The 55,156-nt window shown below is 49.2% G+C and overlaps 3 protein-coding genes across 5 annotated transcripts; 2 read left to right on the top strand and 1 right to left on the bottom strand.

Annotated features, from left to right (window-relative positions):
• Nucleotides 1–4,451: 4,451 nt before the first annotated feature.
• Nucleotides 4,452–10,434, top strand: C5AR2 (complement C5a receptor 2). The gene is made up of 2 exons (XM_051989286.1): nt 4,452–4,519; nt 7,261–10,434. Exon 2 carries the CDS (start codon nt 7,282–7,284, stop codon nt 8,320–8,322), a length of 1,041 nt encoding a protein of 346 aa, XP_051845246.1. The 5' UTR covers nt 4,452–4,519; nt 7,261–7,281; the 3' UTR covers nt 8,323–10,434.
• A 9,350-nt stretch (nt 10,435–19,784) lies between these two features.
• On the top strand, nt 19,785–33,916 carry DHX34 (DExH-box helicase 34). Of its 2 annotated transcripts, XM_051989285.1 has the most exons (18): nt 19,785–22,949; nt 23,878–24,189; nt 24,453–24,710; nt 25,079–25,181; nt 25,713–25,930; nt 27,367–27,541; nt 27,999–28,192; nt 28,361–28,462; nt 29,065–29,310; nt 29,451–29,624; nt 30,010–30,121; nt 30,356–30,462; nt 30,617–30,895; nt 31,124–31,300; nt 31,553–31,691; nt 31,854–32,587; nt 32,682–32,978; nt 33,155–33,916. In XM_051989285.1, exons 1-16 carry the CDS (start codon nt 22,230–22,232, stop codon nt 31,985–31,987), a joined length of 3,450 nt encoding a protein of 1,149 aa, XP_051845245.1. In that variant the 5' UTR covers nt 19,785–22,229; the 3' UTR covers nt 31,988–32,587; nt 32,682–32,978; nt 33,155–33,916. The 2 variants fall into 2 exon arrangements, with proteins under 2 accessions (XP_051845245.1, XP_051845244.1); XM_051989284.1 differs by having other exon boundaries at nt 32,682–33,916.
• An 8,948-nt stretch (nt 33,917–42,864) lies between these two features.
• Nucleotides 42,865–45,348, bottom strand: SELENOW (selenoprotein W). Of its 2 annotated transcripts, XM_051989282.1 has the most exons (7): nt 45,236–45,348; nt 44,751–44,994; nt 44,366–44,390; nt 44,203–44,256; nt 43,790–43,864; nt 43,520–43,612; nt 42,865–43,352 (listed from the first exon to the last, which is right to left on the bottom strand). In XM_051989282.1, exons 2-6 carry the CDS (start codon nt 44,777–44,779, stop codon nt 43,538–43,540), a joined length of 258 nt encoding a protein of 85 aa, XP_051845242.1. In that variant the 5' UTR covers nt 44,780–44,994; nt 45,236–45,348; the 3' UTR covers nt 42,865–43,352; nt 43,520–43,537. The 2 variants fall into 2 exon arrangements, with proteins under 2 accessions (XP_051845242.1, XP_051845243.1); XM_051989283.1 differs by lacking the exon at nt 45,236–45,348 and having other exon boundaries at nt 44,751–45,061.
• Between the last annotated feature and the right edge of the window lie 9,808 nt (nt 45,349–55,156).

The following is a 55,156-nucleotide window of genomic DNA, read 5'->3' as shown; positions in this document are numbered from 1 at the left end:
TGCTCCTTTTCAATATTTAGGATATGAAATATAACCTAAGGTGCTTACAGTACAAAAACTATCCTTAAGAACAGAGAAGCTAAACACCTTAAATGACTTTCAGAAATTGATAGGAGATATCCAATGGATGCGTCCAGTGTTAGGCTTGACTACCTATCAATTACAACCATTATATGACATTTTAAGGGGAGACAGTGCTTTACACTCACCATGTCAGCTTACAAAAGAAGCTCAAAAGGCTTTGAGAGAAATTGAACTGGCTTTATCCAATGTGATTGAAAGAGTCACTCAAAAACCCTTGGAAATATCAGGTTTTGCTACACAAGAGGCACCCACAGCAGTCCTTCATCAAGGAGACAGTGTGATAGAGTGGGTGAACCTCCCAGCACAATCACAACAAAGCCTAACTCCTTACCCAGTGCTTGTGACTAGAATTTTATTAAAGGCCATTAAGTGAGCAGTACAATTATCTGGGATAAGACCTGCTGTGAAACCATCCCAGAGTAGCCAATTTTATTGGCCATGGCTCCAAATTTTACACACAGGTCTCCATTAAAGATAACCAGACTATTACATAATTGGCAATAGATTCTTGAAGGAAAAGTTTCTAAAGTTCCTCCTAAAGGACCAACTATCTTTACAGATGCATACAAACATAATATTTGTGCTGTATACTCTTGTGACTTAAGTATAAAGAGAGTAGTCAGAACTCCTTTTCATCCACTCAGCAGAATGAATTGTATGCAATCATTCTAGCTCTTACTTATTATCCAGGAGATATAAATATAATATTTGATTCGGCCTATTCAGTAGGTGTGGTACAAAGAATTGCCACAGGCCAAATAAAATTTGTAGTCTTTAATATAGATCAGCTCTTTAAGGAACTTCAAGAGCAAGTGAGAAAGCATCCAGGTAAGATTTATATCTTGCAGGTCCACTCTCATAGTGGACTTCCAAGTCCTATTTTTGATGATAATTCAAAGGTAGACAGCTTTCTAACCATGTTAGCCAGTACTCCTTTATTTCAGGAAGCCCAGGAATCTCATTTTAAATATCATCAGGCTGCTTGAGCTTTATGTTTACAATTTGGAATAACAAGAAAGGAAGCTAGGAGCATAGTAAAAGCCTGTACATCTTGCCTTCCTTTCCACACTCCTCCAGGGAATTACCCTCATGATTTGAGACCAATGAAATCTGGCAAATGGATGTGACCTATTATAAATTATAAATCTTTTGGTTGTCTGTCTTTTATGCACGTTGTGGTAGACATCTTTTCAGGATTCATTTTTGCAATACCAGTAGCAAAAGAGACAGCCCGAGTGGTCACTGAATTTCTTATCCAAGCATTTGCAATTATGGGTGTGCCATAAACAATAAAAACAGATAATGGACCCGCATATGCTTCTAAACATTTTGAACAATTTTGTGCATTGTATAAGATTTTACACACCGCTGGCATACCCTTTAACCCTCAAGGACAGGCAATAGTAGAGAGGAGAAACAGAGACATTAAGACACTCCTCCAAAAACAAAGGAAAGGGGGAGCCACAGGGAACTCTAGAGAACTTTTAAATCAGCCCTTTATACTATTAACTTCTTGATTTTTGACAAAGATGCACTGGCTCCAGCAGACAGGTTTTATAACCCACCAGAAGGGCAGTGTCCAGTGCGAGCAGCTCCACTAGCTTTAGTTAATCACTAGGTGATGTGGAGAGAAAGTGGTGAATGGAAGGGACCAGGTAAGCTAACTGCTTGGGGGAGGGTTTGCTTGTATATTTCTACAGGTGGAGAAGGAATCAACTGGGTACCAACAAGCCATATTCACCTGGTCCATTGGAGAGAGAGACGGAGCAGACCCTTGAAATGAAGGAGAAGATCCAAGAAACATTAGGTGGTTCCACTGCTGACTGTGCCCACTACTGAAAGAGCATGGCAATTATGGCATTTGAATCATGGACACCAAAAATTGTTGGACTTGAAAACCCTCAGGAATCATTGGAATGCCTGAGACATGATAAGACTGTTGTAGGACTTGAAAACCCTCAGGAATCATTGGATTTTCTGAGAAATGAAAAGACTGTTGCAGGACTTCAAAATCTGCTGGAATCATTGGATTCCCTAATACATAAAAAGACTGTTACAGGACTTCAAAAACTTGGGGGGATCATTGGATTCCCTGACACATGAAGCAATGGACAATAGATGGATGTTGGACTATCTCTTGGCTGCTGAAGAAGGCGTATGCAGGATTTTTTAAGACGAATTGTATTATGTTGTATATATAGAATGTTTTCTTGGAAATTGAACCAGGACCTTTATCATTGTAGTATGGCGTATGACTGTTGTTTACATACCCTCCTTCTAGGACTTCTGGAAATCTTTTACAACACTATGTTGATTTATATTGTTTGTTATATCACTACTTACATATACAATTCATGTCTGTTACACCACATCGAGCCTGCACTAACTGAGGGGAGGGTCATCACTAATAGCCTGTGTGTTATTGCTATGTGCTTGTGTAATACCTCCCATGCTGATGGGTTTGTGCATACCTGTTTCTAATAATACCCTTCAGTCCAGAAACCCACTAGCAATCCCCACTTCCCTTTGGTGCTTTTCATCTCCCTTCCTGAGATGTCAGGGAGGGTGTGATTATCTCCTTTTCAGTGTTTTCACCTCCTTTCCTGAGAAGTCAGGGATGGCGTGACCACCTGTGTTCTAAAACAAAAGAAAGTGGAAGATGTAAAGGGCTGAAACTCTTGAGTTAATGCAATGAGGTTGGACAACTGAGCACTTACGGCTAATTACCGATTGGACAATACTCTATAAGCATATGCTTGGAAAATGGCCCTTCCCACTATTCTGTGCTGGCTCGATGATTGGTGTATACAGAGGATTGTAGGAGGGACTAGGGGGTGGAGCAAGACTAGCCAGAGTCACTTTGGCGGCAATCGAAGAAGGAAGGTCGTGAAGATCCTGCGTCCATCCAATTCACTTCTACCACTAAAGACCAAGAATAAAGACCAAGAACTTTTGCTTATCCTGACTCTGGCTGATTCTAAGGTATCCAGGGTGCTAACTCGGTCTTCACAACTGTTTTCCCACAAGGCCTTATGTCAGAGCTGGAAGGAACCTTAGAATAGGGGGGCTTAATCCTTTCTTTTGTGTCATACACCGCTTTGGAAGTCTGGCGAGGTCAGTGTATCTCTTTTCAGATTTTTAAAAAATACATTAATGATGAAAATTCTCAATTTTAGTTTGAGGTGAGTAAAAAGTCTGGGGAGGTCAATGGATCCTCCTCAGAATCTTTTAAAAATACATTAATGATGAAAATGCTCAATTTCAGTTCGAGATAAGTAAAAATAAATATGATTTCCCCCTTCCCCCCTCCCTCCGTTGAAGTTCATGAACCTCCTGAAATCTACCCACAAGGTCCAAATTAAGAAACCCAGCCTTACATATAACATTTAATGTCAAAGCTGACCTCAGAACTAGCAGCAGAAAGTAAGTTTAAGCTTAGTGTGGGGAACACTAAAGGGTTAGATTTGTCCCCAGGTGGAATGGGCTGCTCCTAATCCATGGTATTTGGGGGAAATTCCTTTGTGGGGCCGTCCAGCTCTAAAATTCTGTAATTCAGTGAATGTGGAGATTCAAGAGCTGGGAGGACCTTTAGCTAGCATTCCACTCCTGCTTTTGTAGGGAGGTAACCTGAGGTTTAGAGGAGGAGAGACTGTTTCCTAAGCTAACCAGAGCCAAAGAGGCACACAGCCAATTGTCCGATTCTTCATTTGAAAACATTCCACGGGCTAGGATTATGGGGAATATAGGGCTCGATAAACCAGGTCTCTGTCCTTGGGGAGATAAGCCCTGAACAAACTGTGCTCGATAAGGCTTCCATCAGGGCCCAGAAAGTCAGAGTTGGAAAGCTCTGAGGAGGAGAGGGAAGTGGGTGATGGGAGGCCTTCTGCTACAAGGAAAGGCAGAAGGAAGGAGAGAAAGAGAAAGGGAGAGGGCACAAGATTCATCTCTAGGACAGTCCCCCAGGCTTAGGGTGATCCCAGGTGCAAACACAGAAACCAGAGGAGCAGAATGGGGGGGAGCCCTTCCGCAAAGGTGACTCCCAGCTGAGCCTCAAAGCCTGGAAAGGCCAGGGGGAGCTAAGAGCCGGAGGAGAGAGACTCAGGGGGCTCGAGAGGTTGGAGCACGGTCTGGGACCAGGGTGGGCAGCCTTAGGAGGGAAGGGCTCCGAATCTTTCTGGTGACTTTGTCTGTTCTGGCTGCCTGCCGAGCCCTTATCCTGTTCCCCAGTGCTGAGAGGATGGGTGACTCATGGGGGCAACCACACCCTGACTGGCACTGGTCAGCAAGTTGTCATCTTGTAGCCCTTCCCATGGGGCGGAGAGTGTGTGAATGAGTGTGTGCACACTCAGCAACGCCGAGGGTGGCCGGGAGAGGAGCAGCCAGTCACCCTAGAATTTCAAGGGCTTGGGGGACCATTCCACGCGCATGAAAGGGGGTAAGGCTGATCTGGTACAGTGGGGGAAGGGGAAGGAGGGAGGGGAAATAGGGTGTTGAAATCTCCTTGGACTTCCTCTTTCTCCCCCTTTATGCCCCACCTTCTGCCCAAATCTTTCCTGTTGTCCCACTCATGGGACAGCTCTCATTTGCGTTTGGAACCCCTTAGCCCCCACGCAACCCCAGGCCCAGCCTCAAAGTGGTACCTCAAATAGAGAACTCTCTATTCAGCTGAGGCAGCAGCTCCTTAGTTCTTCCTCAAGGGAGTCTGTCTTGATTACCAAGTTTATCTTATCTGAAAGTGGAGAAATTTAACTCCCTGTAACTTTTTCCCTGGGATGGCCCTTCACAGGGGTCAACAGACATTTGTTCTGGATAAGTAGCCCTGAATTCCTTCAATATAATTTCCTATGGCAACGTGAAAGGTTAGAGCTGGGAGAGGGTTTAAAACAGGGCATGTCAAAGCTGGGGGAAGGGGGAGGCTTTAGAACAGGGGATGTCAGAGCTTGGAGGGGTCAGAACAGGGAATGTCAGGACTGAGATGGGTCTTGGGAAAGGGGATGTCAAATGTCAGGGCTGGGAGGGCCTTAGAACAGGGGATGTCAAATGTCAGGGCTGGGAGGGCCTTAGAACAGGGGATGTCAAATGTCAGGGCTGGGAGGGCCTTAGAACAGGGGATGTCAAATGTCAGGGCTTGGAGGGCCTTAGAACAGGGGATGTCAAATGTCAGGGCTGGGGGGGTCTCAACAGGGAATGTCAGGGCTGGGAGGGGCATTGGAAGAAGAGATATTGAATTATAAAATGAGGTATTGGCCTAGATGGTCTGTGAGGTTTCTGCCAATTTTTAGTCTATGATCCTATGATTCTCCTTCTACGTTCTTTGATCTTCTATCCTGTGTTTATTCATCTGGGGGTACCCCATATTGTCTTTTATTTTTTGCCGAGGCAATTGGGATTACGTGACTTGCCCAGGGTCACACAACTAGGAAGTGTTAAGTGTCTGAGACCTATTTTGAACTCAGGTCTTCCTGACTTCAGGGCTGGTGCTCTATCCACTGCACCATCTACCCCATATTGTCTTTCCTAACATGTGGTACCCAGAATTAAACACAATACTTCAGGCAGACTTGGATGGTCTCAGTGAAACTTATAGCTCCTTCTCTTTGATTATTTTAACACTATTTTTCAGAATTCTATTTTCTTTTCTTTCCAAGTTCCCATTTTCTCCCTCCCCCTCCATCCAACTCCCCATTGAGAAATCAAGAAAAACAAAACCCATTATCAAAATGTATAATTGTACAAGACAAATTCATGTGCTGGTCATGACTCTAAATCTATATTTGGAGTCTTCATACCTGTCTTCATTTTGAATCCATCACTTCTTCATCAGGAGATGGGTAGGATGTTTCATCATGAGTTCTTTCAAATTGAAACTTAATTTCTTTTTTATTGTTTTTTTATAATTTTTATTTTTTTATTATAACTTTTTATTTACAAGTTATATGCATGGGTAATTTTTCAGTATTGACAGCTGCAAATCCTTTTGTTCCAACTTTTTCCCTCCTTCCCCCACCCTCTCCCCCAGATGGCAGGTTGACCGATACATGTTAAATATGTTAAAGTATAAGTTAAATACAATATATGTATACATGTCCAAACAGTTATTTTGCTGCACAAAAAGAGTCGGATTTTGAAACAGTGTACTATTAGCCTGTGAAGGAAATCAAAAATGCAGGTGGACAAAAATAGAAGGATTGGGAATTCTAGGTAGTGGTTATTAGTCATCTCCCAGAGTTCTTTCCCTGGGTGTAGCTTGTTCAGTTCTTTACTGCTCCATTGGAGCTGATTTGGTTCATCTCATTGCTGGAGAGGGCCATGTCCATTAGAATTGATCATCATATAGTATTGTTATTGAAGCATATAATGATCTCCTGGTCCTGCTCATTTCCCTCAGCATCAGTTCTTGATAGTCTCTCTAGGCCTTTCTGAAATCCTCCTGCTGGTCATTTCTTACAGAACAATAATATTCCATAACATTCATATAATGCAATTTACCCGGCTATTCTCCAATTGATGGGCACCCATTCAGTTTCCAGTGAAACTTAATTTCAATCAAGGCAACCCAAGATTATGTCAACCTTTTTGCCTATGACACCACACTGCTTATTTCGATCAAGGTTATGGTTCCACTAAAACTCCCTGGTCTTTTTCACACAGGGGCTGTCCAGATACATCTCGGCTATCCTACCTTGGGAATTCAAGTACAGGCTTTTACAATCAGGGACAGAATCAGGGCTCTAGCCCGTCTTCTGTGCTCCTTAGATGCTACTTCCATGGTTATGTTCCATCTTGGTCTCACCGGCTCAGATCTTTTGGGAGTCTAGTTCTGTGCCTGAATGACCGGGGAAATCCCTTTCTCTTCACCGCTATTAAATGAAGACCTCACGCTTAAAAGTCTGAGAGAACCCTCCTAGTGGTTCCAGTGGGTGACTTTTTTTTTTACCCAATCTTTGAACGCTTCCTTCCTGCATCATAAATTCATTCATCTTCTATGTCCTCATCCAAGGACTTCATAGAGATGATTCAGAAAGAAATATCTGTCACTGATATAATTAGATTAGGTGACTTTTTAGGTTCATCTAAATCTGAGATTCTATAATTCTAGTCGATTCCTACTGTAGTTCCATGCCTTATTTGCTAGACTCTAACGTGACCTCCATACGGTTTTGTCTCCTCTCTCAGGTTCCCTTGGGTGCTGTGCACATGACTGAAATGGAGAATGCCTCAATAGCCTATGACTATGACTATGAGGATTACAGCCTGGGTCCTCACCTGCCTGTAGACTGTGAGCCAGGTGGTTCTTGTGGCTCTCTGAGTCCTCTCTGGCTCTCTCCTTTATTTCTCTATGCAGTAGTTTTTCTAGTGGGTGTGCCAGGAAATGTGATTGTGGCCTGGGTGACGGGGGCCACAGCCCGGCGGTCAGCCCCCTCCATCTGGTTCTTGCACTTGGCCATAGCTGACCTGCTCTGCTGCCTGTCCCTGCCACTGCTGGCCGTACCCATCATCCGTCAAGGAGACTGGCCCTTCGGCTCAGCTGCCTGCCGCCTGCTGCCCTCAGCCATTCTATTCAACATGTACGCCAGTGTCTTGCTCTTGGCCGGGGCCAGCATTGGCCGATGTCTGGCTGTGCTTCGGCCCGGCAGAGCCCAGGACCGCCTGTGGCCAGCGTGGGCTGGCAGCGGGGTTGCCTGGGCGCTGGCGCTACTGCTCACTTTCCCCTCGGTGTTGACCCGACGACTTCACCAGGAATACTTCCCAGAACAGTTGAAGTGCGTGGTGGATTATGGTGGGTCCCGTGGGGTTGAGGGAGCTGTGGTCGGCATCCGTTTCGTTGGCGGTTTTCTTGGGCCGCTGGCAGTTGTGGCCGGCTGCCACGGAGTCCTGCTGATTCACCTGAGAGGGCAGCCCAAGCCCCAGACCTTGCGCCTGTTGACTTTGGTTGTGATCGGCTTCTTCCTCTGTTGGGCACCTTACCACGTGGCAGGGCTGGTGATAGCGGCTGCAGCCCCTCACTCAGAGCTCCTGGCCAAGGCCCTCCAGGCTGAGCCCCTCGTTATAGGTTTAGCGTTGACCAACAGCTGTCTCAATCCCACCCTATTCCTGGTCTTAGGCCGGGCTCGGCTCCAGAAGTCCCTGTGGGCCGCCTGCCACCTGGCTCTGGGCGAGGACACGCAGGAGGATGGTACAAACGGGCCCACAAGTAGCAAGTCTTCTAGCGAAGCATTCGTCTCAGAGATGGTCTAGATCGAGGAGGAACGTCTGTTTGAATCTTAGCTCGACTGCTTGCCAAGTGAGTGACTTTGGCCAAATTCCCAACACCTCCCAGTTTTCCATCTACAAAGTGAAGAGTCCGTGAAAAAGTTACCGAATTGCACATGGCGGCCAGGGCCGGGACAGAGGGCGAGGAGCCACGTGTATAACAACGTAAATATTCCCCTATGTTAGCCATTTCTGCCGTGGCCGAGAACTGGCGACAAACGAGGCATATTTCAGTGGGGGAACAACGGACGCTTCATGCTGTAGAACCATGATGGGACTTTACTGTTTCATAAGAAATGAGGAATATGACAGATCCAGAGAAATACGGAGTCATATGAACATGGTGAAGTGAGCAGTCAGGCGAACTAATTCCTTCATGGTTGTTTGAGGGGAGATAGCTCTAAAAGATCTCAGAATTCTGGGGGGACCATGAAATGAACCTTCTGGGAGGGTTTGGGGAGAAGGCAGATAGTATCAGAAATCGGGAAAAAATAATCCAACATGCAGCGGATGCTACGTATAACTGGGGGCTCACTCTCATAACTGCAATTGGACTAGCAGGTCCCCAGCGAGTGGCTACCGCTTCTCCTTTCCTGATTCCTTGGTAGTCTTGAAGAACTGGAATAAATTCTGCTCATGAGCCCCCATCAGGTGTGTTCCCCTTAATATCATATAATCAGTTGTTATCTCCTAACATCAATTAGCTTTTATGAAGGGATATTTACAGAGAAGCAAAGACCTTCCCTTCCCTCCATCTCAAAAGCCTTGTTTGCAGTTACATTGAGTGATGAATAGAGTGCTGGAAGTCTTGAGTTCAAATTCCGCCTCAGATATTTACTAGCTGAGTGATTCTGGGCAAGTCACTTAACTTTTGTTTACCTCAGTTTTCTCAAGTGTAAAATGAGGATAACAAAAGTACTGACCTCCAGGGTTGTAGTGAGAATAAAATGAAGTAATATTTATAAAACCAAAGTGTCTAGCACATAGTGGGCATTTTATATACATATATAGGTATACATATATAATATTTATAATTTTTTATTCATGTTACATTTAAATAAAAAACAAGAAAAGAAAAAAAAAACATTTCCAGGTACATGCAGAATCACTATAAAACAAAATGTTTCCATTTTAAGGAAACCTATATAATAAATACTATACATTGTTTTCAAAGCTACCCAGCTTTACTTTGTTTACTTTTAGGTTTTTTTTTTTATTTTCTACTATGAAATAAACTTCATTTTCTCATTTCTTTTCCCACCCCTAAAGAAGGCTACAATTAAATGTATATACAGATATATAGATATACATATTTATACAAAATATCTCACATACATACTCATACATATCCTCTTCATATTTCCATTTGTCATCTTTTTCTCTGGAGGTATTTTTTCATAGGTCCAGGTTTTTCTAGGTTGTGTTTTTTTAATCAGCCAACTCATCATTTCCTTTACCTAGCAGTATTCCGATAAAATCACCTCCTTTCTGAGAAACTGGCTATAAAATTTCCCTCCCAATTTTCTGCATTCCTTCCACTCTTGGCTACATCGGTTTTATTTATACAAGACATTTTAACTTTAAAATAATCAAAATTATTCATTTTACACTGCAACAATGCTCTTCCCTTATAATATAATTTAAGGTCCGATCCTGTTGATTCTCCTTCCCTGGTTTCTTTGAAATTCCCAACCTTTTGTTCTTCCAAGTGAATTTTGTTATTATTTTTCTAATTCAGTTACACACATTTTTAATAATTAAATTGTAATAGCATTGACCAAACAGATCAGTTGGGGAAAATTGTTATTATATTGGCTTTATCTACCCATGAATAATAACTATGGCTCCAATTATTTAAATGACTTTATGTGTATAAGAAGTATTTTATGTTTACATTTGTATAGTTCCCATGTCTGTTATGGCAGGTCTGCTCTTAGGTAGTTTATATTGTCTATTTATTTTCAATGGTCTAAAAGTATATTGAATAATATTGGTGGCGTATACTGTAGGTTCCTATTTTTCTCTTTTGATTATATTTATCTTAGCTTCCACTGCTTTTTTTTACACAATAAAGTCTATTCAAGCCTTTTCTCTGGTCTTTGTGTGTCTCTCTCATGTTTATTATATTTCCTGATAGCAAGATATTATTGAATTCAAATTTTTAATCTGTTGTTTCCATTTTATGTGTAAATCCCACTCACATTCTAAGCTATAATTACTTGCTGTGTATTTTCCTCCTATTTTCCCTTACTACTCTTTTCATTCTATTTACCCTATTCCTCCTCTAACTTGCTTTTACCCATGACCTTGACTTCCTATTCCTTAAGCTACCCACCCCTGTAAGAGTTCCTCCCGTCCTCTCCCCCAGCCTATTAACTTGCCATATTATTTCTTTCACACATACACACACACACACACACACACACGTTTCTTCTTTAAACCATTTCTGCTGAGAGTAAGGTTCCATCAGTACCCACCCTCTCTCCCCACTTGCTTCTTCTGTATCAGTTCTTCCTTTCATGCCTAATTTGAATGAAATAATGACTTCTTTTTCATTTCTCTCTATACATCTTTATTTATTAGAGTCATTCGGTTACCCCTTAAGCCACAACTAGGGCTCCCAAATATGCCATCCCACAAATGGCCTTGCTCCCTGTAAGTAGCTGCAAACTATTGCTCTTTTCCTTCCTGGAACTGAATCTGCTCTCCGGCCCACAGCCAACAGGCTCCCAGCCCCTCTGCTCCTGTACTTCCCAAGTGTGGGCTAGCTCCTTCTCCCCCCAGCCATAGAGTGGGGCCTCTACCTCAGCTGTTCAGCACTTCTCCTCTTGGTGTCCCTCCCCAGTGGGAGACCCTTCAGTCGTCTTCTATTCCCACATTGTTGGTGAGGGGAAAGTCAGAGGTTAAGGCTGCTTCTGGGGGCTTGTTTGCAGATTCCTCAGTCAGTCAAACCTCCCCCCTTTGGAGACTGAGTGTCAATCAAACATTCTATGTTCATTTTTTAAAATATCTTTTTTCTCTCTCGTGGTTTTTCCCTTTTGTTCTGATTTTTCTTTCCCAACATGATTCATAAAGAAATGTGCATTGGGGGTAGCGAGGTGGCCCAGTGGCTAGAGCACCGGCCCTGAAGTCAGGAGGACCTGAGTTCAAATCTGCCTTAATACTTCTTAGCTGTGTGATGCTGGGCAAGTCATTTAGCCCCAGTTGCCTCAGGGAAAAAAAAAAGAAATGTGCATTAAAAAATTAATATACATGGGTAACCAAAAAAAAAAAAAAAGAAAGAAAGAAAACAATAAAAAGGGGGGAAACACCCCTCTACCTTTGGTGGTCTGGTCTCTCCTGATGTGTGGGACAGGTGCTAGGTCCCCTCACCCAAACTGACTGCTCAGCAGCATCTTCAGATACAAAGAGGAAGCATTTATTTGGTCCTTGCAAGGAGAAGCCCCAGCACGCCTGGGCACACCCAGAGCATTTCAGCTCCCATCTCCCAGCATTGTGCCCAATCTAGTGAGTTGGAAATAGTGAATTTGGTTAAATAGCAAAAGACCCAAGTCTTTTCATTGGATGGGCCAAAAAGGAAGTCACCTTTATTGGCCAGTGATCAGCAATATTATCTACTTCTTGTGAGTCATGTCACTTCCTGGAGCTTAGGCCTAGGGTCTGGCCTTTCCTGCCCTACAGACCCCTGGGAATCACAGGCTAGGCCTGCAGGCCTAGGGTCTGGTCCACTCCATCTCACAGACTTTTTGAGAAAACTTCACCCAGTCAGTTCCTCCTCTTTATTTCATATGTGTGAAGCTTTCTCACCCCAATCTTCTTCCACTAGGACATCCTTGTTATCTAGGCCTTCAGGCTGCTCCCTTCTCTTCAGTATTAACTATAACCCACTCTCTTCCATTTAGAACCCACACCCACCATCAGTGGAAGCTTTCAGGAACCCCTTTAGCTAAGAAATCTTGAACTATTCTAGTGATTAAGCGCACAAGCAAGCGGGTGACAGGATAAAGCTGCTTAAAGCAATGAGCAGGAGTCAGAGACCCCACTTCCACCAGCTCCCACCGTCTGTCTTGGACACCCAGTCATCACAGAGCAGACTGGCGTCCGCAGCCAGTGTTACCTGTGGAGGCCCCAGGTCTCAGGCCTCAAGCAGTCCAGACCCAGACTCACTTGGGACAGAGAGACTGGAGCTGCTTCAGGCTGACGAAGGGCAAAGAGCTGGCCCTGCCCAGTGGGGTCTAGACTGAGGAGGGGAGACGAGTGACTTGTGGGCTGCAGCGTCCGGTGCCGAATGTCAGAATCAGGTCTCAGGTGACTTCAGGTTGACCAAGTGATTAGAATTTCCGGCTTGGAGTCTGGAAGAAGCAACTCTCACAAGTAGATTGGAAACGCAAGGATTAAATATGAGCAAAAATAAAAGAATAAATAAAAATGGAGTTCGTATGGAGGTTACTGGGGACAGTAACTAGAAACCCCACCCAGAGGAAAGCTGGGGGGGAGATGAGGCTACCATGAATGCTACTCATCCAAACGGCTTTTCCTAGGAAAGAATGTTTTCCCCAAACACCTGCTTTTATTTCCTCAAAGGAGTACAGGCAATGGGTGGAACATTGTGGCCATTGGTGAGTGTGATCTCTCCGGCAAAAACCCTAGAGTCTTACAAGGGAAGGCTTTTACCTAGTTAGTACGTGCTAACAAAACCGAAAGCAGTTTGAAGCCCCTGTGAGGGGCACATGTGCAGGCCCTTTTAACAGTCCTTTCAGAATTTACTTGCCTGAGAGCTATATGGGGGAATGCAGGAGTTGGGGAATTAAAGGTGCCATGGTCAGGGGCATAGTCAGCTGATCTGTAAGCCTATTTACCTTCACCTGATGTGAATTCCCGTTCTTTAGGAACCAATAGAGACCTTTCTAGATCCATGGACAGCTGGCAGTAATAGTTTTCCCTGCATATTTAATGGAGAATTGTTTGGCTGTCAAAAATCCCCTTTCTTTCCATATAGTTCCATGATCATGCAAAACAAAAAAAAAAAAACAAAAAAAAAAAAACGTATTTGAAGTCAGTTTAGATATTCATTCTCATTTCTTTCTCCAATTTTAAAGCTCTGAAGCACTTTTTTTTTGGAGGGGGGGCAAAATCTCCAAAGATTGGCCCAAAATGGGCTTAGGAGCTTCCTCAATTAGAAGGGCTGTGGCAGCTAGTTCTAAGGCAGGAAAATCACCCCCAAAACATCAAGTTTCTTTGAGAAGAAAGCAAGGGGTCTAGGATAGGGTTCCAGAGACTTCTAGGATCTAGCCCTGCCTTCCATCAATGTAGGTAGGGCAGGGTCCTAAAAACCTTGGCCTGATCAAGAGTGCTAAGATTGTCTCCTTTCTCTCCCAAGGAACAAAAGGAAGGTGGGAAGTGGCCCAAATACTTAGGCAAAGTGGGCCTTCAGACAGAGAAACTCTCCCTCCAGGAAGCAAAAGAGTTAAATGTTTTATAGCTTCAGTCCCAGAAGCCTCCAAGGCTGGATGGAAAACTTGTGCCTCATATCTTCCTCTGACCACTTGCTTTGATTACAGAAATTTACTATAAGAGGAAAAAGCAAGGACATGATTATAATATAATCAGTCAACAGTGATTCTTCAAGGCCTCATTCTGAGAACATACACACAACAGGATAAAGCATCTTCAGCTCTGACAACCAATCATGCAGTTTCCACCTCATAGCCAGACTCGGGAATAATCAGGTGGGAAACAAAGACCTGGAAACTGAGTCAGAAGGATCCCCCCTTAAGCAGAGACTAAAGTTGTCCTCCCACCTCTCGCTCAGATAAGATATCCACCTGTGAAGCATCCCTCTAAGTAATTTAGGGCATATTTCTTTCAGATGGTGGATCATTGGCTTGATGATCTATCAGGCAATCATATCCAAATTTGAAACTCAAAACAAAATTAGTTACAGCCCCAAGAGATTTCATCTCAATAGCAAATTTCACCAATCAGAGGCTTCAGATCTATATTTAAAAAAAAATCTTACAAACCCATTGTGCAAAACCTATGTGCCTGCAAAACAATCAAAACTAGTGCAGGGATATCAGGTTAAAATTCTGCTCTAGGTACTTCAAGGAAGCTATAGATCATATTTGTTATCATATTCATTAAACAAGGACACCCTTCTGCACTTAAATAAATATTCAATAATTTGCTGGAGACAGATGGAGACCTTGGTAGAAATAATCATTTTCAGAGAACTCACAGGTCTAACAAACCTCTTAAAAGTTTCTTGCATTGCTAAGCAGTGGGATCTATGATACTGCAGCAAAAAAGACCTTGCCTTAAAGCAGCCCTAGACTTGAAAAATAAAAACATACATTCAGTTATTAGCACCATGTAAATGTAAGCTATTCCTTTAACAATAAAAACAATTATTGTTAAAGTAATTTCAATTAAATGGGGGAGAAGGGGGAGTTCCAGTGAGGGTTGTTTGTTCTCACTTCTAAGAAGCAGCCACATCCAGTGGGAGGGAGGGAGGGAGGATAAGTTAAATCTTCACCTTTCCAAGCCTATAGATCTTTCCCATTCATATACAAGTTTAGCTTCTGACACATCCAACCTTCAGAAGACCAGTATTTTGGCCAAATTGTCCCTCCTCCAATGTCTCCTAATGGCCTAGGATTCCATCTGTTCATCTTTTGTAACTTCCTGCTTATGTCCGGCCATGCCTTTGTTACAAAATGTACTCTCAAAGTAGACTCATCCAGGTCTAAAGGGTCCAGACCTGAGCATTTTCTCCTACTTTTTTTTCAGTCTCTAAGAATTCAGAAGAGGATTCCTCCTTCCCTTGCATTCTGTCAAATTCCCTCTTCAGGTTCTATGGTTTGGTCACTGCACTCTTAATTCTTATGATTATTAAATCCCTTAGGTCTTGGATATAACCCTGATGAACCTCATTGTTATGGTTTCATCAGAGTCCTGATTGGGACATTTCTGATCAGCTGGTACTACCCCTGTTGCAGGAGGATGCTTCCTCTCCCATTCTACCATGGTGACCCTTCTCACTAGAGTTCTCTCCTCTGGAGAGAGTAGAATATTTACTATAGATATTAACTCAATCCAAGTATATATGTTAGGGCTCAGAAACTGATCTCATTGTTCTGATAGACCCGTTCTGATTTACCCCTGGATTATGCTCACTCAAGTTACCTGACTGGCCACTTACCATCCAGCTTTGGAGACTTGTGCTCCCTTTGTATTTGGGTCCCTTTCTTCAGGTCCATACTTCACAGAGAAGGAGGCTGAGGGTCTAATCTCAAGGACAGTCAGAGAGAACCCAACCTGGCACCTGCCTTGCATCAGAACTATAGCCCTCTCTCTGGGAAGTCACAGATCCTGGACGAGCCCCCATAAACTGTGTGGGACGGGTGCTAGGCCCCCTGACTAATCAGAGCCATCTTCAGATATTTGGTCCTTACAAGAAGAGACTTAAGCATAGCTGAGCAAACCCAGAGCCTCTCAGTTCCCATCTCCCAGCATTGTGCCCAGCCTCTTGAGCTGGAAACAGTGAATCTGGTTAAATAGCAAAAGTCCCGAGGCTTTTCAATGGATGGGCCAAAAAGGAAGTAAGCATTATTGACTAATGATCAGCAATGTATCTGATTCCTGAGTCATGTAACTTCCTGGAGTTTAGACCTAGGGTCTGACCCTACAGAACACTGGGGATAATCTATCTCATAGACTTTTTGAGAAATCTTCACCTGGTTCCATTCACTGAGGAGGACAATTGCTTCATCCCAAAGTCTGTTTATTTCTGCTGCTCTAGGCTCTCTCTGAGGAGATGCTCTATTTTTGTGGAGGAAATTTAGAAAGTTGAAAGTTTTTTTAACTTACTCTGCCATTTTCCCAGAATCCCACTAGTAGGCATTAAATAAATGATCATTTTCTCCTTTTCTCTTTATTCTTTGATGTATGAGAAAGGACGCCTACCTTGGACACAACTGGAAGCAAGCCCACCATGCCTCCTTGTGAGTTTGTAATAAGCAAGAAATATTGTACCTGTTCTAAGGACTGAATCCTCTTTAGTCACTCCTCTTATTATTTTATTCATTGAATTTAAATTAAATGTAAATGGTTACTAAACAAGTTTTATATCTGATATGTAATATTAAATTTTCAATAAAATATCTAATTTTAAAATATTAAATCAAGGAGCTTGGTGTAGTGATCCCATATGTCACCAGTGTCTAGCCAGAATCCAAAACCTAAAATCCTTCAATTCTGATTAGGGCTAGACTCTCTGTTTCCTGGGAATCCAAGGAGGGAGAGAATTCCAAAGTTAGAGGAGAGCCAGTGAAAACACTAGAAGTTTGAAGATGAAGTGTTGAATCAGAGGAAGGGAAGTGAGAGAGTATAAGATGTAAGAAGCCTGGAAAGAAGGGGACTATCTTGAAATTTCACTGATATGGAACACTCTCAGATAAGGAGGTTCCCTCTACCAATATATGTTGCAATTTACAGTCTTAGAGAATTGCCTAAACTCAAGAGACACTTAATTCAATCAATAAGCATTATTAGATACTCACTTAATCACATTAACTAATTGCCTAGTTAAAGATCTAGGTACTGTGGTTAGCACTGTAAAAAGGAAAATAAACCACATACAGTTTCTGTCCTCAATGACTTTATTTTCATTTTAATATCTCTTCAATGGAGAGCCCTTGGCTTTCCAAAAAGTTGCTGCTAATAAAAGTTTATTGAATGACTAACTGAATGTCTCCTGCCCCAAGTTTCCTGAGAACTAGGCCTTTCTGTCATGGAGATGAGGACTCCATCGGTTTTCTTCTGACCACACAGATGGAGAGACAATCAAAAATCTGTCAAAAAGCATTGATTTTATGTGCCAGATGGCTGCTAGGTGGCGCTGCAGTGGATCAAGCACTGGGCCTGGAGCCAGGAAAATGGAAAGACCTGAGTTCAAATCCATCCTCAAATACTTCCTAACTGTGTGACTGTGAAAATCACTTCATGCTTCAGGTCTTCAACTAAATAATGAGCTGGAGAAGGAAATGGCAAATCTCAACAGAATCTCTTCTAAGAAAACCTCAAATGGGGTTATGAGGAGTTAGATATGATTGAACAACAGGTCTTTTATGCCCCCTGGTGTTCCCTCTAAATTATATTGCATTTATTGTATATATATGAAGTAACTTGCACAAGGAAAGGCAAAAACACTTCTCCTGATCTCAAGGAGCTTACATTCTAATGAAGACAAGAAAGAAGGGAAGTGAAAGGAAAGATCTACTCCAAGGTGGAGTGGGTGTGTCTGGATAGGTCTCAGGGAAAATGGTCTGAGAGAGTTCTTGATAATTATGAATGTTTATTCCTCCCATCCATCCATCCATACACATATACACACACAAATTCTATTCTTGAAAAAACTTTAATGCATTTATATATATAGTTGCTAAGCATTTAAAATTAACTTCTGTCCCTACCTTAAAAAAAAAATCAAACCAAAACTGCAAAGATCGCGTCTCTAAATTTTTATATTCTTTTTACAAAATATATAGCAATATGACAATGAAAAATAAAGACTACTAGATTGAGCTGCTAACATACAAAGTCATAATCATAAATATGTATCTATAAAATCCTTCCTAATGTAGTGATGAGCAAAGATATGTTGGAGGGCTTCTAAAATACAGCTTCCAATTCACAGAATTCATGTCAGTGTGAACATGCAAATTCTAGACTCTAACAGCCTTCAAGGATTCAAGGCTTCATGATTTTGTTATAAAACTAAATTCAGTGAGATGGTTGCTTCCTGATTTTCTTTCTTTCTTTCTTTCTTTCTCTTTCTTTCTTTCTTTCTTTCTTTCTTTCTTTCTTTCTTTCTTTCTTTCTTTCTTTCTTTCCTCTCTCTTCTTTCTTTCTTTCTTCTTTCCTCTCTCTTTTTTCTTTCTTTCTTTTTTTCTTTTCTTTCTTTTTTCTTTTCTTTTTTCTTTCTTTCTTTTCCTTTTTCTTTCTTTCTTTTTTCTTTCTTTCTTTCCTCTCTCTTTTTTCTTTCTTTCTTTTCTCTTTCTTTCTTTCTTTTTTCTTTCCTCTCTCTTTTTTCTTTCTTTCTTTCCTCTCTTTTTTCTTTCTTTCTTTTCTCTTTCTTTCTTTCTTTCTTTTTTTCTTTCCTCTCTCTTTTTTCTTTCTTTCTTTCCTCTCTTTTTTCTTTCTTTCTTTCCTCTTTCTTTTTTCTTTCCTCTCTCTTTTTTCTTTCTTTCTTTCCTCTCTTTTTTCTTTCTTTCTTTTTTCTTTCCTCTTTTTTCTCTTTCTTTCTTTCTTTCTTTCTTTCTTTCTTTCTTTCTTTCTTTCTTTCTTTCTTTCTTTCTTTCTTTCTTTCTTTCTTTCTTTTCTCTTTCTTTCTTTTCCTTCTTTTCTTTTCTTTTTTTTGCTGAGGCAATGGGGATTAAATGACTTGCCCAGTGTCACACAGTGTCTCCTAATTTTCAAAACCAGATGATCTACAAACATTTTAGCAGTAGATAGTTTAAAAAACAGCAGGTTTTATACCTGTCTCTTGTTTTGGCTTTTAAAAATAAAACCTTGTCTTGAAGAAAGTGGACCTGGAATGGCCCCATCTTTTCCCGTTTCAGCAGACACCCCCTTCCCCAATCCTCATTTCTTCCCCCCCCCTCCCCTCCCCGCCCCAGCATATCGGGCTACTTCCTTCTTCCTTCCTTCTCCTCTCCCTCCCCCCCAACTCAGGCACACGGATATCAGACTGTCTGTCATTGTGTCAGTCAAAAAACTGATGAAAAGCGCCTCCTAAGGGCCATACAGGGTGCTAAGCCCTAGGGGACACAAAGAAAGGCAAAAGTCAGTCGCTGCCTGCGGAGCTCAGACATTGTGTCCCAAGCGCCTCCCAAGCTGCCAAACAATAAGCATTTATTAAGCACCACACTAGACAGGGAGCTTTTGGAGGGCAGGGGCTGTCTCTTGCCTCTTTTTGTATCCCCAGCGCTTAGCGAGGTGGCTGGCGCATAGTAGGGCTTAATAAATGTTGCCTTGGTTGAGTGGCTGTAAATTTCTCCTCTCGGAAACAATGCAATCTGATAGGATATAACTACCCTTTGCACGTCTCTCTAAAGTTTGCAGAGACTTTACAAATATTCTCTCATTTGATCCTCTGACCAAGGCTGGGAAATACGCACTATGATTATCCCCATTTTACAGATAAGGAAACTGAGGACAGCAGATGAGTCACTTGCCCAGGGTCACAGCCCCACGGGGCGTAGCATTTGAAATCCCGCTCTAGCTGACGCCTGCTTGACCCCGCCCCTCCGCCCATCTGGCCCGCCCCCAGACGCGCGGCTCCTCCCTCCTCCGCGGGGTTTGGCGACGTGCGCAGGCGCAGTACGGCGAGCGGCACGCGTAGCCCGGAAGTGGAAACGTGAGTGGAGAGGTGAGGGCCGGAGTGCGGCTGGCGAGTTCCTAGCGGGGCTGGGGGTGGCCGGGTTCGTGGTCCCTCAGAGCTCTGCCTCCCCCTCGGGGTTCCCAATCCCCCCCGGAGCGGGGCCGCTTCTCTGAGGGAGCGGGTGAGACGTGTTTCCGGTCTCCATAGTCCAGAAGGGGAAACTGAGGCTCGGAGCTTGCGTGGCGTGCGGGGGGCCTCAGTTCCCCCCCTTAGACCAGGACGGGGTGGGCCTCGTTTGTATGGGGCAGCTGAGAGGCCCCCAGAGGGGGAGGCCGAGGCCCGCGGGGAGGCCGGCTGCCCAGGGTTCTCCCGGGCCCTTCGCCCTGTACTGAGCAGCTGTGATCGCAAGCTCCTGGAGGGCATACAGTAGGTGTCTAATCAGTGCTTACTGATTGAAGAACGGCCCTGGGGCTTAGCATGGAACAGGAACTAGCCGGCATCTTAGCTTTCGCGGAGCTCTGGCACTTACCGGTGCTAGGGGGAGGGGCGTGGAGTCTCAGACCTGGGCTGGAGGACCTGAGTTCAAATTTCGCGCCTCTGATGTTTACTGGCGAGCTGTGTGATCATGGCTAACATAACCTCAACTTCTTCCTCTGTGAAACGGGTCCCCTGACAGCTCCTGCCCCCCAGTGTTGTGTGAGCCTCAAGCGACGGTGTTTCTAAAAAGCACATTTAATAGAAGCCTTATGAATGTGTTCAGTGCCATTTCCTGAGGAAGTGGGTAGCTGGGAAGGGTCTGCAGCCACATTTGAACCTAGATGACACCCCCTAGTGGACTTTGGATAGAAGCAGTCTTTTGGGAACTTTCACCACACTGCCTCTGCTTTGCCCACAGTAGTCAGCTCTTAGCCCCACCACATTGTTTATGCTTTGCACACAGTAGGCAGCTTTCTGCTCCCTGACACTGCTATACACATAGTAGGCAGCTCTCCACTCCCCCACACTGCCTCTCTGTTTTGCACACAGTAGACAGCTCTCTGCACACAGTAGGCATCTCTTTGCTCTCCCACACTGCCTCTCTGTTTTGCACACAATAGGCATCTCTCTGCTCTCCCACACTGCCTCTCTGCTTTGCACATAGTAGGCAGCTCTCTGCTCTCCCACACTGCTTCTCTGCTTTGCACACAGTAGGCAGCTCTTAGCCCCACCACATCGTTTGTGCTTTGCACACACAGTAGGCAGCTTTCTGCTTCCCCATACTATCTGCTATACACATAGTAGGCAGCTCTCTACTCCCTCACACTGTCTCTCTGCTTTGCACACAGTAGGCAGCTCTCTGCTTTCCCATACTCCCTCTCTGCTTTGCACATAGTAGGCAGCTCTCTGCTCTCCCATACTACTTATTTGCTTTGCACACAGTAGGCAGTTCTCTGCTCTCCCACACTGCCTCTCTGCTTTGCACACAGCAGGAAGCTCTCCATTCCCTCACGCTGCCTCTCTGCTTTGCACACAGTAGGCAGCTCTCTGCTCTCCCACACTGCCTCTCTACTTTGCACACAGTAGGCAGCTCTTAGCCCCACCACATCGTTTGTGCTTTGCACACAGTAGGCAGCTTTCTGCTTCCCCACACTATCTGCTATACACATAGTAGGCAGCTCTCTACTCCCTCACACTGCCTCTCTGCTTTGCACACAGTAGGCAGCTCTCTGCTCTCCCATACTCCCTCTCTGCTTTGCACACAGCAGGCAGTTCTCCCATACTACCTCTCTGCTTTGCACACAGTAGGCATCTCTCTGCTCTCCCACACTGCCTCTCTGCTTTGCACACAACAGGCAGCTCTCCATTCCCTCACAATGCCTCTCTGCTTTGCACACAGTAGGCAGCTCTCTGCTCTCCCACACTGCCTCTCTGCTTTGCACACAGTAGGTGGCTCCTGGATGTAGCTTTGCAGGGAAGCACTTTTTCTGAGGTCAGAAGGCAGGATTAGGGAAGAAGTGACCAGAGGTGCCTCTCACTCCTCCCACACTTGCTATGGATGGGGCTGCCAGTGGAGAGTGACAGGCAAGTCCCACCACTGTCTCCCTCAGTTTCCTTATTAGGTTTTTGTGGGGATAGTCCTAGCCCCTGGTCCCAGAGTTGTGCGAGGATTCAAGGAGGCTATATTTTGCCAGCCTTAAAGCAAGATGGAGATGCCAACTGTGGAGGACCCGGAGGGAGGCTGTCGAGGGGATTCTTGGGAGGGCACGGCTGGGCTGAGAGCTTGGCCAGCTCTCCTGTGTTCTGCAAGGTGACTTTCTGCCCCCGCAGGCCTTCACGGAGCTGGGCCAGCCCCCAGCGCTCGCTCTCCCCGACAGTTGCAGCTCTGCGTTCCGAGGAGAGACAGGGCCCGGACCTGAACTGCCGCTGTGTGACAGAGAGGGGGTAGAGGCCCCTGGGCCTCCCAGAGAGTGGGGACAGTTGGCTGCTGGCCTGCTCTTGCGTCCTGCGGAGAACCGGAGGGACCGGAGCCATGGCCTCGTCCAAAAGGCCCGAGGGCAGGGGCTCCCGAGAGGGCAGGGGCTCCCGAGAGCCTAGGGACTCCGAACACTGGGACTGGGGCTGCCCAGAGACCCGGAGCCAGCTGGAAGAGATCTTCTTCGGGGACCAGGACGTCATCCGCCGGGGTTCGGACGAGTGCCACAAGTTCTGGGCCTTTTTTGACCGCCTACAGACTTTCCAGAAGCTCAAACCTGGTCCAGAGGGCGAGCGGCCAGCCGAGGCCCAGGTCCCCCAGGGACCCGAGTGCCCGGCCCTGGCTGACCTCCCTGCCACTTACGACCCTCGCTACCGCATCAACCTGGCCTTGCTGAGTGGGGAGGGCGAGCCCGGCCTGGGGCAGCGGGGGACCCGCAGCCGGCTGCCTCGCCACCGGCTGGCAGAGTTCCGCCGGGCGCTCCTCCACTACCTGGACTTTGGACAGAAGCAGTCTTTTGGGAAGCTGGCCAAGCTGCAGCGGGAGCGGGCAGCACTGCCCATGGCCCGCTACAGGCAGCACCTGCTGCGGGCGCTCGGGGAGCACCAGGTGGTGATCGTGGCTGGTGACACGGGCTGTGGCAAGTCCACCCAGGTGCCCCAGTATCTGCTGGCTTCCGGCTTCAGCCACGTGGCCTGTACCCAACCCCGGAGAATCGCGTGCATCTCTCTGGCCAAGCGCGTGGGCTTCGAGAGCCTCAGCCAGTATGGCTCCCAGGTAAGCTGGCACGGGCGGCTGGTGCCCACTCACGTGGCCGGGAGGGTGTCGGCCAGTATGGCTCCCAGGTAAGCTGGCACGGGCGGTGGTGCTGCTCCTGGCATGGAAGGTCCTGCATGTACTGGGGGTCCCCAGGACCTTTAGGAGGGGAGCCCCAGGTCACTGTGGTGCTGCTGTTGCAGGGATCAGTTAAGCTAGGGGCCCTGGGCTGCACGTCCTCATTCTTGTCCGAAAGGGGCTGGGTGGAGAGAGCCTACGCCTGCGGTTGGGCAGCCCACCTCAGACACCTCCTAGCTGCCTGGGCCCGGTGAGTGGCCGCCCACCTCCAGCTGGCCGCCCCCTGCTGCGCCCCAACTCCTGGCTGCCTCCCAGAAGGAGCGTCCCAGCCCCTGCATCCCAGTGCCTTCCACTGATTTTTGGCGTGGATCCTCCCATTTGACGATTGATCTTAACCCGCCTTAACATAGTGCAGTGCCTGGCACACAATAGGCACTTAATAAATGCTTTATTAATCGATCGATTCGTCTGTAAGATGAGAAACCTCCCAGGGAGGTCGTGAGGACTGGAGGCGAACACAAATAAGTGCTTCCCAAAATGCCAGCCCGGGATAAGTTAGTGTTCCTGGCAGCGCGGTGTCGTGGAGCCAGCAGCCACGCCACCTCCCTGCTCACGGGGGAAGGGGCACGAGAAGATGCCCAGGGCTGAGGCAGGGGGGCGGCGGCGCAGACCGGTGAGGGGCCCCTGGGGAACGAGGTCCCCTGCTGTGGGCCCGGATGCTCAGGGGGCCTTGAGATGAGACCCACACTGCCTCGCCGCTGGACACAGGCCCTGCCCTGTCTGTGGGCACCGGGGATGCGGGCTGGGCCAGGGGTGCCAAGGGGCACAGGCAGGGCTGGGCTCCCTTCCTCACCGCGCCTCCTCTGCGCAGGTGGGCTACCAGATCCGCTTTGAGAGCTCGCGCTCGCCGGCCACCAAGATCGTGTTCCTGACGGAGGGCCTCCTGCTGCGGCAGATCCAGCGGGAGCCGACCCTGCCCCAGTACCAGGTGCTCATTGTGGACGAGGTCCACGAGCGCCACCTCCACAGCGACTTCCTTTTGGGCGTCCTGCGCCAGCTGCTGCCCGTCCGCCCAGACCTCAAGCTCGTCCTCATGTCGGCCACCATCAACATCAGCCTCTTCTCCAGCTACTTCAGCCACGCGCCGGTGCTGCAGGTGCCCGGGAGGCTGTTCCCCATCACGGTCAGTGCCCGCTCGCCAGGGACCCGGCTGTGGTGGACTCCCAGCGTCCTGCCTGCTCTCTGCCTTAGTCTCCCCACGTGTAAAATGGGCGGGTCGCATGGTTTCTAAGGGGCCCAGATTCTGATGCTTCAGAGGAAGGGCTGAGGAAGGACGTGCCTCAGTTTCCAAGTCTGTAAGATGGTCCTCTGCGGGCCTGCCTCCTGTGACCTCGGAGCTCCAGGGGCTGCTGTCCGCGGGTGACCAGGCCCGCTTTCTTCCGCCAGGTCATCTACCAGCCCATCCCGAAGGAGGAGGTGCCGACCTCCAGGGCCGAGAAGCTGGACCCGCGGCCGTTCCTACGCGTGCTGCAGGCCATCGACCACAAGTACCCCCCCGAGGAGCGCGGCGACCTGCTGGTGTTCCTCAGCGGCATGGCCGAGATCGGCGCGGTGCTGGAGGCCTTCCAGCCCTACGCCGCCCACACCAAGCGCTGGGTGGTGCTCCCCCTGCACAGCGCCCTCTCCATCACGGACCAGGACAAGGTGCCAGTGGAGGGGCTGGGGCCCGCGCCAAGCCCCCCGGCCCTTTTCGTCTCTCCCTCTTTCTCTCTGTCTCTCCCTCAGTGTTTCTGTCTCTGTTTTCCTCTCTTTTTCTCTCCTCCTGTTTCTCTCTCTGTATCTCCCTTTTTGTCTCTATCTCTCTTTGTCTCGATCTCTCTCTCTCTGTCTCTCTCTCTTGTCTTTCTCCCTTTTCTCTGCCCAGCTCCACATCTCTGCTGCATTTCAGTTAGGGCAGGGGATGGGCAGCAGAGAGCCCTGGGGGGCCGAGGGGGGCCTTGCCAGTGCCTTGTGGGGACCCCCTCCCTCTGCTTCTCCTCGCGCTCACTCCCCCTGCCCCACCCTCCCCCCAGGTGTTTGACGTGGCTCCTCCTGGGGTACGAAAATGTATTTTGTCCACCAACATCGCGGAGACCTCGGTGACCATCGACGGCGTCCGATTCGTGCTGGATTCTGGTGAGCCCCTCCCCCGTGGCAGAGCCCGGCAGAGGGGAGCTGTCCGCGTCCTCCGCGCGCCCTCAGTGGCCCCCTCGTACCTCCTGGAGGCTGCTTTTAGGCCGGTCCCGGGGCTGGGCACTGCACGGCCCAGAGAGTCTGTGGGCATGTGGGCTGGGGGTCGGGGGAGGCTCCTTTATCACAGAGAGAGAGGGAGGGATGTTCTCAGAGACTCTAGGGAGCTTCCCTGGCAGGGGCAGCGGCAGGGATGGGGGCAGGGACAGTGGCGGGGGGAGGGGCAGTGGTAGTTGCAGGGTCTTGGCAAAGTCTACCTGTGAAGTAGGAGGTCACAGACCCCCAGAGCTCGGGCCCCTAGAGACCAGTCCCCCTGGTGCTTCTCGTGTTTGGGGGGCACCAGACGAGGCCTGGCTGAGTCACCGGGTGGCCAGTGGCAGAGCGGCCCTCAAAGCCTCGAGCCCAGAGCTGGGCCCGGGTGGTGCCCCTGGGGCTGGGGCTTTCCCGGGGATTGCCAGGTTCTCCCGTGCCCTCCAGGTAAAGTGAAGGAGATGAGCTTCGACCCCCAGGCCAAGCTGCAGCGGCTCCAGGAGTTCTGGATCAGCCGGGCCAGCGCGGAGCAGCGGAAGGGCCGTGCCGGGCGCACGGGGCCGGGGGTGTGCTATCGCCTCTACGCCGAGTCCGACTACGACGACTTTGCCCCCTACCCCGTCCCGGAGATCCAGAGGGTGGCCCTGGATGCTCTCGTCCTGCAGGTGAGGGGGGCAGGGGCCCTCCCTGGGTGGAGAGAGGAGGAAGAGCCCGCACTTCTGAGCCCAGAGTCCCAGGTTCTAATCTCTGCCCTGTCACAACCTTGCTGTGTGACCCGAGTTAGGCCATCTCTTCACCTCACTCAGCCTCAGTTTTCTCATCAATAAAGTGGGAACAGGTGTGTTCCTGCTGCTGAGGAAAGCATTAGCAAAGCCCCTCAGAAGCAGCAGAAGTAGAGCACCACTTGGGGGCGCTGAGAGGGGGCGCTGCCAGCTCATGAAGAAAGGCTCTCGCCCCCCTGGCAGGCTGATGCAGAGCTGGCTTCAGATCCTGCCTCAGACACTTCCAGCCTGTGTGAGCCCCGGCAAGTCAGTTCTCTCTGCCTCAGTTTCCCTGTGGCCTTGAAGATCCCTTCCCTCTCCAAATCTATGGTCCTGTGCCCTGAGCTGGGCCTTAAAGGGAAGGAAGGTCCCAGAGGTGATGTGAGGATGGAGAGGCTGGAGGGCGGCCCTTGCAGATGTGTGGAGGGGGGAGATGGCAGGTTGTGTGTGTGTGTGTGTGTGTCTGGGAGGTAGAGAGCCTGAGGGGGAGGGGAATGGTTGGTCCAGAGGGAGGATGGGCTTCCTCCTCTTCCCCCCACCCCCCTCCCCGAGTCCCGCCCCAGGGGGCAGCCTGTGGCTGGAGCCTGAATGTTAGTCGTTCTCCCCGCTGCAAAGCTCACCCACATAAATGCCCTTGGCTTCCTGCCCCGTTTGGAGTTTTCTGGGCAAAGATACTGGCACAGTTCGTCATTTACTGCTCCAGTCATTGTACACATGAGGAAACTGAGGCAGAGAGAAGGGACGGCCCAGGGCCCAGACTTGAACTTGGGAAGATAACTCCAGGCCTGGAGCTCTGTGTGCTCTGGCTCCCCCTAGCGGCCCACAGGCCCCCGTACACACATGGTGTCTCCCCTTGGGGGCAGGCTCAGCACTCAGACCCCTGGGGCACAGGGGCAGAGGAGCCGGGGCCCCACCTCCTCCAGGGTGGCTGCCCTGACTGCGGGCTCCCCAACCCTGCCAGGCCAGCTGTGGCCTCCCCCTCCCTGAGCCCAGGAGACCGGCTTCCTGGCCTCTGCCCAAAGGGGCCTCGCCAGCTCCCCCGGGAGGAGGGGGCTCCCAGGCAGAGGCAGACGGCCAGCGGGTGTGACATCGTTGCTTGGCAGGAAGGAGGCCGGTCTCCTGCCCCTCCAATGGGGGCCTGTCCCTGCCAGACCTTCACGGGCAGCTGCCAGGGCCGATCATGGGCTCTGTGGTTGGCGGCTCCCCTGGGGCCCCTCCCTTTCTCTTGGGGGTGTCTGTTCTGGGACCTCCCGTCAGATTTCAGCTTGAGCCTCGTGCTGGGACTGGGCGGGTCCTCGCCCTGAGCTGCGGCTGCTGAGAGAGTCTGTTGTGCGGTCTAGATGAAGAGCATGGGGCTGGGAGACCCCCGCCGCTTCCCCTTCATCGAGCCCCCACCCGCCGCCAGCCTGGAGACGGCCATCGCCTACCTGCGGGACCAGGGCGCTCTGGACGCCTTGGAGCACCTCACGCCCATAGGGACCCTGCTTTCTCAGCTTCCCGTGGACGTGGTGATAGGTGAGGCGCGCTCTGTGCGGGGACATGGGGGCTTCTACCCGTGTGGGAGGGGCCTAGGGGGGACCACGTGACCCCCGACCTCCGCCTTCAGTGGTTCCGAGGGAACAGAGCCGGGTTTGGATTCCGCACTGGAATGGCGGGCCTGCCTTCCAGCTCCGACCCTCAGGCCCATCTGAGACTCAGTCTTCCCTCTATAAAAGTGGGTGTAAAACTGCTGCTGGCGCTGCGGGGTGCTGGGAGAAAGGCTCTTGTTAAGCGCCTGCTGTGTGCAGGCACTGGGGGCCCCAAAGCCTTCCTTTTCCTAAGGGGCTTACCTTCTAATTGGGGGGGATGGGGGGTCACCACACAGACAAGCTGGGCCCGGGGTAAATGAGCCATCCTGATGGAGCGGGGGCGGGGAAGCTTCCTGGGGAAGGGGCGCTCTCAGTCGGGGCTTGAAGGAAGCCGCTCTGTCCAGGGAAGATCCTGATCTTCGGCTGCCTCTTGGACCTGGTGGAGCCCGTGCTGACCATGGCAGCGGCCCTGAGTGTCCAGTCCCCCTTTGTGCGCAGCGCTCAAAACAACCTGGACTGCGGGACCGCGCGGAAGCCCCTGGAGAGCGACCGCGGGGACCCTTTCACCCTGCTCAACGCCTTCAACGCCTGGGTGCAGGTGAGACGCGGTCACACGGGTGGCTCCCCCACATCTGGGCGGCCCTCGGCAGGCTTCCTCTGGGTGTGGCCGCTGGGCTGCATCCCGGCCCTCGCCTGGCCGCTCTGAGAAGCCCCTTCCCTCCCAGGGCTGGCCCCGGGACTCCCTGACCCCCTCCTTCTCACCCAGGTGAAATCAGACCGCAGCGCCAACTCCAGGAAGTGGTGCCGCCGCCGGGGCCTCGAGGAGCACCTCATGTACGAGGTCGCCAACCTGCGCCAGCAGTTCAAGGTCAGGGCCCAGTCTGTGCCCCGGCCGGGCCGGCCTGCCCCCCAGCTAGTCAGAAGGGGCAGACTGAGGGGCTGCTGCTGTGGGCCTGGGAGGGGCCCGGCTGGGGAGGATGCAGGAGGTCCTGGAGGACCCTCCTTTCTGGGGTTCACTTGAACCCCTCTAAAATCGCTCCCAGAAGGGCCCTTCCAAGTCTAACTCCCCCCAGAGTTCTGGGTTCAAAGAATGCTTCTGTGTATAAGTGGGGAGCCCGGGCCAGAGAATTAACTCTGGAGAAGCGCGAGAGGAGGGGTGGGATAGGAGGGAGGGGCCCGGCTGGGTGCAGCCAATGGACGTGGAGGGAAGGTTGGGGAGGGCAGCTTCATGTCATGGCCTTGACCGCAGGTGGGAGCAGCCTGGGCCCTGTGCGGACATGCCCTCGTCCCTGCCCTAAGTGCTTCTGGCCTGGCAGCCCTTGTCCGGCGCAGTCCCCGGGCGGGGTGGGGGTGGGGGGAGGGTCAGGCCCCTTCAGGGGGGAGAGAAGGCCCAGGGCTGGGGAGTCTGGGGGAGCTGGGTATTCTGGCCTGGCCTCCGGCCTTAGGTGCCTCTGGCCTTTCTCGGAGCAGGGGCTGTTGCAGGACCACGGGCTGCTGGCCCAGGCCAGGGTGACGCCAGGGGACAGCTACAGCCGCCAGCAGCAGCACCGGCAGCGCCGGGAGCTGTACCAGCTGAAGCGCCAGCACGAGGAGGGCGAGGGCAGGAAGCGGAAGGTGCTGCGGCTGGAGGCCCTGGAGGAAGGCGCCTCGAGCGACGAGGACGCGGAGGCGTCCAGCTCACGGGCAGGGGAGGGCACCTGCCACGTGGACATCCAGGTTGGTGCTTGGGGCGCAGCCCCTCTCCTGCCGCCGGGGCTCAGGGAGCGCCTGGCTCTGTCTCCGGACCCAGAGGGGCCCCTCGATGGGCCGGCCCTGGGCCATCTCCCCCTGTGACCTTCGTCCCACCCCCTCCTCAGGATGTCAAGTTCAAGCTTCGCCATGATATGGATCAGCTCCAGGCGGCCGCCAGCTCTGCTCAGGACCTGTCCCGGGACCAGCTGGTGCTGCTGAATCTCGTGCTGGGCCGAGGCCTCTACCCCCAGCTGGCCGCCCCCGACCAGTTCAACAGCTGCCGCAAGGACTCGGACCAGGTATCGCCAGCCGGAGCCCCGGGGCCGCGGCCCCTCACCCTGCCGGGGGCACCAGGCCTGCCCTCTGTGCCCCAGCTGTTTCTCATGGGAAGTGGGGATTGTTCCCTGGCTTTGCCAGTCTTGCTTCCTTAAAACCTGGGCCGGGTTCTGGGGGTCTCCCTTCCCACACTCGTTCCTGTTTCTGTGGCCGTCTAGCTCCTCCCACTGCCCCTGGGACATGGGGGTGTGGAATATTAGCCCCATTTTATAGAACCAAGGTCGGCTTAGTGCTGGGGCTGCCACCCAGGCCCAGGCAGGGCGAGCAGATGTTCCCGGGGGGGGGGGGGGGTCGTCTCCCGGCCGCCCCACCCCCACCCCTGGCTGAGCCCCTTCTGTGGCCTTTCAGTTCTTCCACACCCAGAGCAAGCAGGGGGCCGTCCTTCACCCCACCTGTGTGTTTGCCAACAATCCCGAACTGCTGCAGGGGGGCCAGGCCGAGGCCCAGGACAAGAGCCGAGGTGAGGGGGCGGGAGGCTGGACTTCGGGCACTGGCCCTTCCTCTCTGGGGGGCACCTTCTGCTGGGGAAGTCTCAAAGCGGGGCCCCTCACTCGGAGGCGTCCACAGAGGGTTTGGACCCGGGACTTGCCGGCACCAGGCCCAGAGCTCTGGCCGTGGCCTCAGGCTGCCCCGGCAGGCGGTGGGGAGGCTTTGGGACCCACTTGTCCCTCATAAGCGCACCGGCCCCTTTCAGATCGGAAGGACGGCATGAGCAGCGAGCACCAGCTCCTGGCCTTCGTTTCTCTGCTGGAGACCAACAAGCCGTACCTGGTGAACTGTGTGCGTCTCCCTGCCCTGCAGGTGGGTGCGTCTAGCTCCTAGTTCCAGCCTTGGTCCCACTCCCGGCTCTGAGCCAGCCTGTGCTTGGGCTGCAGACTTGGAGAGGCAATGGGGGACCCCCCATGGGAACGAGGCCTGGGCGTCCCTGCATCTTCCCTCCTCTGTCCCCCACCAGACGCTGCTGCTTTTTAGCCGGAGCCTGGACACGAATGGCGACTGCTCCCGCCTGGTGGCCGACGGCTGGCTGCAGCTGCAGCTGGAGGGCAGCGAGAGCGCCATGGGGCTCCTGTCGGCCGCTCTGCGCCTCCGCGCCCACTGGGAGGAGGCCCTGGACCGGCAGCTGGCCCGCCAGGCCCAGCCGCGAGGCGAGGAGAGGGCAGCCGCGGCCCTCAAGGCAGAGAGGAAGGCGGCGGCGGCGTTGGGCCGGGACCTGCTGGGCTTCATGAGATCCAAGGTCTTCTCACAGCAGCCCCCTGAGCTGGGAGGGAACTCGGGGTCTGGAGAGAAATGGCGAGTCGCACTTGTGGGTCCAAGACCAGACTGCCGGACTGGGGCAGGGGCAGGGGCCCGGGGCTCCACGGCCTGGCAGGGCTGAAGGGGCCCAATCTGTTCTTTGGGGGACTGAGAGGTGGGGCTGGGCCAGGGATGGCCAGAGAGAGTGACCCTCGCTTCTCCTCCCCAGGTGTCCTACAGCATCCACAAGCTGACCGCCTTGGAGGCTCAGAACCTCTACGTGGGACCCCAGACCATTGCGGCCGCCCCCCAGCTCCCGGGCCTGTTTGGGGAGGCAGCCTTGTCCCCAAACGACACCAAGGGGGGCTACACCGTCACAAGCTTCCTCACCTACAACTGCCTCATGGTGAGTGAATGACCCCTCCTCCGCTTCAGACAGCGGGCACATGCATAGTAGAGATGGGGAAACTGAGGCCGGGGCAGGCGAGGACGTGCGCCACGCACCAGAGGTGGGCCCCAGGCTTCGTGCCCAGGGCCTGCAGGGTCCCATGGTCTCTTTCTTTGCCCTGCCCCCGGCCAACGTCAGGGAGGTGGGAGGGCGCTCGCCCTGGCGGGCAGGGAGGGTGCCGGGCTCTGAGGCAGGTGTGGTATCCCGCAGAGTGACACAGACTTGTACAGTGACTGCCTGCGCACCTTCTGGTCCTGCCCGCGCTGCGGCCTCTACATGCCCTTCACCCCCATGGAGCGGATGTGCCACGAGAGCGCCTGTCAGGCGGCCCCCGATGAGGGTGCCCATGGTGAGCAGGGATCCCTCCCGGGTGGGGGGTCCCCATCCTACAGAGGAGGCGCCCGCCTTCTAGGCCGGCCCTTCTTCCCCATCTCTGCTCCTGGGCCTGCAGCTGCCCTGGCTTTGGGACCACTGGGACCCAGCCCTCAGCCTCCCTCCTTTCCCTTTCCAGGGGCCAGTGATGAGGAGGCCGACTCCAGCCGCCAGGCGTCCGCTCTGCGCAGGGCCTACCACTGTGAGCACTGCCAGAAGGATTTGCTGCTCACCCCCACGGAGATCCTCCGGCACCGCCGACTGCACGTGTGAGGGACCCCCAGGAGACCCCGAGCTGGGCTGGCGGCTCAGGGAGCCGGCCCTTGTACTCGGGGAATAAAGTTGGCCTCCGCCTCTCCTCTGTCTCCGACCCCTCATGCTGTGGCTGGGCCGGATTCCTGGAAAGGTCCCGGGGGTCCTGTGCTCCAGGGCTGGCCCTTGAGGCCTGGAGTCTCTTTGCTGTCTTTCCCCGGCTGCCCCGTGGCCTGGTCTCCTGGCACGTTGGGGCCAGGAGGATGCCGTGTCCTTTCAGCTCCCCGAGCTTCCTTCGGCCCCACGTCCAGGACTTTGGAGGCGTCACATAGAGGGGAGAAACGTAGCCAGATGGCCTCTCTGCCAACGCCCAATGGACCGCCCGAAAGGGGGAGCCCCGGAGGGAGGACAAGAGTCAGGGAGGCTCCGGGACGGCCAGGGGAGCCACACTTGGTGGCCCTGAAAAGCCCAGCCACTGGCCCCACTTGCCTTGGCTCGGATGGGGCCATCGCTCCCAGAGGTCCTGGGGGCTGCTGCCTCTTCCGCAGAAGTGCCTGGATCCCAGATCTCGAGCTGCAAAGGACTCTGCAGGAGGGCACCGAGCCCCCCGGGCTGTCAGAGGTAGGATCGGAATCCAGAGCTCGCCCTCTGTAGCCTCCCTGGGAAGCTGCCTCCCCGGCTTGTCCATCACACGGTTTTCTCTCCTCTCCTTCAGCTGGTGAATTGGTTTGATGGTAGATGACCCCGGAAGAGCAGCCAGTTGTCCCGGTTGTGGCCGTGCCCCCTTCCTGAGGAGGAGCCCTTTGGGCAGTGCCACAGATGCCATCACCTTCCAGGCCCAGAGACAGTGGCTCCATCAGCCCCCTCCTCAGGTGACAGGAGGCTGCAGAGCATTCAGGGCTGGTCCTCAGTGCTCCCGGGCTAGCCTGGGCTCCCCAGCCTCCTGGTAATCCTGCTGAAGCGCCATCTTTGCTCACCCTCCCCGGCCCCAGAGTCCACAGAACCCAGAAAGGTGGGTAACTGTTCGAGGGCCTCGCTCACTGAAGGTCGGGAGAAGTCCTCTTAGGGCCACGCAGCTGGGCCGGCTTCCTGCCTCTGAGCTCCCGTCCTGTCATCGGGCCCCAGGGTTCTCTGCAAAGTTCCTTCTTCCCAAATGAGCGGCAGCGAGCCTGGCCCTTGTGCCCACAGGTGGGGGCTGACTTCGAGCCCCCAGGCAAGAGGAGAGAAGGCAGTGGCTCTGGGAAGCCTGGGAGAGGGGACACAGGAAGCCGCCCTGTTCTGCCTTATTCTCTCCCTTCGGATCTCGAGGACGGCTCGCGAGCACTGAGAAGGGAGCCGGGGCCTCCAAGCTTCGGGCCGGCTACGCCCAAAACGGGGCTGTGGGGACCGAGTGCGGTTTTGGGGCTTATGGGGCAGGGTTCCTAGGCTGGAAGGTGAAGGCAGGATTCTAGGTTCGGTCCCCACAAACCCGAGCAGAGCGTTTGCCGTCTTCATGCTGTTCTTGGGAAAAGGGGCCGAGACAAGGAGTGAGACGTGATGTACATGTGGCTGGGGGACTCACAGCTAGTGTAGTGACTGACTCTCACGGAGAGAAGGTGCCAGGGGAAGGATCCAAGGATCCGCTTGGCCCCGGGCTATTTTAGATTCCTCCATCGATTCCTGGGGTGTGAAAAAGCAACCAAAAACCTTGGAAGAGAAACTGATCACTTCCCAGCCATGCATCCGAAACCAAAGAGAGGGGCCGGGGCAAAAGGTAAAGTACGAGGGATGGAAGCGCTTTTACCTGGACAAAATCAATGCGAGTAAGAAGGGAGGAGGTCGACTACGGGGGGGAAAAGTCTATTGACTCTTCAGTTAGGGTCTGATCCTTAAGCAACTAATTTATTTTTAAGGTTTTTGTATTTTATTTTCTAATTACATAAAAACAGTTTTTGCCATTGTTTTTGTAAATTTTGAGTTCCAAATGCTTTTCCTCGTCCCTCCTTGATAAGCAAGCCGTTCGATTTAGCTTATATGTGTTTGTTCGGACAAACCTTTCCACGTTAGCCATGGGGGCAGCTGACGTTAACGCTGAGCCGTGCTACAGACCGATCAGGCGGCCAACAGACGCAGGCTGAAAGCCCTTCCCCAGTAACGTAAGCAGGCAGTCATGTGTGCTCTAAATAAGGGAAGCGCGGAGGCGGCAGGGAGCGCCGGAGCGAACACACCGCAGGCCTGGAGGAGGAGGACTCGCCTTCGTGAGGCGAAGCCGGCCTGGGACATCTGCTGCCCGTGTGACCCCGCGCAAGGCACTGCTCCCGGCCTGCTTCAGTTTCCTCATTTGTAAAATGAGTGGAGAAGGAAAGGGCCAAGGCCTGCAGTGTTTCTGCCAAGAAAACCCCAAATGGGTCCACGAAGAGTCGGACACGACTGGAAAATAACTGAATGACGAAAAAGGGAAATGAAAATCAAAACATCCCTGAGATTTTCTAACACCCAGCAAACTGGCAAAGGGGCCAAAAGACAGGAAGGATCAGTGTTGGGGTGGTGGAAAGACTGGCACCCTGATGCCTTATGGGTGGGGCTGGGAATTGATTCAGCCCTTCCAGAAGGCAGTTTGCTGTTATGGATGTTCTTCCCTTTTGACCTAGAGATTGCACTGTGAGGCCCCTACCCCAAGAAGGTCACTGACCCCAAAAAAGGGTCCATGTATACCAAAAAATAACAATACTTTCTGTGGTAACCAGAAAAATGGGGGGGAGGGAACAGTGGGGTGGCCCTCAATTGAGAAATAGTTAAACTGTGGTAAATGAGTATAATAGGTTTGAACTGTTCTGTAGAAAATGATAATTGGGAGTACAGAAAAACATAGATTTAGATGAACAGACACAAAGGGAAGTAAACAGATCCAGGACGACAAAACATACTATGATTAAAATAATGTAAACAGAAGAGCAAAATAATCGAGACAATGCTTGCCACATTACGATGACCAAACTCGTCCCTAAAGAAGTTATGAGAAGGCAGCCGTGGGCCCTCAGAAACGTCTAAATTAACATCAGATTTTTTGAGATGTTGGTTGGTTTTGCTGAAATCTTCCCCCTCCCCTTTAAAAAATTATTATAAGGATTGGTTCTCTGGGAGAGGTTGATGAAAGGGATACAGTGATAATTTCATTGATAATATCAATGAAAATTCACTTGAAAATACAAGAACAAAAATGCATTGTTGGGGCTAAAGACTGACATCAGATTTGCGGTCGATGCAAAGTTAAAATGCTAACTAATAGGTTGGCTAGCCAGGATTTGAAAAGGATGCCATTGTAGGGGTTGAGCCACCAATAGGATTGAGGGACTAGATGTCACATTTAGTGGATGGAACAAGGCTGGAATAAAGAGGACCTGAGTTCAAGTCCGGCCTCAGTCACTTAACTGGGTTACCCTGGGCAAGTAATTTAACCTCAGTTTCCTCATCTGTAAAATCAGCTAGAGAATAAATTGGCAAAACATTCTTGGTATCTTTGCCAAGCAAACCCCAGATGGGGTCATAGAAAGTTGGACACCATTAAAACAACAAAAAAAGGTTGAATTATTGGACTGAACTTTATACGATAAATGTTAATAGGAGCAAATGCAAATTCTTATGCTGTGGTTCCCAAAATCAACCTCCCAAGTATAGAAAGGGAGAGACATGGCCTTTTGGTGTCTCATCTAGATGTCCCGGGGCCTTCAGTCAACAGCGGGACTTGACAGCCAAGAAAGCTAATGCCCACTTGAGCCACATTAAGGCCGATGAGCCAGAAGGCTCTTCTCTGGCCTAGTCAGACTTTCAGAAAATCTGAAATGTTGTAATTAGCCAGTCACAACATTGATCTGTTGCTGTTCAGTCCAGCTCTTTGGGAGCCCCTTTAGAGGGGTTTGCCATCCTCCACTCACGTCACAAATGGGAAACCTGAAATGAACAGACTTAAGTGACTTCTCTGTGGTCACAGTAACTGTCCGAGTCCAAATCGAAATTCAGAAAGCTGTCTTCTTGACCAGCGCTCTGACCACTGTGGCCCCACCTAGCCACCCATTAATTAATAGGTGCACTTAATCATTAATTTTTGGTGAAGACAGTAATCACTAAGTAGAGTATCCAGAGAAGACCAACCAGGCTAGGAAGAACCTCATTTAAGTACGGCCTGTTATACGGGTTGCTTCCTGGAACTAGGAGTGTTTAGCCTGCAGGGGATATGTCTTATGGGGTGGGCAGGACAGCTCCTGTTCTGTCTGGCCCAAAGCAGAACTGGAGTTGGTGAAAGCTGAAGATTCTGACTGGAAGTCAGGAAAAGCTTCCTGCAGGCGAGTGCTGCCCTCCCGCCCCAGCACTCCTCCCTGCCAAGGCTGAATAATTACTTGTTGGGTGTGTCTGTAGGGGAGGATTCCCGTTACTTGTGGGCTACCCTCAGTGGTCCCAGGGGCCCTTTCCAGCTTGGATGCTCTGGGATTCTGGCTGTTGACGACACCTCCTTGTTAGAAACCAAGAAACCACAGATTCCAGCGCTAATGATGCTCAAACCGCATGTGAGCCGGCTTTGTCGAGAGGGACCGGCCTATTTACACCCAGCCTGCATCTCTCCATTTTCCTTCCAGTCACACATCATCTGACTTTGATGACCGTCAGTGACTCACAGACAGATGTCACTGGAAGGATTTTGGACAGGGACGGGATATGTGTGGGCTGCTCCCAGTGGGGAACTTTTTTTTTAAACAGGCTTTTGTTAAGTTCCAGTTATTGTTTTGCAGGGATCTCGTTTGATCCTTATAATAGTTCTGTGCTATTGTGATCCCCAATTTACAAGAGGAGGAAACTGAGGTACACAGCGGTTAAGTCTCTTGCCCAGAATCTCAGGAGCTAGAAAGTGTTCAAGGCTAGATTTAGATTCGGTCTTCCTGACTCCAGGCTCAGTGCTACATCCACTGAGTTACCTTTAACATTTAAGAGCAGTTGCTTCTTTGCAATCCTTGGGGAACAGTGAAGAATAGCACCATTTATATGTTGAGTTTTTATTTGATTGATAGAATGCTAGAATTGGGAGTCAGCAAACCAGGATCAAATCCAGCCTCAGATACTAGTCATGTGACCCTCAGTACAACCCATTTTGCTTTCTTCCATTCACTCGTTTTCCATCTGCCGTATCTGTCAAAGATGTTCATGTCCCAAAATAAGACAGTAAATGAGCTATCCATTCAACTATCAGAGCCTCACTCTGGACAATAAGCATTTTTCTTCCACTTGTTTTTTCGTGGGTGTGGATTGTTAGGCTAGACTTGAGCCGTTGACACAAGGAGACTACTGCGACCAACGTCACCCTCAAAGGAAAGCATCTGAAGGACCTCGGCCTTCACGGGCCGTCCCTTTTCCATTCAGACTCTAGTGGATCTAGAGATAGGAGGTGTTGAAGTAGAGTGCTGTGCTGGGAGGAAAACCCGAGCTCAAATCCTCCTCAGATTCTACTTAGCTCAAAGTACCTAGGTCCTGGGCAAGGTACTTAGCTTCTCTCAGTCTCAGTTTCCTCATTTTGCAAAATGAAGATGCTAGTTGCATCTAATGACAGAGTTGTTAGGAGGAGCAAATGAGATCCTGTAAGATGTTTTGTAAATCTTTAAGGGCTATAAATAATACCTAATATTTACATAAGGGGACAGCTCAGTCAACTCAGGAGATCTAACAGACTTGAATTAGGAACAACTGAATTCAACCTTGACTATTAGCTGTGTGACTCTGGATAAGTCACTTAATCTTTGCCTCAGTTTACTCATCTATAAAAGGGCATAATGCTAAGAGCACCGCCCTTTAAGAGTGGTGGTGAGGAGCAAATAAAATATTTGTAAAGAACTTAATCCATAGTAGGCACTAGATAAAGGTTAGCCATTATTATTGTATGTAAATGTGAGCTGCTATTAGGATTGTTGGCGTCCTCCATCCTAACAGCAGACATCCTAGGAAGATGTGAATTTAGTTTTATGCCTTGATTAATATTTATTATAATTCCATTTAATACACATCAGATATTTACCATGTGCCAGCCACTGTCTTAGTTGCTAGGGGAAAAAAGACCCTTTCCCCCAAATCACAACCATCTCCAGCAGCAAAACAGCTGGTTGTAGGAGAGTGGGGGCAGGAGTAGAAGAAGGTGAAATGAAGGAAAAACCGAAGGAATAATGAATGGGATTTGGGGGTCTTTGACGTTGTGAGGGAGGTCAAAGATTGAATTTGTCAAGAAGTAATTTGGGAAGACAAGGAAAAGCAGAAGGAGAATGACATGCTGGAAGAAAGATTCACTCAGAAGATGGAATTGGGAAGGAATGATTGATGAGGGGTAGAACAAGTCAGGAAGACCGGGATTCAAATCCTACCACAGCCACTTGGAGACTGGAGAAGAGAAACATGTCTGACGGGGGAGTAAGGAGCATTGAGCAAGGGGAACTAAGAGCTTTAGGAAGCTCTTCCTAAAAAGGAGGACCTCAGGAGGAAGGAGATCCTTTTGAGGCTGTTAGAGTGAACCCACAAGCATGGCAAAGTAAGAGACCCTCCGCTATGGGCCAGTCAGTTGTCAGTAAACATAACAGCAAGGGTACTAAGGCCTGTAAAGCAGAAAGGCAGAAACACAATCCCTTAAGAAGTTCAGTCAAATGAGGAAGACCAGATGCAAGGAAACTAGATGGTGAATTGAAGAAGATCTCGGAGGGAAGGGCTTCGGCAGAAGGTGGGTGGTGAGTAATGTGATGACAGTGATTCCGTGGAGAAAGCTTCGGCCTGAGAAGACTAAAAAGAACTGCTTCTTTGTGGGGACTTGGCAGAAAATCTTCCCAAACTTGTGTGAGCAGAGCCGACTCGGGATTATTCCTGTGGACACAAGAGATGTCCCGGAAAGGACGTCGCGTGCCCGCAGAGTAGTCATGGGCAAGAAAATCTTAACTGGCAGCCGTGGTTGCTCAGGACGAGGAGGGGTTCAGTAGAGGGAGAAGGGTGAGGAAATGAATAGCTGGGTAAGAAGATGGATGTCTGAGAATAGGATTTGTAGTCCTAGACAATGGACCTAAAATGTGGTGAGAGCAGTTCCCTGGTCAGCGATGGAGTGCACTTCGCAAAGGTTGCTAGAAGTGTTTACATGTAGTCCTGCAAACCTAAAGCTCTAAAGAGCTTTACACTGAAAAGACAAGGCCGGTGTATTCCCACCAAGCTAGATACCATTGGGAGTAACTCTATTACTCTAAAAGTGTAGCAGTGGAGACATTCAGAAACAGGACGCAAAAGCCAATGACTTCAGATGTCTATAGGCTAAGGTGCAAAGTATGGTCCATAAAAGAACTAGAGGCCCTAAAATAAGGAGATAAATTTGATTTCATAGTTACCACTAATTTGGTGAGATAAAGCCTGGGGAACAGCCCAAGGGTGAAGAGGACAGAACCTTGAGCTTACAGTCACCAAGACCTGAATTCAAATCCAGTCTCACACTCACTTTGTGAATCTTGGGTAAGTCATTGAACCTCTGCTTCAGTTTTCTCAACTGTGAATTGGGCATAATAACTAGCACCTCCCAGTATTGTGAGGAGCAAATGGGATGTTAGTGTACAGCAGGCGCTTAATAAATGCTTATTTCTTTCCTGTCATCAGGACCCCTAAAACATCAATTGAGACTAAGCACAACATTAGAGTGTTTATAATCATAATAATGCTCCCCCTATTCTGGGGGAAAGAGCTTGTAGTTTTTTAATCACCAAGCATTAAGTGCGATTTGACCTTTTTCTCCCTCCATTCTCCCAACAAAAAAGAATAAATGTAATGAATGTGCAGTCAAGCAAAACAACTTCCCCCCTTGGCCCCGCCCCAAATCTAGACGTCTCACTGCGTGTGAGTCCCTGGCCACTCCCCTGTTTCAGCTTGGGTCCTCTGCAGTCGAGGTTGGTCATTGCATTAGTCCTCAGGTCTTTGCAGTTTGTCTTTACGATGTTATCGAAATCATTCTCTTGGATCTGATTATTTTGGCCTTCATCTCTTCATCTCTTTCATCTCCAGGCTCAGGTGTTTTACTAGGGACGTGCTTAGAGCTCTCCCTCCTTAGCACCCCCTGCTGCCCTTTCTAGCTTCCTTAAATTCTGGCTAAGATCTCACTCACCTTCCACAGGAAATCTTCCCTGATCCCCTCTAATTCTGGTGTCCTCTGAATCCCTCCAGGTTCTCAATCTCCCTCTCTTCCTCCTTTTGTCCCTCCCTCTCTCCCTCTCCCTTTCTACTTTTCCTTCCTTTCTCTTTCTCCCTCCCTCTCCCTCTCTCTGACTCCTCTCTCTCTCTCTCTCTGTCTTTTTGTCCCTTTCTGTCTCTCTTTCTCTCCCTCTCTCTGTCTCTGGTTCTCCTTTGTACACAGCTGTCTGTATGTTGCTTCCTCCCATTAGGTTGAGGGGTCCTTAGTGCCTTTTTTTTGGTATCCCCAACGCTCCCGGGCCTGCAGACAGGCATCTAAACACTTGTTGACTGGACAGCTTCCAGGTTTCTCTGAAACTAGCCCCTTCCTCATTTCCACACCCCCCTCACTCTCACTACCTCAGTCTGTTCCCCTTTTCCCCAGCTGATGGGCATCCCCTCAGTTTCCAATGCTTGGCCACAGTAGAAATTGCCGAGACGTGTATTGTACATGTGGATGCTTTGATCTCTTTGGGGCACAGGCCTAGTAGTAGTAGTGTCCGCTGGGACAAGGGAGATGCACAATGAATAATTTGGGGGCAAAGTTCTCGACTGACTGGACCACTTAAGGGCCCTACCTCCCCACACATGGGGCAACAAGGAGCCTGTTGTCCCACAGGCTGTCCAACGTCATTGCTGCTGCTGTGAGCTGTTGGGACCCCAGAATTGCTTTAATGTGTATTACTCGGTTAATGGCTGAGCGTTTGGGTTTTTTCAGAGGGTAATGGATAACTGCTTGTCTTCCCATGGTGTGCTGTGCTGTGCTTGCGCTTCCACCACTTATCACTTGGGGCCCAGCTGAGAGAAGCGCTTCTGGACCCGAAGGTGTAGGAAGCCGCTTTGCTTGACAATGCCCATTTGTCACAATTGCTTTCCAGTTGGAGGAGTGGGAGAGAGAGAAAACATGTTTATTCGTGGAGAAATAAATGATTTTTAAAGGTGGGAAGAGACACACGAAAGGAAGACGACCAGATGTCCCTCCGGTGAATGGAACGATGGTGGCTGAGACCGAGAGAAACCAGAGCTGCTCAGACTTTAATTTGCCTCCTCTCTCCAAGGAGGAGGATCTCTGGATTGGAAGATCCACAAGAGAGGAGAGAGAAGGGGGAGGGGAGGAGAGAGAAGAGGAGAAAGGAGAGAAGAGGGAAGGAGAGAAGAAAGGAAGAAATATGAAGTAGGAAAGGAGAGAAAGGGAGGGGAGGAGAAAGGAGAGAGGGAAGGGGATGAGAAAAGAAGAGAAAGGGGGGAAGGAGAGAAAAGAGGAAGAAAAATGGAGGAAAGAAAGGAGATGGGACAGAGGAAGGGGGAGGGGAGGAGAACAAAAAGAAGGGGAGGAGAGGAGTATGGGAGAAGAGGGGGAAGGGAAGACAGGACAGGAAGAGAGGGGGGAGGGAAGGACCAAAAGGGAGCAGATAGCCCAGATAAGAAAAAACTTGCTAAAAGAAAAAGCGACATCCCGCAGGGAATTGTCTCTAGGCCCAGGTGAGCCACAGGCAGGAAGATGTGCCGCTGAGCAGCCGCCCAAGAAGTCACAGAGGAAGGGGGAGGAGCAGACGAGAACAGATGTGCTTTTGAGTTTCAGAAAACAAAAGTTGGTTCCTGAGATTAGACGGTGAACTCTCTCAATTTCCAGCAAAGTGCCAGACCCGGAATTTTCATCTTGGGGTCTGTGAAGAGATTTCAGAGGGTCCGTGAATGTGGATGGGGGAAAATACTGTGTCGATCCTCTTCTCAGAATCCAGCATTTTCTTTCTTTGTAATTGTAAGAAACAAACAAAATATGAATCTGAGACTAGGTCTGCAGACTTAGGGGTTTTTCCTTGACCCCCAAAAGGTTAAGAGCTGATGGATGCAGCACGTTGTCAGAAGGCAAGTTAGTTTGGGGGAAGGATAGTCCTGGTGTGGAAACTCCCTCCGCCACCAAATTGTTCCCTTGTTCCTCATCAGACCCAACTCTCCGTGGCCCCATTGGGGGTTTTCTTGGCAAAGACACGGGCTGGTCCGCCATTTGCTTCTCCAGCTCATTTTCTAGGTGAGGAAACAGGGTGAAGTGTCTTGCCCAGGGCCACATGACTAGTGAGTACCTGATGCTACATTTGAATCTGGATCTTGCTGGCTGCAGCCACTGACCCCTCCCTCCCAAACTAGCCTTTTGCCTGTGGTTAGGCGCCATTCTAAACCACGTGTGGGTAGAACTTGGAGATCCAGTTCAATCCCCTACCCCCACGTTGGATTCCAGAGCCCTGCTCCAGTCTCCCCCACAGAGCTGCCAGGATAGCCCTCGGGGCAGTTCTAAGCAGGTCACTGGCTCACTTCTGGATTGTCATGGCTCCCTAGTTCTTCCAGGATATTGGATGCTGCCTCCTCCGTCAGGCCCTCCGTTCTAGCTCCAGCCAGCCTTCCCGGAGCTTTCTTCTCCTTACTCCCCCCTTCCTACCTGCCCCGATCCAGCTCTTTCATAACCTCAGCGATTCCTCTCTCACCTCCGGGCCTTTGCCCCGTCTGATACCAAGGACACCGCCCTTGCTCCCTTCTAGGCTCAATCCTCAGAGGCCCCAGGACAGCCCACAGTGACTTGTTCACAGGATCTGTCCTCTCAGGAAGCCCGAGTTCCCTTTTTTTAACTTAATCCCCATCCAAATTCTCGCTGCCTCCCCTCTCCCAGCACAAGACCAGAGTCAGACAAGACCAAAATTTAAGTTTTTAATTTATTAATTAGCCCTTAAGGTTAAGGCTGTTTCCTGGGTTTCCACAGACCTTCTCAAGCCCCGCCAGCCCAGGTGGGAGCCTCCCTCCATCCTCAGTCGGGGCAAAGGCTGCTCTCCAAGGTACAGGGCAACCAACTCTGGGCCCTCTCACTTTCCAGCTGAGCTGGTGAGGACGCAGGGCCGGCCCCTGGGCAGGGAAGAGGGAAGGCCCCGCCTAGGAGGGGCTAATGAAGAGAGACGGCATTTGGGGTGCAGGAGGAGGCCGGAATCCCAGGAACTGGTAGGAGAAGCGAGAACCTGGGCGAGGGGACAGGCAGGAGGATGCACGCAGGGCAGAATCCAGGGGCGTCGGCCTCAGCCCCGGCCCAACAGGTGCAAGGATTTCAGAGAAGAACCAGGCATCCAGGGGACATTTCAGTCCTTCCCGTCATGAAGCATCGCTGGGCAGGGATGGGGACAAGGCCCCTGAGCTAGAGGCAGGAAGGAGGGGGAGGGGGGTTAGGGCTGCTAGCTGATAAGACCCATGAAAGGAACCCCTAAAACTGGGGGTTCCCCGCTCCCACTCTGATAGAACTCAGGACCGGGGAGAAGCAGAAATGGCAGTCCTGGGTCTGGCCTCCAACCCCGGGCCCCTTACCTCTGCCTTCAGGCCCGGCTAACCCAGGATCGCCTTGATCTCTGCCACAATCTGCAGGTATTTCTCTGAGGAGTCCACAAAGCCATGTCCAGCCTGGGGGGGAAGGGGGGTTGTGAGCCAGAGCCTGGCTACCCCACCCCCACCCAGGCTCAAAGCCTCCATTGTGCGGAGGGCCCTTCCTACCCCCCACCCCCCCAGCTGGAGGCAGCTGGCCCCAGGTCACCAAGGCAGTGAGCAAGGGACCGAGGACACCCAACAGGCTCCACTGACCTTCTTGGAATGGACAAGTTTCCCAGCAACTGTTACTTCAAAGAAGCCGGTGACCCCCTGGGTGCCTTCGCCATTCTGGAGGCAAGAAAGAGGCTGAGGCTCTCACTGGCCTCCCTGTACCTTACTCTGTGTGGGTTGGGACGGGTGTGCTGCCATAACTAGGACATGGCCCCAGGAGCTGCGGCCCAGGACGCTGAATTTGCAGGGCACCCCACCCCCTGGGCAGAAGCTCAGAACTGGGCACTGATTTCCCGGGAGTAATGCAAAGCTGGCAGACAGAAGCTGGGGTGGGGATTTCCCTGCCCCACCCTCCTCACAGCAGACACCCCAGACCGCAGTTCGTGGGCCCAGGATTTTTAGCTATTTCTCTCCCAGCAAACACAGCCAGGGGGTCACCCGCGGGGGTCACTCACGATGGTCAGGAGGCCGGGGAATTCATCCTCTAGCTTCTTCTTCAGCAACAGAAACTGAGATAGAAGGGCACGAGGAAGATGCGGGGTTGGTTCGGCAGAGCGCCCCCACCAGTCTCCCCAATCCTCCCATCCCCCACCCTGCGCCCACCTCCAGACCACTGACCTTGGGCTTATAGCCTCAGGCACCACTAGCAGGAGGACGCATCCGACAAAGAAGGGGGGAGAGAGAACCTCAGTTAGGATGAAAACGTTCAGTGCAGCAAGAAGCGCAGGGGGGAAGAATTCCCTTCCAAGTCCACCCAAGGGAGCCCCTCTTCCCCAGGGGGGGCAGCCCCTCATGCCTCCGGGACCCTCCCCAGATCTGAGGGGACCCCCGCCCCGGTTCTGAGTCCCCTAGAACGTTCCAGAGTGGATCTCTCTCCTGGACCGGCTCCCGGGCACAGCGGCGTGGGTGGATGGGGGCAGGGCTTGGGGGGAGCATCCCAAGCGGTCCCCACCATGCACCGTCCCCCCCTCCCCCCCAGCCCCGGGGACTGCAAGCCGCTCACCAGTAAACCACATGGACTTGCACCGCCATGGCTGGAGCCCCGGCTTTGTCTGCGAGAGGCGGACGGCTAGCTGCAGCGCGATGGACCGGTGGCGCCGCCCGCGTTCCGAATTAGAACGCTGCCGTCAGCAGCACTTACATAGTGTCCCGTGGGCCCCTCCACTGCGGACGAGCGGCGGGGGGTGCCGCGGAGGAGAGCCGGGGGCACAGCCTTCCGGGAGCCGGCCCAGGCCCCTCTCAGACGCCTAAGCGTGATGGGAGTCGGGGCTTGAGGCGGCCAAACGGGGGGCGCACGCGCCCTGGGGACCGGACCGGAGCCGGAGGCGCCGCTCCCTCCCGCCCCCCCCCGTGGGCCAAAGATGGTAAAACCCGGGTTCTGGGCTGGCTAAAGCCGTGCCCCTCCCCTGCTCAGGAGCCCCCTTTCCCCTCCCCCAGGTCCCAACCCAGGGGGCGCTGAGCAGCGTAGCCCTCCCTCCCTCAGCGCACCTATGAGCGATCCGCGCGGGGGCTGCTGGCGCCCCCGCTCCCTGCGCCCAGGGCTTTGGGAAGGGGCCGAGGCCGGCCAGTTTCCTCCCGGCTGCCGGCCGAGGTAACGGGCCCTCCCCGCTGAGCCTGGCAGGCCTGGGCCGGCGCGGAGCCGCCACCCCCAGCGCGCGCGGTTTCCTCAGTCCGTGCCGGGGCCGGGACCGGCTGAGCGCCGAGGAGCAGCCCCGGGGGTAGCAGGAAGGAGCTGGCTGACTGGAAGTTTTATTTGAGTTCATCAGGGAGGGGGGAGTGACATTTAAGGAAATCACTGGCCACGGCGCCCGGATGGGGGGGAGTGCTGGCAGACGGGGAGGGAGCGCTGCTTTAGGACTTGCAGCCTCTCAGGGACTTCCTGGGGGGGCTTCGTACACAAACCCTGGCCTGCGACCCTTGTCAGTGAGACAGTGAGACAACGGTCTCAGGCCCTGGAGGCACTTGCAGATTAGACCCACTCGGAACGCCCGACTCTGGCCTCCTGCGGAGGCTGGCCCTGTAACCCAGACTAATCCTCAGCCTCCCTTAGAGGACATCCCTCGGGTCACTGACAATCTGCTGGAACTCGTTCCTTAGCGATTAACATTCTCCCACCTCTTCCCATCTCAATGATTCTGAATTCCCAACTATCAGCTGGACACCAACCCGTTCTCAGCCTCCATGGCTGCTCCCTTTCTCCCCCCTCCCACCCTCACCCTCACCCCAACACTGGCCCCCTTTAGAGTGTGGAGACTTTAGGAGACGCCCTATCCTCCAGAGCTGGGGCCCAGCGGTGCCCCGGGCTCCAATAACCACTCCCCCGGCCCTAGTCCTGCTGTGATCCCAACCTGTCCCATGGTTACAGGCCCCCTCATTGCCGGGCTGCGCCCAGCTCACTGCCAGCCCCGTGTAAGTGCTGAGATTCGCTGGCATTAAAAGGGCTCCCTAGTAGGGCCCGGCTCCAGCGGGTCTCCCTGCCTGCAAACCACTTCCCTCACCTTGAAACAGCTCTTTTTGATTCCTCGCCCTCCTGTCTCTAGCTTTGTTCGGCTCCAGCCCCTCACAGACTGATTCTGTCTGGTTAACATTGGTGTCAGGAGTGGGATTAGACGTGGAGCTGGGCCGCTGGGCTCCAGGAGAGCACCAGGAAAGACTTATTTCTGAGAGTCCAACTGCCCGCCCCTTGTCTGGTGAATCCTCCACCCTTGTTCCTGCCCCGATCTCCGAGCTCTCCATTCTTTGAGGAAAACAACAGTGACTGGGTCTCAGTCTCTCTGCGAGAGCCGTCCCCTAACCAACTGTTCCTGTCTGCTCAGGTCGTTTCTGGTCTCCGAAGGCCAGGAGGTTCTTACCTGCTCTGTTCTGGCTTGGGACCAGAAATAAGAGAGTATTTGTCTAGCTCCGAGCCTCTGTTCCCAGCTATGGACTGTGACCATGAGCTTTGTTAAAACTGTGGCTGTTTGTGTCTGACTTACTTTTTTATCTTCATAAAATGTAAAATGTCTGTGTCCGGTTGGTGAGGTGAGCTAGATCCTGTTACCTCGAGAGAGTTAAACTTCAGCCAGCCAGAAAAACTCCTTAAGGCTGTCGCCAAAGAGTTTAGAACACTGGGGAAAATGAATGAACTTTCTTATTGAAGCAGTTGTCCCAGTAAGCAAGACTAACTCCCACCGTAGACTTTTCTAAGGTTAGAAGAGAAGAGAAAAACAAACAAACAAAAATCTGCCACATACTTCCCCCTTGTCGTTTCAGCTTTGATTATAGTGGAACTCCAGGGAAAAGCTCCCATTACCCAGGTTGGTAGAACTGTTAAAACACCTTAGCATATTTAGGAAGTTTGAGGATGTATCCTTTTTTAAGATTATAAGGGAGAACTCCTGAGATTTTTGGCAATTCCAGGAACTCACTCCCTTCTGGAATATCTTAGTAAGTTTTGGGGTACCACTGTAGAATTTGTCTTAAGGAAAAATGAGAATTAAAATTTAAAAGTTAAAATAAACGGCTAGTAATAGTACATTATTTCAAAGTCCATACAGCAAAATAACTGTTTGGACATGTATATTTATATTGTATTTAATTTATACTTTAACATATTTAACATGTATCGGTCAACCTGCCATCTAGGGGAGGGGATGGGGGGAAGGAGGGGAAAAATTGGAACAAAAGGTTTGGCAATTGTCCATGCTGTAAAATTACCCATGCATGTATCTTGTAAATAAAAAGCTATAATTAAAAAATAAAAATAAAATAAATGGCCAGATTAATAGTTTCATTAGAGCAATGAAGGAAGCCAACTATTCTGGAAGTAATCCCAGAATGAAGAAAAAAAAAAAAGGTTAATGATTTATACCTTATGTCAGCCCTTCCTTGACATTTCTGACCATGAAAAGAGAAAAGATTGTTTAAACTAAAGAGATTCCCAAATCCAGGTGTTTAATGTAGGGAAAATATAGGGAGGGGCGGCTAGTTGGTGCAGTGGATAGAGCACCAGCCCTTAAGTCAGGAGGACCTGAGTTCAAATCTGGCCTCATACACTCAACACTTTCTGGTGGTGTGACCCTGGGCAAGTCACTTAACCTTACTTGCCCAAGCAAAAAAAGAAAAAGAAAAATGTAGGGAAACTTGAATTATGTTCAATTGCAGAAACTTGTTAGCTGTGTAATCTTGAGCAAGTTATATTATCTCTGTTCTTGATCTATAAGAAGGAAAGTAATAATGGTACCCATTTCCCAGGGTTGTTGTGAAGGCCAAAATAATATGATGATTTTAAAGTGCTTAACACAGTGACTGGCATTTGCTAAGCAGTGGGGTATTATTTCTTTAACTGAATGTAATTGTTTCATACCTGATAACTCTAAAGTGATTTTAAAACGCCAAAGGGAATAAGAACAATGATTTTAACATGCGATATTTTGGAAATGCAACAAATGTCATCTGAAGTTTTGTTTCGTGTTTTAAATACATGATATTATTTGTATCGTCGTCATTTCTGAATTCTCTTATATTGTGAAATTTGAGAGACCATTGTAACAGAAATGATATTAGGCAAAACAAGTTTTTAATCCAGAGGTGGTTGTACATGAATTGGGCTTTTAAAAGGGTGCGATAAAAATAGATATTTGAAAACTTCAGTATTTAAGGAATATTTAATAAATCTTTTAATAATAAATAATTTAATGAATATTTAATTAAAAATGTTAATTTAATAAATCTTTTAATAATAAATAATGAATATTTGATAAAATCTTTTTAATTTAAAAAATATTTTAATAATAAATAATTTAACAAGATATTTTGTTTTAAAATAGAGAATAACATATAATCACAAATTCTCCCTTGCAATTCCTGGCTATTCTGAAAGTTTATAGGGCAGTTTAAAGATGTTGCTTCAACATATTGCTGAGTCAACTCTTAGGCATTTGCTGGACGTCCGAAGGCCCAGAATATGGGTAGTTTTTCATTTCTAAGTAAAGGATAAATGAAATGTTAACTGTGGGGGACACATCAAGAAAGATATGTAAGCCCTGAGTTGTGGTGAGTGAAATTTTGTTATTTAAGGTAATCCCAAAACTGTAATTTCCTATTGTTTTGAACTTTGATTACGGAATAATCGTCTCAATTTTCGGGAAACCAATAGTAGAAAACGGCACGTACTACACTCCGGGAGCTGCTTAGGAGATCTAAGGGAACAGTGGCACTTGACATGACCTAGGTAAGATCCTCCTGATTCGATTTCCCCATTGTGCTATGTCCTTTCTGAAAAGAAAAATCCCTACCTGGTTAATCTTAAACCTTGCTTTTGAAACACTGTGATTATACAGGATTGGCTGTCAAATAGGACTAATGCATGGACTCAGACAGAGGGAAGGGAGTTTTTCCCTTGCTAATGATGTATGACATTGTTATAACTATGTCCTTTTTTCTCTTTTTATAGCAAATGTCTGTAATCAAGAAGTTTTCTAAGTGCAATACTAAATCTATTAAGTTATAGATCGATACCGGAACGGCTCTGAGCTATTATAGTATGAATGTCTTACGATTTTAATCTCTATCTGCGGTCAAATTAAGGGGGAAATGATTCAATAAAATAATAAGACAAAGATGTCATGTGAAAGTTTCCTAATTAAATGGAATAACAGGGAAACAAAGAAAAGATGGACAATTAGGAATTCAGTGTCGAAATGGAAATTTATTGTTATATATTTTGAATGCTCCCTCATGGTCTGCAGTGACAATGCTTTTTTTTTTTTCCCTCTTTTTCTCTTTTGTTTTTTCTCATTTTGCATTTAAGTTTTAAATTATTAAATATATTCTTAAAAAGGAAAAAAGAAAGCAGCTGAATTAGATGGTTTTCTCTAAGAACTATACATATAATATTATATATATATGTGTGTATATATATAGATATGTTTACATATATAATGTGATTAGCTTCCAAATTTATCTGTCATGGAAATTCAGGCTTTGAGTATGTTTTGATATTTAATTTTTAAAATTGAATTAAGAGAGCAGCGAGGTGGTGCAATAGATTGAGCACCAGCCCTGAAGTTAGGAGGACTTGAGTTCAAATCTGGTCTCAGACACATAATACTTTCTAGCTGTGTGACTCTGGACAAGTCACTTAACCCCAATCGCAGAAATAAATTAAATTAAGGATTTATTAAGGATTAAGAAAGTTACACATAAATTGTATTGATAATAGTAAAAAAAAAAAGTGAAATCATTTTTCCATTTTTAAGATATCTGATCATTTTAAAAGGCCGAGGACTTCATTTTGCAGTTGGACTCTCATAAATTTTTTAGTATGCTAATTTTAAAAAATAATAACTTTTTATTTTCAAAATATGTGCAAAGATCGTTTTCAACATCTGTCCTTGCAAAACCCTGTGTTCCCAGTTTTTTCTCCCTCCCTTTCCCCCATCTCCCTCCCCTCCACAGAAGAAATCCAATATATATTAAACACTCATAACTTTTTTAATTAATCAATTATTTTTTTAACTTTCCCCCCCTTTCTTCTATTTTTTATTGAAGCTTTTTATTTTCAAAACACATGCAAGAATAATTTTTCATCAATGACCCTTGCAAAACCTTGTGTCCAATTTCTCCCCTTTTCCCCTCTTCCCCTCCCCTAGAACCTCATAAATTTTTTCAAAGATCCTCATACCAGGTCTAGGATTTAGGTAAGGAGAGAACGGTGTATGAAGTGAAATTTTCTGAAGTTTAAAATTGGAGATCCAAATTTAAATGCAGAATTATCTGGGAAGCTCTAGATTTGGAACCAGAGAAGCAGGGCCCCTTTGAAAACTATTCTGAGAATGAGCAGCTTGAAAGGCTATCTGGGGACCGATGATGACGTGAGATATCTGGGACTCACAATGTGCTGCTGAAATGTACATGGAGAATGGGTTACTAGGATACAAGGAGACTCGGTGTGAATTAATATTGGGGCTATCTCTTCTAGTGCTCTGGTCTTTTGTTTTAAGGTGTTGCTTTAAATTTTCTCAGTTACTTTGGTGACATGTAAATCTTCCTCCTCAAAATGACTCCGTTGTGACTCCTCGGAGTAGTTCGCTGGGTCCCTGACCTGATTGATTATGCCATTAAGGGAGCTGTATTGTTTGAACCTGTCTGGGTAACTGGTCCATCTCTTTGTGCTGCTTAGAGATCCTCAAACAAAGACCTGTGTTGTGCTGACCCGAAACTCCCATTCAGATTGCTGGGAGGAGCTTCTCCTAAGGGTCCCTAACTGCTCCCAGAGCTGCCAAATTGGGGGGGGGGGTCCGCCTGGACCGTCTGAAGAAAGCCCCCGCTCCTGAGAGGGCGGCCCTGGAAGCAGCCCACAAGCCTCCCAGGGTCCTCCTGGGAATCAGAAGTGTCCCGCAGGGACCGCTAATCCTCATTGGCAGGGCTCAGGCCCACCGTCGGACACTGGTACAGGCGCTGAGATCTGGCTAATTTGGGGTTCTTTAAGGGGGACCTGATGCCTGGGATTGTTGGGTAATCCTCCGAATGACAAAAGTTGAGATAAAAAAGTTGGCTCTCCTGGAATTCTAGAACGGGATCTGATATCTGACTTCCCCCACCGTCCTACTCCAGTGGAACTCCTGCCCGTGTCTTTGCTTGCAAACCATTTTCCTCCCTTTGAAATTAGGTTTTTATTCGATGTCTCTAGTCTGCTCCAACAGCCACGGGTTAGAGTGGGTTCCATCTGGTCCATAAGACCGACCCAGCCCTTTGCGCTCTCTGGACTGTCTGTTCCATACTTAAAATTGCTTTTATCCTAAACCTTTCTCCTTGCCCGCTTTCTCCATCTGAAACCAGGGTTCATTTCGGTGACTCGGTTTCCCCGGACACTTTTTTGTGCCCCTTCCTGGCTCTCCCTCCACCTCCTTCGCTCAGGAACCTCGGTCCTTTGGAGATCGCTCAATCCATCCTTCTCGCCCATTCCAGATTCTGGGGGCCTTTGGAGACTCCCATGGTCAGTGAGCCCAGGCCAAGGCTCACGAGAGCTCTCTCCTCCCTGATTCCTCTCATATGGAAGGCTTGCGCACACGTACTGAGGCTCCCTGGGCCTCCCAGTCCCTCAGCTCACTCCATTTTCCTCTTCCGCTTCAGCCACAAAGAGAGCCGCAGCTTGATCTCCACATATCCCACAAGGCTTCGGCTTCCCCGTTCAGGAACTCTTGTCCCCATCCCAATCCGCCATGATTCCACCTCTCCTGTTGTCTTGCCACCCGGAGCCTCCCCCTTCCCCCTGACCTCTGGTGCTCTCCCAGGTAACCTTCCAGGACGGGATCTGCTCTCTTCCCTTTCCCAATCTTGAGCCCTCGGTGGTCCGGCTCAACGGTAGCCTGGCCTTTTCTCTGGGGTCCCTGCTCCCTTATCACAGCGCTGATCATTCCCTGCCGGCCTCAGTTTCCGGACCTTCCCTTCTATTGGGGGGCAGAGGGAGGACGACAAACCCAGTAAGTGCTCAGACCACTGGACTCCCTGGCTGTCTCACAAATAAGTAAATATGGGGACAGGCCGCAGGAAACCCTCGGCCAACATTGGGATTCTTTACCTTCTGGCAACAGTCTAGTCTGGGGGAGTCGCCTGGATTCGGTCAAATGACTTCCCGGGTGTGTTGGGGGTGGGATTTAAACCTGGGCCAGCTCTATATCATGCTGCCATTTTTCTGTGCAAAATACATAGATAATAAATGCGATATCATTTGGAGGGAACCCCAGGGAGCATAAAAGACCTGTAGTTCAGTCACATCTAATTCTCCATAACCCATTGGGGTTCTCTTGGCAAAGATCCCAGAGTGGAGGTCCCCTCCAGCTCATTTTACAGATGAGGAAACTGAGGCAGGCACAGTGAAGGGACTTATCCAGGTAAGCATCCGAGGCTGGATTTGGAAGATGAGTACTCCTGGCTCCAGGCCTGGGGCTCTGTGCACTATGGTACTCCCTACAGCCCTGTAAAAGGCCTGAGTTTTCAAATAAACTAAGGAGGAAAATAAACTAACTTGGGAGAGGCAGAGATTAGAGAGGAGGGAAGGCAAATCAGGTATGGGGGACAGCCTGGGCAAAGGTATAGAGAGTGGAGATGGGGGAGTCATAGGAAGACCAGACCAGTTTGGCTATTATATAGAATGTAGAAGGAACTAGAGCCAGGAAGGCTTTAAAAGCCAAGAGAAAATGTTGGGGAAATAGTTTGTTAAACTTACAATTACTTTCTCTCTGTGTGTCTTTGTGGCCTTTTGTCTCTATCTCTCTTTCTCCCCCCCATATATACACATACACACAAACATACACGTACATACATAACTGTAAATTATATATGTATATATCTACTTATATGGATATTTTAGAATCATAGATTTTTTTACACACATAGAATTTTTACTGTATTTAAGGACAATCAGTGAAGCAATCAGTTTTTCAGGTGTCTCCTTTGGAGGACAAGAATGTATCCCCCTCTATTCTCAAAAGAGTCCGTGGGGTAATAGTACACAAACAAATACACTGTCGGAGGGTAGCTCTGGTGAATACGGAGACTGAGGCTGAAATGAATCTCCGAGACCAGGTGGAAGGGAGGCCTTGTGGTCTCCCTTTATTAATCTGGGGGCCAGGCTTTCTAACTCTTTAAGCCAGTGTCCCATTAACAGCAGCTACCTCTAGGCGACGCCAGGATGAATTCTAGGGTTAATGGATAGTCCGGACTTTGACATTTCAGTTCCACCTTAACTAGCAATAACAAGATAGTCATTGTGTCAGGGCGGCGAGCAACAGAAATCGGCAATTCCAAGATATTTGTCAAAAGGGAGTTGTAAATAGCTTAGTTGTGCTGTCTTGTCCCTGTCCCATGCATTCTCCTTCAAGATTATCCTAAATTTATCTTCAGTAGGTCTCCATTCATTGTTAGGGAGATGGAGAGCCAAGGCTTCGAATTGTTCACTTTACAGAGAGCAGGAATTAAGTAATACCTGAACTAGACTTTTTCTATACGTGGACTTATTTAATACTGGCCCTCTACAATATATATAATTATAAAGAATTATAAAAGAATCTATACATAATTATAAAGAAATAAATATAAAAGAATCTATACATAATTATAAAGAAATGTATAAAAATATATACAGAATTATAAAGAATTATAAAAGAATCTATACATAATTATAAAGAAATGTATAAAAATATATACATAATTATAAAGAATTATAAAAGAATCTATACATAATTATAAAGAAATGTATAAAAATATATACATAATTATAAAGAATTATAAAAGAATCTATACATAATTATAAAGAAATAAATATAAAAGAATCTATACATAATTATAAAGAAATGTATAAAAATATATACAGAATTATAAAGAATTATAAAAGAATCTATACATAATTATAAAGAAATGTATAAAAATATATACATAATTATAAAGAATTATAAAAGAATCTATACATAATTATAAAGAAATGTATAAAAATATATACAGAATTATAAAGAATTATAAAAGAATCTATACATAATTATAAAGAAATGTATAAAAATATATACAGAATTATAAAGAATTATAAAAGAATCTATACATAATTATAAAGAAATAAATATAAAAGAATATATACATGTGGGGAATAGAAAAGGTGAAGAACTTACAGGAATGTATGAATTCTTTTTCTGTATTTTATTATTTCTGTGTCTCCCCTATGACCTGTATATGTGCAGGCTCATATCTATTTGAGCCTTGGCCAGCTAGAAACATATTTACTTAACCTGAACTGATGACATTTATTGGTATTTGACATTTATCAATATTTAGTCTATTAGCTGGACCACTCTCTGCTTGATTAAGCCTGAAGGCCTGACTTTCTGTTTCCTAGAAATCAGGAGATTTCAGGGAAACAGATACCTTCCATTCCAATCTCCCCAAATAGCAACAACCAATTAGATGCCTCCCCCTCCCCTTCTCAATGCTCTCTTACTTGTGATGTAATTTCTTGTATAAAAGCTATGTATCTTCACTACTTTTTTAGCCCTCCTACTGCGAGCTTATCTTGCGATGGGACGGCTCATCCTCCGGAGGTTTTTCAATAAACAACTTTTCTGCCTTCTACTGAGGGATCTCTGAGTAGTCATTTTGGGTAAGGGTCTTCTACATCCCTCACATACATAATTATAAAGAACTGTATAAAATATATACATACTTATAAAGAATTATAAAATAACATATACATAATTATAAAGAAATGTATAAAAATATATACATAATTATAAAGAATTATAAAAGAATCTATACTTAATTATAAGGAAATAAATATAAAAGAATATACATAATTATAAAGAACTGTATAAAATATATATATACTTATAAAGAATTATAAAGAATTATAAAATAACATATACATAATTATAAAGAATG

This window comes from Antechinus flavipes, chromosome 3, assembly GCF_016432865.1.
Source record: "Antechinus flavipes isolate AdamAnt ecotype Samford, QLD, Australia chromosome 3, AdamAnt_v2, whole genome shotgun sequence".
Classification (NCBI taxonomy): domain Eukaryota; kingdom Metazoa; phylum Chordata; class Mammalia; order Dasyuromorphia; family Dasyuridae; genus Antechinus; species Antechinus flavipes.
This window is presented reverse-complemented; position numbering and strand designations above follow the sequence as displayed.

Coding starts and splice junctions, on each gene's coding strand:
- C5AR2 (XM_051989286.1), top strand. CDS start 7,282: ATGACTGAAATGGAGAATGCCTCAATAGCCTATGACTATGACTATGAG.
- DHX34 (XM_051989285.1), top strand. CDS start 22,230: ATGGCCTCGTCCAAAAGGCCCGAGGGCAGGGGCTCCCGAGAGGGCAGG. Junction 27,542..27,998: donor TCCCGTGGACGTGGTGATAG/GTGAGGCGCGCT, acceptor CGCTCTGTCCAG/GGAAGATCCTGATCTTCGGC. Junction 29,311..29,450: donor CCTGCCACGTGGACATCCAG/GTTGGTGCTTGG, acceptor CCCCCTCCTCAG/GATGTCAAGTTCAAGCTTCG.